Source organism: Carettochelys insculpta, chromosome 21 (assembly GCF_033958435.1).
Source record: "Carettochelys insculpta isolate YL-2023 chromosome 21, ASM3395843v1, whole genome shotgun sequence".
NCBI lineage: Eukaryota > Metazoa > Chordata > Testudines > Carettochelyidae > Carettochelys > Carettochelys insculpta.
The window spans coordinates 19,564,535-19,635,117 of NC_134157.1; the positions used below are offsets into that span (position 1 = coordinate 19,564,535).

General features: G+C 47.6%; 2 protein-coding genes across 4 annotated transcripts; both read left to right on the forward strand.

Moving 5' to 3' along the window:
• Nucleotides 1–3,322: 3,322 nt before the first annotated feature.
• On the forward strand, nt 3,323–38,191 carry QSOX2 (quiescin sulfhydryl oxidase 2). Of its 2 annotated transcripts, none has more exons than XM_075015331.1 (12): nt 3,323–3,615; nt 10,378–10,478; nt 12,790–12,838; nt 14,217–14,325; nt 14,463–14,553; nt 15,394–15,539; nt 16,832–16,975; nt 20,194–20,323; nt 23,412–23,534; nt 25,492–25,642; nt 30,546–30,734; nt 32,778–38,191. In XM_075015331.1, the coding sequence occupies exons 1-12, from the start codon at nt 3,345–3,347 to the stop codon at nt 33,329–33,331; spliced, it is 2,058 nt and encodes a 685-aa protein (XP_074871432.1). In that variant the 5' UTR covers nt 3,323–3,344; the 3' UTR covers nt 33,332–38,191. The 2 variants fall into 2 exon arrangements, with proteins under 2 accessions (XP_074871432.1, XP_074871433.1); XM_075015332.1 differs by having other exon boundaries at nt 14,220–14,325.
• An 11,146-nt stretch (nt 38,192–49,337) lies between these two features.
• On the forward strand, nt 49,338–66,828 carry LHX3 (LIM homeobox 3). 2 transcript variants are annotated; one of them, XM_075015392.1, is made up of 6 exons: nt 49,338–49,407; nt 58,187–58,358; nt 59,981–60,183; nt 62,173–62,324; nt 63,561–63,732; nt 66,410–66,828. In XM_075015392.1, exons 1-6 carry the CDS (start codon nt 49,338–49,340, stop codon nt 66,826–66,828), a joined length of 1,188 nt encoding a protein of 395 aa, XP_074871493.1. The 2 variants fall into 2 exon arrangements, with proteins under 2 accessions (XP_074871493.1, XP_074871494.1); XM_075015393.1 differs by lacking the exon at nt 49,338–49,407 and adding an exon at nt 52,729–52,865.
• Nucleotides 66,829–70,583: the final 3,755 nt, after the last annotated feature.

Consider the following 70,583-nt stretch of genomic DNA (forward strand, 5'->3'; position numbering starts at 1 on the left):
AAATTCACTCCTGTGCAGAGAGGCCAGCACAAAGTCTTTGCCCTCAAACGAGAATGCATAGCCCCTTGTCCTGTTCCTTTGTCAATTTCATCTACAGCCTTCAGATGTTTTATTCTTTGATTATACAAGGAAATTGACCAGAAGCACCCCAGAGATAAAATTATACAGGTTGAACCTCTCTAGTCCAGCACCCTCAGAACCTAACCGGTGCGAAATGAATTTTCTCGACCATGGGAGGTGAATATTTCTAGCAGCATTAACCAATACTTCCACTGCTTATTGGGCTCTTGTAAGGTATGTAGGAGTAAATTTTAGAGCTATATAGAACACTGAGAGCCAGGACCAGTGTCTATACGGCACTAGTGTCTGTCCCAATGTCTGTTATGGGACTACGGGAAACTTGGCCACACCCATGATCAGTGCTCATCTGGCTAACTAAAACCATGCCAGATTACAGATATTGCTGGACCAGAGAGTGCTGGTTCAACGTGTACCTGCAAAGCAATGCTGATATCTCCCCTACCTCCACGTGGACACTCTGGAGTAAATGTCACTTTATTCCACAATAGTGTGTCCACATGAGGAGTTACACCATTATAATTATTACAATTCTGCCAGTCAGTTTTCCTTGCAGACCAGCCCTCAGGCTTCTGTAGCAAGCTGATCTATCTGCGGAAAAGATCATTTTACTGCAGAGTCAGCGTTGTCCATCGTCTTCTGGCATTTACATGGCTTGCAGAGCCACACATTCTCAGCTATATTATTCCCTCTTCTTTGACCTGGTCCATTTTGCTTCACTTTTTTTACAGCAACAAAAATACATTCCCTGACCTAGTATCCAGCCAAAGGATATTGTATTTGGCTGAATGCTTTTTGTTTTGGTGCATGCAAACAGGCAACCCAATTGTACCAAATTTAGTCATGACTAGCACTTGTGTTAAGTCTACTCAGCATAAATAAAGGTGGCAGAACTTCATCGTCATTATTGTTTATGTTATATATTTGTAAGGCATTAATCATGACGCCATTTATATCAGTGTAAATACAGAGTAAAATATCATGGAAGTAGATGCCATTACCTGAGTTTACACCAGGCTGGCACAATTGACATAAGCATCTGGCCCATTATATTTACTGTTTTACCCTGAAGTGTTGAGAGGTGAGTCTGTTTGTATCTGGAAAGGGAAAGTAAGAATTATTGGGTTTGGGGCAACTTTATTCTTTATTTGAGTCTGAGAGAGTTCTTACAGTCCTTTGAATTCTTTCTCTGGGGAACACTATCTCTTTGGTAATGTAATGAAAATCCTTAATCCTCTATCTACAAATGAAAGGAGGCTTTGGCATGTTTGCTCCCACTACAGAAGGTGTTAAAAATGCATTACTAGCTCACATCTAGTGGGAATTAAAAAGGACAGTGTTTCAAAAATCCTCTTTAGAACTTGGGGAGTTCTGTTCTGCCTTTTTATCATGTTGCCCAAAGAACTTTAAGGTACTATAGCTCCATTAGTTTCTCTCTCCTGCCGAGTTCTACAATTTAAAATATGGTTCTTAGCAGGATTGATCCCATTTCCTAAACAGCCACAATTTTAAACTGTTCTTTTCCATGAGACAGGAAGAAACTGGTTAAAAATTAAAGTTAAAATTATTTTCATAATAAATGCATAATTTTAAAAATAAACAATATACATATTTCTGATTCACCTGCACTTCCACTACAGCATTTCTTGTTAGTTAATTGCATAATCAATCATATCTTTCGAAAAACAAGATCAAACTTTAAAATGTGCAAAAATATTCTTAACCATTATTACCAATAGACACACTAATCCAGTCTCTGGGGGATTCCATTTACACTCCTCTGTGTGGAGTGGTTCAAGATGGCAGAGCATGTCCTGAAAATTCTGTCTGTACTGGGGTGTACTGGTGTAGGCAGCCCAAAAATTCCCCCACACAAAGTCCCCAGGACAGAGACTGGGCTCAAGGAGTGACTGAATATAAATGGAAGAATATCAGGAGTAAAAGAGGAAGTGTCTGAAATGCTGATTGGCCAAGCTTTTCTGGGCCACTGAGTAGCCAAGTAGCAACTGTGGGTAGCCATTATAAATTAGTGCAGATCCTAACTGGGGAGCAGGGAATTCTGCCCCATTTTAAAGTGTATGTATGGGGGAATTTTTTCAGTTGCAGAAGTACAAGAGGCTTGATTTTGAACTACTTCTAAAAGAGCACCTCGTTTATGAAGCAAGTTTTGGATGTGTTTCCATGCAATATTTTACAGTGCTTCTGAGTCTCACCAGTGTATGGAGAAACTAGCTTCTTTTGGGATAGTATACTCTACTTCATTTATACGGAACCTTCCCTTATCTAATCCCAGAGAGAAAGCCGTGCTAGTCTATATACTAGCAAAACAAAAAAAGCAGTAAAGTAGCACTTTAAAGACTAACAAAATAATTTATTAGGTGAGCTTTCGTGGGACAGACCCACTTCATTAGATGGCATAAGATACAATTCTAGTGGGAGACCATTTGCAGGGCAGGGATGGTCTCCTCTCATTTGATTGTTTGGGGGTTGACTCCTTCCTTGGAGTGAGCTTCTCTGGAGGACCCTCCTCCTTAGAGGCACTTGTGCCCCAGTTCTCATAATCTTCTCTGGAATCTCGTGGGGTTGGGCATTTTTCTTCAAGTCTCAGGGCCTGGAGTCCTGCCATGAGATGCGACTCTTGGCCCTCAAGTAACCGACAGAGCGAGTATCAGGGAGGTGGGCGTGCTGGTCTGCGCCTTCGAAACCAACAAGGAGCCCCGGGGCACCTTACGGACCAGCACACGCTGACGGAGCGGGTCTCCGCCCCCGCAAGCTTATGCTCCAAACTATCCGTCAGTCTGAAAAGAGCGGGAAACTTTGGGCTGGCGCGGAAGGACGCCGGGAAGGCTGGAAGCCAGCGGGCAAATGAAGAGAAACCCCCCAGTGAGTTTCGTCAGCGGCTGGGAGCTGGTAAGGCTGATGGGGGGGGGGGCGAATTGGGGGATACGCCTTCGGGCCGACCCCCGCCCTCGCTCCCGCCGCTCCGTGGGCAGCGGGGAGGTCTGACTCGGCGGAGGGCCGGTTTGCAGCGACTCCCCTTTATCTGGTGCGCGCCTGGGCGGACGCCCCGCCCCTGTGGCGGCGTTGGGGGGGGGGGGTGTAATTCGGAGTGAGCTTTTCCGTCTGCGGGGGGTGTGCCGCCCTAGCCCCGCCCCCTTGCGCCCATCCCCCGCCGGGGGGCGGGTTGCTGACCGAGGCCCGTCGCTAGGGCCGGCCTGTTGCTAGGGGGAACGACGGCCCCGCTCCCCCGCCCCTTGGCTCCCAACATGGCGGCGGGCGGTGCAGGCGGCGGTCCCCCGGCCCTGCCGCCGCCGCTTCTGTTGCTGCTGGCGCTGGTGGCGGCGGCCGGGCTGGGCGGGGAGGCGGCGCGGCTGTACCGGGCCGGGGAGGACCCGCTGACGGTGCTGGAGGCGGGCACCGTGCGCCGGGCGCTGCTCAACTCCTCGGCCGCCTGGGTGCTGCAGTTCTACAGCTCGTCCTGCGGCCACTGTATCGGCTTCGCCCCGACCTGGCGGGCCCTGGCCGGGGACGTGAAAGGTGAGTCCGGGGAGCCCCGCAGCGCCTGGGCGAAAGGCGGGTGGGCCCCACCGCTTCCAAGCCGGACCCTCTGCGCTCCCTCCCGCCGGGCTTTGCCCTGGACGGGCCCTGCCTGGGGATGTGCCTCTAGCTTGGCCCCTCGTGTTCACCCCCGCGCTGCATCAGCTTCCCCGGGCAGCACAGGGGAGAGAATTCCCTGTCTCCTCTTCCCCCTGGACCTGCTGAGTCCTTCCCGCGTCCCCGCCCTTCGGCTCGGTGGTTTGGGACCTGTAAGTAACGGGCGCCCCCGGCCTAACGTCCCTGATCCTACCACGACCAGCCCCCTTCGGGGAGCTCGCCGTGATGAGCAACTGTCACGTGACATGACTGCACGGAGAGGGCTGGTTGGGGATGGCAGATTATAAAGCAGTTTGCAGCACTGCATAACTAACCTTCTGCCCGCCTGTCACTCCCCATAGCCGCTATACTGGCACAGCCAAGCCCTCTAATCTGTCCAACTTCCGGCTACCTCACTTAGGCAGTGTTTACACTGTGTCCTTACTCTGAAATAAGAGATGCATTTTGTGATATGCAAATTGCATACCAGAGGGGTAGCCCAGTTAGTGTCTCTCTTCAAAAGCAACAAAATCTGTAGCACCTTACAGACTAGCAGATATTTTCGAGCATCAGCTTTTGTCGGCAAAGACCTGCTTCGTCAACTGCGTCTGACGAGGCAGGTCTTGGCCCATGAAAGCTGATGCTCCAAAATATTTGTTAGTCTATAAGGTGCCACAGATCTTCTTGTTGTAAATTGCATATTTTATTTCAAGTTAACTTCGAAACAAAATATTTTGAGTTGACAGTGCCAAATTTCAAAATACTGGGCGATTTTGAGGCATCCCTTACTCGTCCCACAGTGAGAGATAGAGGGATGCTGAAATAGTGCACCTGGTATTTCAAAAATATTTCAAAACACAAGACACATTTCCTTGATATGGAGTTACCATTTTGGGATACTTCTGAATCCCGGAATAGCTCCACAATGTAAACATAGCCTTAGATGGGTTGTACCTCCACCAGCAGAACCATGGACCAGGAGATCAGTACCTGCCTCAGCATTATATCCCAAATTCCAGTTTGCCTCCACTTTATATTATTCCCTTATTGATTTGCAAACCGCTTGCTGCTTTATCAGAGTGCTGCCCAGAAAGAGCAGTATGTGATAAATAGCAACAACACTGGAAATAGTGAAAAACATTTTCATATTACATTTGGAGAAAAAAGGAAGAAAAATAAAAGGAATTGTTGCTCCCTCTGTCATGAAAAAGAGGAGTCTGTCCGTGGGGTGTAAGATATATATGCAAACATCCAGTATCCTGGTGCTTCACAGGGTACAAATGGAAGCTCTTAACAACATATGCAGAATCTTTAGACTGTAAATGCTTGCAGGCAGTGCATCTGCTGTATGCTTTGTAAAATGCCTAGCCTATTTTAAGAGCAAAATGTATAATGAAATAATAGCATTCACTTAACGTAAGCTTCGTCAATATAAAAAAGACAGAACACTTGCGTAGAACTTTATAGAGAATTCAGGCAGAAAAGAATGAATTACTGTAAAAATCCAAACATCTGTAAGCCAAATTATCACAGGTATGTAGATTTATTATTTAGATACATTGATGACAGGTACCATCTAAGATCCTGAATAGAAGAGAACTTTTGTCAAGTGAAACATCAACTATACTACATTCCTGTGAACAATCTCAGCACGTATGCCTTGATAAGTAACCTTTATTTCCTTACCATTATGAAAGTCTCTCTATATTTACTATAGGATTTTCACTCAAGCAGTGCCTCCATCACCCCCTGAATGAATTTTGTGATCCTATTAATGAATGTGTGATATTTGATTGATTAATAAAAAGTGCCTGTCTTTCTTTTGGGTGCTGTGTAAAAATAAGAAAGGGAGATTTACATATTAACATGGCACCTTATTAATTTTATGTACAGATAGTTTTCTTTACTTTATAGTTGAAATGAATATTTTTGAATAACTCTTTGGGTAAGATTTTAATATCAGTCTAGAACATGGTATTTATTCAACAGCAGTGTGACTTACTGGATCACCAACCATAAGATTTATATCATCCTTGACATAAGTTTCACTTTCCCTTCACTTTAATTGAAATACATGTTTGAGAACTGACTGATTTCTGGTGAAATGGGTGATGCCTAGCTCCCAGTTTGAGGCAGCACCAGTGGCTATTCTGCAGCGTGGGCCAATATGCAGCAAAATCAGGGTGATTCTTACATGATGCTCAAGAGGATAATGAATATTTTACTTGTGGAACACTGACTCTTACATTGTATGAGTGCTTATAGTGCTGTCTCTTCTGTTTGATCTTAATACATACACTTGGGTGTCAGGACAAAGCAAAAATAAATTATTTATTCCAGGTGGAAGTGTTGGATAATAACAGGAAAATAAGCAGATACTCTTTGTGTGGTGTGAGACTGCACAATGAGTCAGCAGTCATGTGGTAGTCATGACAGAATCATTTGATAATAAGCATTTGAGTTGTTTGCCAAAAAAGCATTGGTAGCCATGTTCATAGCTGTGATGTGTATTTTGTCACTTAAGATAATATTTTACTATTTTTACTTGTTGACCAAGCACTGATGGTATTCTGAGCCATGTGAAATATAAAGAGGAACAGCCTCTGCCAGTGTTCCCTCTACTGCAGGAGTGTGCAAAGTGGAGGGTGGGCCCCCTGGGGTTTGGGGCGTGAAAATTTGTAAGGGAGGGTGCAGCACAATCATCTGCTGAGTCTCAGGCTCATCCATCTCATTAAAAATGTTGAAATATGTTACTGTTCTTATGTGTGTGTTCACATTTATATACCAGTTAATAAAATTTTTTACCTTTTCCATACTTATTTTGTTACACATGCTGAAAGGGTTTTTTTCATATGAACAAAACCAAAATTTGTCAGTTTGGATTACGTTAGACAGGTTGGATGGGTCCCTGCTAATTGCAGGGATGAAAAGGGGGGCCTAACGTAAAAAGTTTGCTCTCCCCTCATCTACTCTTTTCCATCCACGTGTGGATTTTTCCTTTGCATGTGCAGAATAATTTTTATGTGCAAATGTGCACCTCCAGGATAAACAAAAAACAGCTGTGGGTGCTCTGCTAATCAGCTGGGCAGCATTTGAATCTTTCCTGAGTGGCCACACAAGCACAGGTTACAGGGAACGCTGGTCACTGCCAAAAGTTGCTTTCAATCCAATATAACATTACTGATGACCACTCTAATGCAATTAGTTTTATGTATGTATGTATGTATGTATTTTAAAAAGGTTTTTGGGTGGTATATTAAGCTTGGTGAACTGAATGGTAGAAATGTGTTTTGAATAGGAATTCAAACGAGAGATGGTGGAATAGAGAGGGTTTTCTGACTCTTAATAACAAAATTGGGCACTTTTTGTAAGGTCTCAAATTCTGCAGTAACAATTTCAAAAACTAAAAGTAGGAACCATGGCTGTTTTGCATAATGCCATGTACGTTGATGAAATATCAAAACTCACATTTTCATGTAGTTATCTGCTCTTTCATCAAAATAGACATTAAAATTAATTTTTGACTAGCTCCTGGTGGGTGTGTCCAGTTGCTAAAATACTCAGTATTAAAAGTTTCCATAGGACTGCTGCTCTAAGTTAATGCTATTTTTAAAGGCAATTAAAACTTCTCTTTAAAAGTTGCCGTTCCATAGCAATTTTATACAATGTTTCTCTTTGAAAAGATAACTGGAAATCATGTAACATGCCTTTCCAAAGCTGGCCATTACATCTTTCTTTTTGTTTCTTAAATGGACACCTTTAAGGAGAAGCTACAGAAGTCTTGTCATGGTCCAGGAAGAGACTATCATGTTAGTTATACGTAGGGGCTGCATCTATACTAGAAAGTTCTTTTGAAAGAATAGGTCCCTTTGGAAAGATCCTATGGGCTACATCTACACAAGCATTCCTCTTTCAAAAGAGGCATGCAAATGAGGGAAATTGCAAATGCAAATGAGGTGTAGATGTACATATCTGGTACCTCATTTGCATATTCTTCTTTCTAAAGAAGAAAAGCAGTGTAGACGTGGCTCTTTCGAAAGTAACCCCCATCTGTGAAAGAAAAAATTAGGTGTAAGAGACTGCCGACAAAGGGATGGGGTTCGCCTGCAAAGCCACGTTTACACGGCTTTTTTTGTGCCACCAGCAGTATCATCTGCCAGTGAGCAGATATGCAAATGAGCATCTATTTGCATTTGAGACTGTCCATTTGCATACTGCTGCCAGTGGTTCAGATCAGCATAACCGTAGCCATAAAGGCAAGTCTCTCCAAAAAATCTGTTTCCAAAAAATCAAGATGGAGAATGCTACAATGTCTGTAGTACATAACAGAAAAGGATGAAAAGGTTTTCCCTTGTTTAGTGTTGGGTTGGATATTTTAGAATGTACAGTATTGATAGCTTTGTCTAAGTGGAGTCCATATGACGAGGCTTTGAATTTTTTATAGTTTTTACTTGCATTTATCTGCAAGGGAGAAAATCAGCTTGCAGTAAGAGTCTTTGTCTAAATAATTTTACTAGATTTCCTTTTTCACACATTTTGGGATGCACCTGAAGTACTTAGACATCCTTAGTACATATAGTCCATATCAGGAAGTGTTTTCCATTGGTGTCCCTGACTTTCATTTTTGGAACTATTTTCTGTTTGCTAAATATTTAAATAAAGTATTGGTGTTACTTTGGAAGCTCTGAACTAAATTTAGCATGTGAAATGTGGCAAGTTAAACATTTAACCCTTTTAATACATTGCCGGAAAAATCTTGATACTATTTTTCATTCTGCATTCTCTGAAATCTATTTAGGCCTTCCCAGTAATACTAAAGTGATAGTAGTATCTAATATGCAATAGTGCTGTAGGCTCCCATGCCACTGTAAATGAAATAAATGTGTACAATCTAGGCAGTGTGTTACAGAGGCGAACAGAAGCACATGGTTTTCACTGTGTGCTTCCCAGCTGGTGCTCTTTAATCCAAGTATTTAGCAAGTGATGAGCTTGCATTGTTGTAAAGTAGGCTGTTTGCATTAGGTTTATCGTGCTTCTGTTCATTATGTGTTGGGTGATCAAGACAAGTGGAAAAGGGAGGAGGAGTGGTAAAGTTGAATGGGACAGACACCATGAAGCCAAAATTTTTTTTAAATTTTGCATTTTAGTTTTAAAAACAGACTGTTGTATCTTTTGTGTTCCTGTGAATACATGTCCATCTGCTCTAGGATGCTTATAGTTACTGCTGACGCCTCTTCAGCTGTCAGCATGTGCACTACAACTGAAATTTTCAATCGGCCGCCCTGTCTTTCCTTATCAAAATGCAAGAGTTCTTTCAAAGAAAAAACAAAGGTCAAGCTAAATTCCAAAAGCAGCCTGACATAGAGCTGTTGATCAAGTTTTGAATATAGTGAAATTTTCATGTGCTTTGACTCAGACGTGTTTAACTTTAGTATGTTTTTAAATTAAAGGACTCGGTAGATTCACAGGAATTCATAAAAGAAAAAAACTACTAAAGACATTGGCATTAACCAAGACAGATGTTTATATCTTCACCTCCTGCCAAAGCTTTCTGGATTCTCCTTTCAAAGTAACAGAGGATTTTTGAAGCTCCCGCCTTGAGGATGTCCAGAGTTGTCATGGCTTTTTTCCAAACTTCTCTGGGTTACTTATGGACATTAAATGTTCCATTTTTTTTCCTCTTTATACAAATAGGGGAGAAAGGCTGTAGGGGAGTGGGAGTTGCAACAGAATTTTATTTTTAAAAGGGTGAATATTTCTTTGTACAGTACACAGGTGTCTCTTAGCAACATAGCTTAATATATTTTAATATTTACTGGTAGCATGTATGTAGCCATATTATTTTAAACAACGTAAAAGGGAAAAGAATCCAAACTATTAAGGTCTCCAAGGATTCTCTTATGAAAATGGTTTGTGTAAGAATGTTTCAAGCAGTTTATCATTCTAAATATTTATGGTGATTCTCAATAAAACACCTTACAAAAACTTGAAACTGCACCCCAATTAATCCTCAGGGAACTGAATTTGCTCATATATATCCCCAACATGCTCTTGGGCAGCACTTAAACCTAAGAGCACCTTCAGAAGTCAGAATGTGAGCTTTATGGTTTAATTAGGCATTGCATCATTTTATAAGCTTTGTAATAAGTTGCGATTCAGCAAAAAGCTGGTCTGTGTTACTATCACCCCTGATAGAAGATGCATTGTCTATGTAACAGAGTAACTGAAAGTGTTGCAGATGGGTAAATATTCAGTTCATCTTGTAAAACTGACAAGGAATAAAATTAATTGAATGATGAGTTTAGCTGACAGGATAAACCAAAAATTACAGTACTAGTTACTTGTGTTGGATTGAGCCCTGTTTCATCCATTTGAACTGAGCAAATGCCAACAGCCTTTGAGAGAAGTCAAATTGTTTGCTTTGGGTTTCTTTTTCTTTTGATTTGTTGAAAATAGTTCCCTCCCTTGTACCAGATGCCATTTTTAGTCTTTAAAACTAGTCAGTTAAATGATTGTTGAAGTTGTAAATGTAAGACAGATGGGGGCAGGCCTATGAAGCCAGTGAAAGTTTTACCATTGACTTCCTTGGAAGCTGGAACATGACCTACGATAGGATGCCTGGTGGTCAGTGCTGCATCAAAAGTTAAAATATTTATTTATTTTCAGACTGGGACTCTGCCATCAGGATTGGTGTGCTGGATTGTGGGGAGGAAGAGAACTATGAGACTTGTAAAGACTATGGTATTCTCTACTATCCAACTTTCAGGGTAAGTGGCACGATCTGCATCAGACATGGCTTTATTCCATTTTGTGTACATTTAAAAAAAACTCAAATTTGCTTTAAATCTTAAAATAGTTTCTATTCTGTGTTCCAAACTACAGCTGTTGAACTTCCTACCTCTAGTTAAAAACAGAACAAACTTACTTAACCAAAATGTTGAGTTATTGTTCTCAGATCTGGATGTTCTCCCCTCCATCCCTCCCCCAAGGAAGCTTGTGATTATAATAAAAGATGCTTTAGAGCTCTGTTAGTCAATAGTATGGAATAGATGATGCAGCCATCTGAATCAGTTGGGCTTGTGATCGTTCTAAACTCTGAAATACAATTTTGCAACTGTAAGAGAGACGGCACAGGAAGCAGTATATTAAAAGTATTTTTGTGTCTCCCATCACCAAGGTATTTGGATGCAATGTATTTATTAGCTGGCAAACATGTAAAGATCCATAGTATAGCAAACATTAATAGCTACAAATTTTGTCTCACTTTTTGACGTGAGGGGAAATCCAGTAGTACAAAACTGATAAAAGTTGAAACTCTGTAATCTGGCAGCCTCAGGGCCTGACGCCAGACAAGAGAATTTGTCTAGCAGCATTACCAACACCTTCACTGCTTACTGGCCTCTTAGAAGACATTTTGGGGTAAATTTCAGCTAAATAAGAGCACAGAACACCGAGAGGCAGAACTGGTGACCAGAAACAATCTTTTATAGGACCATAGGAAACTTGGACATCTAACTAACTAAAATCCTGCTGGATTGCAGATGCTGCTGGACAAGAGAGGTTCAACCTGTCCATCAGAGACAAAGATGAAATCAAATGGTTGATTTCGTAAGAGACTACGTGTAGAGCTCTGCACAGATACAAAATTTGTATCCACGTCTAACAAAAGTGAGCTGTGGATATCTGCGTCCAGATGCAGATAACCATGGATCGTGGAAATAAAGCAGATACCCATGGATTTGCAGGATTCTAACTGTGTTATAGTGTTTTAACTTTTGGATCCATCCTTCACTAGCCTTATATCTTTCTTAACTTTTTACTTCACATTTCACTTAAATAGAATTTAAAAATACTTTCTAGTGGTTGTCAGGAGAATCAGGAATTGTTTAACTCAGAATTTTGCTTCCCAGGATGAAAATGAACTGTTTTTTATCATGCTATTGATCTTCCACCCAGTGTGTAGTCATCATCGTTACTATTATTTATTTCAATAAAATGTGGGGCAAGGGAAATCTTGATAAAAAGTTTTTAATGTGAGAAGTGAAGTATCATAAGATAAAAACTGTTATTCTTCTGGTGAGGGAAAGATTATGGCTTTTTATTTTTTTCTTCTGTCACGTTCTGAGGCCAAAAACCTGACTGATTTCTTTCTATAGTACTGTATGTTTTAACGCTTTTTTAAATAGGTAAAAGGTGTGTGTGTGTGTGTGTTGTTTGGCGCGGCGGGGGGTTGTTAACCACCAGAGGGAGTTAAGAACTTTTAGGGTGTAAGCAGTCACTAGTTCAATTATAGAAATATTTGACTTACAAGAAATTGATCATTTAAGGATCCATGGGCAAGATTAACAGCCAGCGTTCCCTCTGTTTTATATCTGTGAGCAGAATGAATTTTGTTTTCTGCACCGATATGGAGATGTGTGTTGGGGTGGGGCTGAGTTGTTTGGGGTAGGCATGTGAGGATTTAGGACTAGGGCAAAGGGTCAGGGTGTGTGCTCTGTGGTATGCCCAGGATTGAGAAGTTTGGGGTGCAGGTTGCCCCAGGGTTGGGGCAGGGAGAGAAGATGCCACCCCCACACCCAGCCCTCTCTTCCCACAGCAGCACCTGGGCTATGAGAGAGCATCTCTCCCTGCCTCTCTCTAGCTACAGCTGCCCTGGGGCTGGGGCCTTGGGTGAGGCATCTTTCCCTGGCCACAGCCCTTCACACCTCAACTTGCTTTCCACCGCAGCCCCGTTCCCTCTATCTGTTCTCAAGGCCTTTGGGCTACATGGCCCTTGATAACTTGTCATGTGGGCATGTGGGTTAGGGTGAACTTAGTCCTTAGCTAGTATAAATCAAAAGCCATTATATCCACACCAGCTGAGGCTCAAGCCCTTGACATTTACAAGGGAAGAGTACAATTTCTGTAGCATATTCTACTTATCTGTAAGCTACGTAATAATGTATGATGAATTAAAACCATAAAAAGCAGGAACTTACGAAAATTGTGTTCTGCCTCTGGACTGAGCTTTCCTGAAATATTTTTTCCCCTTGAGCCGTGAATGTTGTCTTCAAAGGGATTTTTTTTTCCATCCCACAGTACTTCAAAGCATTTACAAAGCAGTTCACAACTGGAGAAAATTACAAAGGTAAGAAAACCCTACTAACCAATCTGAAAAGCATTTATCCTTCTCTCCCAGAGTACACTGTATAACAAACAATATTTCTTTACTCATCAAAATTCAAACCTCCATAGTTGGAATGCACAGGCTGTTTAGTAGCATAGTAAGCAACTCTTTAGAATAGAAGGTTAAAATGTCTGTTAAAAATGAAATTGTATGGGAAATTTGAGGTGGCAGAATGTAATTGCTTGAGTTTGCCTTTGTGCCCAGCTGTAGTGCTGACACCCCTGTGCATTTTCTATCCTTCAATTGCTGCTAGTGGGCTGATCCTTCATTTGAAATCTCATTAAAAACCACACACCTGTCAGCAGCATCTTGTCCCTGTTGAAGCACTTGTTTGGTCTGGCTTTAAATAGAAGACTGCCACCTTCTGATTTACCAATGCTACTTTCTGCAGCTCCTGAATGTATTAGGCTTTTCTTATTTAAATGTTCATCAAGGCTGGACTTGGTCCTCTATGGCTCTGGCATGGTCATACCTTATACCTAATCTCATAGAGCTGGCAGGGACTTTTAGAGGTCATAGAGTCTAGTCTTCTGCACTCACAACAGGACCTATCACCATCCCTAACAGATTTTTTTTTAAATCTATTTGTCCCAGACCCCTAAATGGCTCCTTCAAGGATTGAACTCACAACTCTGGGTTTACAAGGCCAGTGCTCTAACAACTGAGCTATCCCTCCCACAGTTACAGCTTAAAATAATATCTTTTAATTGGAGTAACATATAAAAGGCCAGAAGTCAGACAATAGAGTGCCCTCCTGCTAGAATATTATTGTGATTGTACCTGGTATTTTTAGGGTTTGAGAGGGGGTTGCCTCCAGTGGCAAAAAAAGTGTGAGGAATCTGTCTTTAGACTTAAACCTTCTCCCCTCCTCTAATTTCAAACCTCTGGTTAAACTCTTATTTCCCATTATGGTTGGTTGTTACTTTATTTGGGCTTTTAAGAGCGTTACACTACTGGCTCAAATCTTCAGTGCTTTCTGTAGCTAGCATACAAACAAAAAGCATTTATATGGTATGGAACATGTCCATAGCTTGAACTCCTGCCATTATAACTATTCTTTTATGTGTGAATGTAGACCTGGATCAAGGAAGATGAAACTGACAAAAGTCAGGTCAGCTGCTTTGAGTTAGAAAGGGCTTTGTATTTTTAAGCTCCTAGGGAAGACAACTACAAAGTCTCAAAATTTAATCTCACAAATAAAAGTACTTCTGCCCACTCCCAAAACAACTACTGTCACCTAGATATTTAACTAAAAAAACCCACCCTTTAAGTCTGAGACAGCCTCAATTTAGTGACACTTTTCTGTCTGCTGAATAATTCTTCATCTGTCTCTTTTTAGCAGGGTCAGATCGAGAGCTCCTGACAGTTCGTCAGATGATGATTGATTTTCTGCAGAACCATACCCAAGAGTCTAGACCACCAGCTTGCCCTCCTTTGGATCCCATTCAGTAAGACTCTTGTTTGAAATAACAGAATATATTGTACATGTGATATGTTACTTAAATAAAAGGTCATGGCTGTTTCTCAGTGTAAAGGATTTTTTTTTTGTTCTTTGTGTGCTAAATAGCATTTCTTTTCTTAAAAGGTCCAGTGAGATTGCTTCTCTTTTTGACAAAAATAGTCATCATTATACCGCTATCGTGGTTGAAAGCAGTAATTCCTATGTTGGGCGAGAGGTAATGTATGATTTGTGAATTAAATCCATTATTAAATCATTAATAATAGAATTGAGTTTGTATTTTATTCAGTCAGAGCAAGTATTCATGTTGCTAAGGCTATGTCTAGATTGCAGGCTTCTGTCGGGAGCCCAAAGGTCTCCCAACAGAAGTCTGCCACTCCAGGATCCCTCTGCTGACATCCTGGTCATCCTTGTTCCATGAGGAAGAGGAATGTGTTCGTAGAGGAGGTTTTCCTCATATTTGGCCTTCCACATGTGGGAAGAGCACAGAGAAGGTGAGAATGGAAAATGAGAGCAGGTGAATAAGCAAAACAAGATTGTGGAGGACCTTGTAGATGAGAACGAAGTGTTTGGTCAGAGTAACAGATTTGAGGAGGACTGCCATTGGAGTGGCACAGAGGAAGATGACTGTAGTAATGGGACCTTGAGCGACTGAAATAGAGAGAGAGTTGTCAACCAAATGTTCATCAGAATCTTGACTGGTCCTGCGTGTTTGTAGGCATAATTTTGGCAGTTAATGTTCAAGTGGTGTAGATGTGCAAGTCTGTTTGTGTCCACAGATCATAAACTTCAATATCTAAATGAAATCTAATCTGTGGAGGTTTGAATGGGCTCAGGAAAAGTCGTACATCTCAAGACAAGAGAAAATAGGAGTGACATTTGTGTTCAACAGACGTTGTTAGTGTCCACAGAAAACTAATACACATATGTTGTGAATAGAAAGGTGTTTCTATTGACAGCTTAGTTTACTTAAAAGTATGTGCATTCCCTGTAATAGACTTGTTCTTTTTTCCAAAAATCCTGCATGTAACTTGTATGCTGTCTTCTTATTGCCCAGGTGATCTTAGACTTGATGCAATATGAAAACATTATGGTAAAGAGAGTGCTGAATTCTGATAAGGCTTTATTAGAGAAACTTGGTATTGCCTCAATTCCTTCATGTTATCTGATCTATCCAAATGGGTCCCATGGATTAATTAACATGTAAGTACTGTATATCTGTAAGGGATACATGCAGTACTCTGAGGGGTTCAGTTGAGCTTCAAAAGGGTTACCTTAGTTTCCTTGCTTAGTAGTTAATGTATTTGATAACCAGCTTTCATTTGTTACTTAAGTAAAGATAATGTATCCCAATATGTGATCTGTGCATTTTACTGAAAGTTAATGTTCGAACTCTTCATACTTTACAGATTGACTATCTCAGACATTGTTCAGACAGCTATTCTATTGCATATGAAATAGAACCTATTCATATTTCATCATTTATACTTCTTATGCAGCTGACTTTTTGTATGTGTTCACAGTACATTGAAATGGACTAGGGAAACATAAAATAGATTCCTCACTCACCTGGGGGAAAAAACAAAATGCGAAAGTGATGAATTATAACTTCACTGCATTGGTGAGTTTAGACTGGCCACATGCTTGCTCGTAAAATAAGCACCAAAGAGGAAAGTTTGGTACGTGAAATAGAATTTCCAGTGTCAGTGCAAAGCATTGAGAGAATTTAAGCTGTCCAGCAGTAGCTGACGACATGCTGATAATCTAGTGATGTTGATAAATAAAATATTGAGATTTGGAGAAGAGACTGTTTTAGTGGTCTCTCCCACTGCTACCAGTCAATATCACTGACTCATTTCTGTGATGTCTTTGAGGAGTATATGTATGGTTTGGGGCTAATCTGAAATAGATATATAGATTAGGATTTATGGGACTTGGTACTTAGGGCTGGTCTACAATAAAGTCAATCATAGATATGCAGTTCCAGCTACGGCAGTAGCATAGCTGGAGTTAGTGTATTTATGATTTGACTTTGGCCGTCTTCACTGAGGAAGGGACAAACTCTCTCGTCAACCTCCTGTACTCCTTGTGTGAATGAGGAGTACCAGGGTTCATGCTCACCCCCTGATAGTTCAATTTCTCAGATTAGGTGAGCAAAATTGAACCTCAGAAGATTGACCCAGTCCCAGCTAGAGTAGATGTACCCTCAAACAATCTGTTGAATTCAGTGGAAGTTTTGCTGTATAAGGTATACACATATGGCCTGAAGTCTTTATAAAAATGGGATGTTGGTCTTAGTTTGAATGGTATTGTAAGCCACCAGTCCTAATTGTTTTTTCTGCTAGTTCTAAAGTTTGCATCAAACATGCAGCTTTTACCAAACTTGTAAAACAAAGGCAAACCAAATCTTTTATTTCATAGATGCATTAAACTGTTCCTGTCAATCATTTAGCTTGAGTTGATTTTTAATTTTTATATCGTTCTTTCTTACGCAGTTTGAAGCCTCTTCGGTCATTCTTTTCTTCCTATTTAAAGTCACTGCCTGGTGTGAGGAGAAAGCTTGTTTCACAACTTCCACTGCCAAAAAGGCAAAATAAAGAAGAAAGCACAGGAATCAAGGCATGGAAGGAATTTGATAAGTAAGTGATGTTTTTAAGCTTCAGTTTATTGGTTGGTAGTTAAAATCTATGGTTATTATTACCAAATGGGAAGTTACAAAATAATTTATTTTAACAGCTTGCTGTAGCTGAAAGCTTTATTTGATTCCATAACTACTGAAGGGATACACCCAGAATCGTCACTGAATCACCACATGGTGACCTGCTGAGCAAACTAAAGGGATTTTGTGTGAATATCAAAGGAATCCTGGCACTGAAATGTCTTGCAGATCACATTGTAGAGCACTGCTTTCATTTGTTTCTTCAGCATTATCCTTTTTGCAATATACTAGAATAAAATTGGTAAATTAATTTGGCCCTTGCAGCAAAGAGGTAAAAATTGTATTTAGTGCATGTGTCTTCCTTGCAACAATGACTCGTATTTGTAAAGCTTTTAAATGAGATGCAAGCAATATTTTCAATATGCATTTGGTGCAAAATGCATTTCTATGTAAGGAAGTACTATTAATGACTAGTTTTATTTTAAACACACACCTTCCTTTAAAAATCCATGGCTGAGTTCTGCTCCCATTGGTGTCAGCATGAGCAGGATTGAGTATGAAACCAGTATCTGAAATGCGAGTTTAATTTTTATTGTAAAACTTTTATTTTTATCTGGAATATTGATTTTTATGAAGTAAAGTCAGTACTGAAATAAGTTTTTTGGCCAATGTGCAGGAAACAATAAACCAATATTTGTTTGTATAATGACGAATCAGGACACCACTAAAAAGTGTTTCAGTAAATGCATGTGCATTAGAAAGCCCTAAAGTCACTAGAAAAGATGTTTATCGGACCAAATCCACTTAGGTTTATGTTCACCCTTTGACTGTTGGAGAGAAGGATACAAGAGCTTTGCAGTGAGATAATCCTTCAGCATCTTTAGCTGGAAAAGAAGTAGGACTGAGTGCTTCCATTTTGTACTTAGTTTCCTTTTTTTTTTTTTTTGTTTTTGTTTTGTGGTAACTGTAGAGAGTCAGTCTTGTGTTTGTTAACAGATGGCTGTTCTTTTCTTTTAATAGTTCATAATGAATATTGTGTTTTGGTAACTGATTTTTTTGCAGCTAAAGAAGATGAATGATTCCATCAATCTTGGTACTTCTGCAATGTGGTTTTTTTCGTTTGTTTGTTTGTTTTTTAAAAAAGATCCCTATATAAATATCTCCCAGTTAGATTGTTTGGTGCCTGATGATTTAATTCTGACAACTAACATTTAGGATGTCAGCAGACCTAGTAGTAAATAATTTAACTGTTAGTAAATGAATACATTGTTTCCTAGAGAGAGAACATATTGTTCAGAATGCAGCTGTCACATTTCTGAGATAGCTGTATCTCTAAACCTTCCTGGTCTCCATGAGGGGGATGCAACTCAGGCCTCGAGTTACCACCTTTCTTGGGGTGGGAGCCAACATTCCTCCCCTTCCAGACAATGGATTTAGGATAAAATTCCTTCTGCAATTCACTGTGATCACTTTAGCAGGTGAATCCTCTTTAGTCATTCTTTTCTTCCTATTTAAAGTCACTGCCTGGTGTGAAGAGAGACCGTGTTTCACAACTTTCACTACCAAAAAAGAAAAATAAGGAGGGAGCATGGCAATCAAAGCATGGAAGGAATTTGATAAATAAGTGAATTTAATAAGTAGTTCAGCACCCAACATCTTGTTCCCTTGCCCTCCTCCTTCCGCCCAAGGGCTGTGACAGGGTTAATCAGTGTCCAGCCAGCCTTCGTAAATCAAAGTATTTATTTGGAGCCAAAAACATTGTGGAGGAAAAGCCCCACATATCTTGGAAACAATAAACACCTTGTATGCTTGCCTCCCTCACCCATCTTCCACATGGAGAAGCTGGTAGATTGCAAACACTTTCTGCAAGATATGTCCTTGCTGTCACAGCCTTATATCAATTCTGGAGGCCAGGAAGGGAGACTGCCCTCTTGTAGCAGGCCTGGCACTTAATACAGTTCTTAGGGAATCTCTCTCAACCAGTTCAAAGCAGGATAGCCCATTTTTCTCATGTGTGGTGCCTTTCCAGACTCATTTACCTGCCATGGGATCTATGTTACTTCTTCACCAGTAGTTTTAGTTCCTAATAATTCATTCATGCTTAGGTAACTTTCACTCAGTCACTCCCTTGTCTCCAAAAAATAAATTAAACTCTACACATGTGGCAGAACAATCTAAGGGTGAACAGTTGCACACTTTTTTCATAAAAAATAAATCCAAAGTTTCCCAGTTTTCCTCCGCAGGTTTTGAGGTGTATTATAATTATGCAGCCATTGTTGTCCGAATAAGGTGGTTTTCTGATTGATGGGTGCTCTTAAATTTTATTGTTTGATCATGTGGGTCATATAACATAAGGGTCCTCAGGAATTTTGACACATCAGGCTGTCAGGTCTGTATCCTGTTGTACTGTGTTACTGTATGTCCTAGTAACTATGGCTTATAATCAGCACTCTAGGATACAAACTCTAAATTGTTCATTTAGTTCAATTGTTTGCCTAGTGGTAGGGTAAATACAGAAATGTTTTCCATGATAGCTGCTGCTCTCAGGAAAGGAAGTGTAGCTGTCGCATTCACCTCTGATGTGTCTGACTGTCACAAGACCTTCTTTAATTTACTGACTGTTAAATATACTGTGGTGCACAAGGTCCTGCTTAGTGGGTCTGCTGCATTTAGGGAGGATTTCTAAATTCTTTTTTTAATATGGGTATATTCTCATTTTTGTCATTCAGTCTCCTTGGCATTGTTCTTCATCAACAGTACTTCTGTTTAACAAAAGGCTTTTCCCTTCACAGCCTATTGTTCTCTGTGTATATTTAACAGTGTAGAGAAGTCACAAGATGCGACTCCAGCAGTTTGCTTGCTGGCAGAGGGTCAGGGTTATGATTTCTTTAGAGGGAGAAGTTGGGCAGAGAGGTAGATGGTTCTTACTCAAACATAAGAACTTTTTGTGCAATTGTGCTTCATTTGTCTGGTCTCTGAACTAGTGGCATAAAATTGCTGTTCTAAAATTACAGTCCAGTGGAAGGCATTAAACTTGACATTCACCTTAAGAGGCTCTGCAGTGTGTATTCCTGCATTTGGAATAAGGTACGAGGTTTAAATAGTGCTCACTATGGATCAGTTTTACCATAATGGCTGATGAGAAAATGACTGAAAGACAGCTGCCTCAATTTTTAACATTATATATGTGTGTTTTAGAACTAAGCTGTACATGGCTGACCTTGAATCAGGATTGCATTACCTGCTCAGGGTAGAGCTCGCCACTCACAAGATGCTTGAGGGAGCTGAGCTAAAGACCTTCAAGGATTTTGTTACAGTCATTGCCAAGGTATACACTTCTCATCTTTGATTACATTCACTTGACTCATACAAATATAATGTAAAATTTACTACTTGACAGAATACTTTGTGCATCTGAAAATGTCTTGCAGTGTGCTCTTAGAAATGTACATGTTTTGGTTTCTCCAGCGTCTAAGAGAAATTCTGTTTTAAGTTTCTATGGAGAACCTGAAGGATTAAAATGCACTTGGTTGAATTGCATGGCTCAGAATAAAATAAGAACTTTGATTATCCCAGGCTTGCAGGACAGACCTATGAAAATTGGCATGGTTGCGCAGATGTTTTTGGATAGGTAGTGATTGCAACTGAATGATTGTTCACTTACACACACAGACACACTCTCCCTGCCTCCCTCCACTTGGACTTTCTATGTAACCAGGTACAGTGTTCAGAAAAGTAGGCTGAATTGCTAATGAAATGGCTGACTTGAATCAAGATTTTTGAACACAGATGATGAAGCACCATATTTATAAGACTCTAAACAGTGTCACCTCATGAGTGCTGTGTGGATAAACCCTTTAATGTTTCAGGTGCTCATGTACTATGACAATGATGGGCGTTTATTTGGTGTCTTGTTTTGGACTTTTTTGTCCTAAAATGTAAACATTTTTAAAATGAGTCTGACATGAAGAAAATGTGGCTTGGAAAATTTCTAATATATTTCTAATATATTAATCTTTTTAAAAGCAATCTCCAGTTAAACATGAGCTGCAGTATTCCTCTGTATTTTATTACCAAGTAATTAATGGATTGCATTTGTTTCTAAACAAAGCACACCAGTGGCTGTTCAGAGGAAGAAATCAGGGTTATATAATATTTCCAAGTATCTGGCATTATGTGAAAATCAGTCTGACAGGTTCTTACCCCCTGTGACAGACAGAGGTCAGAAATCTCTAGCTGGCCTCATTTCCTTTAAGAAAGTGTAGTGCTAATCTGTCCATCATATTATCCCTGAAACAGTCTCTGCTCTTCCTGATGGATCCTGGCCAGCTGATGTAATTTATTTTCCTGGCTATTAGTGAGTAAAAGAGGAATGCTCTTGTCTCTAGTCCAGTTCTTGCAAGGGCAGCAGAGGGGTTTCTAATTGTGTATTTTTTTAACATTAAAAAAAAAATTCTCCTCTGGCATCTCATGTTTTATTCACAATTCTGACTTCTTTCGTTTATGGTTCTTTGCAGCATAAGGACTTCAGAAACATACTGCACCAATGCCATAGTTTAGTTTAAATGAAATTCATTTGAGTTTTTGTTTTTTTAAGAATTTCTTTTTAAACTAAATGTGTGATCAATTCATAAAAACATCTGTGTGAACTTAGGCTTCAGGAATTTGTGCGCTAGCCTCATTTCTGAAGAACATTTATAGTGCTGCTAAATTGCTAAGGTCTGTGCTCCCATCTCTTGCTCAGGGATTTTCATATCGTAGGATTAGTTTCTTGGCTATTAGTGTAACTTGTAGCAGCCCTTTCTTTTGAATTCTCCGTAAGACTGATACCTGTCTCAGGTCCCCTATTATGTGTGCTACTAAAATGGTGTTCACATGTCATATGCTTCTTTGTTCCCCTGACATTTTCCCTGGTCAGCATTACTTTTGGGGAGTGTTATAACTAAATGTATTCCTATATCTATCATGTACATTATTTCATTTGTGTACAGTTCACTCATTATATTACAGTAGTTTTACAGGTACCCCAAATCAAGACTTAGGCTAGGTGCTATGCAGTGAGACAGCAATGAAGACAGTTACTGCTTTAGAGTTTTTCATTAAACCAATTAAGAGAGCTCTGAGCTGAGGGATGAGCCAGAAGAAGAGAGCACATGCTGAACCATGAATCAAGTAGATAGAAGGAGCCAGTTGTTTGCCAGAACTTATCTTATAAACAATTGAACATTTACTGCAGAATGAACTTGCATTTCTGTAGCATCTCTTATCCTAATATTCTCTGTGTATCTGATAAAGCAGACATAGGGACAACTTCCTCTAGTGTTGAAATGCTGCTGTCTTTGGAAATGATTAACGTAGAGCATTTCTGCTTCCTGTCCTGAGCTGTGGTATGACTCCCATATGCACGTGAAACTCTGAGGAATGTAAATATGCAAAGTGTGTGTACTCAAATTCTATCTGACCTGGACCAGTTGGACTGGGACCTGTATTCCTCTGAAATAATACTGAAAAACGCTGTGGTTTCCATGACTGCAAACAACTCTTTTTATAACTCAGCAAAGACAGCACGTGGTAGAGTTTGTCTTGTTTTCCATCTGTGTCACTGACAGGAAATTTGTATCCCAAGTGTGGTGTCTCTTTACTTGCAGTTGAGGTCCTTGATGCTATAAGGCATATAATCAGAACAGTTTGCAAGTTTATGCATCATTATCCAGACCTGTTTTTTTTTTTTTTAAGTTCAGCTCCTAAGAGAGAGAAATGAAAAGCTTTTGAAAATTAAACCTCCCCAAACAGTAATAACATAAAAGTGGACTTTACAAATTACTCTATATTTCTAATTTTAGAAATGACATTCAATTTCAGACAAAGGAATGTCAGATTGAATCAAATGCCTGGTGGGAAATCACAGTGGAATGGCTAGGTTTTGTTGGAAGCATTGTGACACACTTCCATCTGAGTTAGTATCGAACCAATACTCTGGCATTAGTACAGTATTATTAATTTGTATCGTGCTGACATTATTCAGAACAGGTGTGAAATAAAGGCCATGAACAGTCCTGTGGACATGCCTGCCAGAATGCCATCTCAAGGTATAATCTGTCACGCGAAATTCTCTCTGCAGTTTGAATAGAGTTTTCTTCATGTTCAGTCTTAAACTGCCGTGTTATGTTTCTGTGTGCTGTAAAATACCAGCTGCATTTCAGTGGTGAGCAAAGTTATGTGTAGAGATGTTAAATTAATGCAAAGTGGTTATTTACTGAAAAATATAACAAGCAATTCCAATTGTACGTAACAAAAAAATCTAGTATGTTAAGTTTTAATTAAAACTTTTAAGAAGTAAGAATGTTTTAAAATACTACTTAGTCTCACTGTGATGAGTGCTTTAAATTTTTTGGATACTTTCTTATTTCTATCAGTTATTTCCTGGTCGTCAGCCAGTGGTGAAGTTGTTAGAGACCTTACAAGAGTGGCTGGTGAGCCTTCCATTAGACAAAATCCCTTATGATGCTATTCTAGATCTGGTCAACAACAAAATGCGGGTAAGCTGTTACTAGTGTCCAGCGTAAAATACAGCATTAGTAAAGGATAAGGGTCTCTATAAATCCAAGACACACTTACTGATGTCTCTTGGGCATAATGGAGTTCTAAGAAGGTTAAAATGGAAATAAAGTGAATTAATTAACCTACCCCCCAAAATCCTTATGAAGGAACTTTAAATGTGAGAAATGACATACAGTGCAGCATAACACAGCTCTGTGTGTGAAGGTGCAGTCACTGAGATTACAGATTTTTCCTTTGCCACAGTCAGATAATTTGGTATCTGAAAATGCTTGCTCAGTATCCAAAACAAAGACAAGTGCAAATATGCTCTCAGCATCACCTCTCTGGCAGAGAAGGGCTGGATGAGACCATTCAGCCTCAGATCAATTCTACACGTTTATTGTACGTTGAGACACACCTCCCTCATTACTGCCTTCTCCTCTAGTGAATGGGATTTTCAGGACTTTGAATTGGACCACTTATTGCCAGTACTGTGATTGTCCGGAGGGCCAAAGTTCAAAAGCTGGCAAAGTTAGCCATTGTGATTTTTATGTTAGCCCTGCAGACTTTTCAGAATCTTAATAATATCCTGACCAAGAACTGGCCCATCAGTCGGGCAGGTAGTAATTCTGCTTTCTATTTGGTAATTCAAAACACTGCCACAAGACCATAGAGAGGTTAATATGGCTTTTCCCACACAGGGTCAAGTCTTTTCTGAATGTTGGAAACACATACAAGAATTTCTAAGCCTCTAGCATTTTATAAAGAGTCTTACAGTTACAAAGTCTAATATTTTCCGTCGCACTAATTTATAGCATTTAACAAAAAGCAGCACCCTGTCCACTAATATGTATTATATATATCGTGTCCTATTTTCATGCATACAAAAAAAGGTACTGAATAAAAATACATTTGATTTCCTAGACCATGAAACAAACCCTAAGTTCCATTAAATGTGAATTTGACAGACTCAACTTCAGGCACTTTCACATATGGATCATCTGTATGTTAAATTAGGCTCTGCTGTCACTAACAGTAATGTTAACTGATGAATTTGGGGTCTGATCATAGATTGTGCTGAGTGTCTTTGGAGCACTGAGTACCTTCAGTTCCTTTTTATTTCAGTGGGAATTGAGATAATCATCATCGTCCTGCAGGTTTGGGCCATTCTGAGCTGAACTGAGTTCTTTCTGCCTGCCTACCTACAAAACCTATTAACACTATGTCAGTATAGACAGTGGTGTGCACAGTACAGGCACTGCATGTAGAGCTACACATACAGTGAAAGGCAGGCTATGTCTGCACTTGGGACTGCAGTGGGTAACTACACTTGGCTGTGGAAGACTCCTGCATGGGGAGTTTATGAGGAAAGGGTTTGGCTGCCGGTAGCAGCCAAAGCCTTTTCTTGCTCCCTCCCTCTTGCCGGAGCCTTGCACTGTGGTGGGGAAATGGTCCAGCAGCAGGAAACTGCCCTATAAAAATAGCAGCATTGGCATGGCTTGGGAATGGAGAGAGCTGTGTAAGTCATGTAACAGGGATTTAGGTGATTCCGCTCAGCTAGGCTGTGTCATCACCAACACTGCTGTTTTTACCAGCCAACTGATCAGGCGGTATCTGTACTCCACACGCCCCTGTAAGCATAGATGTACTTCTCTTTAACGTGAAATTAATACTCTGCTAAAAGAATGTCCAAACATCAACCTGTAGTATCAGCATTGTATCTATTTGGCTATATGCGCTTGCTTGTCTTAGGTCTTTTTCTGCTAGTCACATATACGTAAAGGTCTGTTTGCTTTAACAGACTTATTGAAATTACCATGTAAACACAACTAAAAGAGGTGCCCAAATACCAAGCTTGTGTATTCAGGAGCAGTTAACAAACATGATAAGTTCAGTAGGGAAGTGTCATTTTCAAGTCATGTGGTCCCACATTTTAAAGAATATTTTTCTTTTCAGATTTCTGGCATATTTCTCACTAACCACATTCAGTGGGTTAGCTGTCAGGGAAGCCGACCAGAGTTGAGAGGTTATACATGCTCCCTCTGGAAGCTCTTCCACACCTTAACTGTTCAAGCTGCAGCTCGACCAAAAGCCTTAATCAACACAGGTAAGCAGTAATTATACTGTAGAACTAAAGTGGGGGAGATCATGCTGTGGAAATCTTGCTTTTCATAAATTAGCATGGCAAATACAGGATTTGGGATCCCTGCTCAGAGATCACACACACAGGCTTTAATAAAAGATGCACTCCAGTTCCATGGGGGACATTGACATTCAAGGCTCAGTTTTTCAGTTCTGGACCAGTAGGGGTCAGGGCAGGTCTGTTTTGCTGCAGCCCTTGTTGATTAGATAAGGGACATGGCCTTGAAGATGGGAATGTCTTTGAAACACTGAATTTTGTTTCTTCTAATAGAGTGGTATGGGAATAGGCTAATCTCTTTGATAGGGATAAATCATATCTTATTTTTTATCTGTGAAGTAGTAGTGCAGCTAAACTAGTTATAAAGCAAAATAATTGATCATTAACCAATTAATGTAATTTTATGTATATGAAATCTTAGGACTGAATAATTATTTCAATTGCATTTTCATGTTGTAGGTGCACCATGAAAGTTTGTGTCCATGAGTGATATTTCTATTTTAATAACAGACACACCATATCAATATTTATCTTTTACAACCACAGGGGTATGCAAATTTAGTGTCGATTCATATTTAAGAAGCTTGCATAGACAGTTAGATGAATGGTTTTTTTCATCATGGTTGCAAGACTGAATTATTGATGCTAAAATTAAATTTTCTTTATCATTTTGTATCTGACAGGACAGAACTTTTTTAGTCTTGCTCTGTTGTATTTTTTTAAAATATTTGTGCAGATTATAATGTCAAAGCAATATAATGGAAGAGTTCTGGAAATATTATAGCAAATGGAATACCTCTCAAATAATTTCTTCTGGAGTAGGGCAAGAATAGTCTGACATTGGAAACTATCTGATTACTATTAAAAATTGAGGAAATTTGTTCCCCTTAATTATGGGCCAGAATGTTCTGCATGTGAAGAGTTCACTTTAGTTTCCATCAGTCAGGAAGGGACTACAGTATTTAGTGATCCAAGAATATGGAGATTAGTACATTTTGGTAATACCTGTTTGAGAGAGACTTTGTTTTACAAAGTGGATAGCTAGTCTAGGCTGAGCCAGGATATAGGAAGCCTGTATAGAGTAACCCTGTGTCCAGATTGGTGGATTGGAGTCACAACAACAATTTTCAGGCAAGAAATGCCCTTGAAAAATAGAAATTCAGGAACAGTGTCACCACATGGGAACATCTGAAACTCGATTAATTTTTTCTAGTTGCCATTTGTAACAAGCTAGTTAAAAATTGCTGTGTAGTCAAATTCAAATTATAAGTCTAAATGCTTGTGCATCATTATTTGCAGACATGATTAAGGTTGTTTAATTGGCTGAACTTGACTCTGTCAATGAATTGTGTAGTTCAATATCTAACTGGCAGTTTTTGCACATTTATGATTGTGGGATGACAGGTTGAATCCCTTTTAGCAGTTAATGCTAACAGTGCATAGTGAAGACAACACCCTATAGACAGACACTTGATGGCACTGCACTGAGAGCTGGTATAAGTTGTACCTCCCAGTGCTGTTCATTCACTCATTCGGCTTGCCACAAAAATGCTGCAATTTAGCAGTATGTTTTTTTTTAAAATTGTTCTCCATAATTTAGCCACATTACATTTCTGCCTTCTTTGAAAAAAACCATGTGATTTGGGAACAATGAAAGATAATTTTAAGTATACTCTAGAACCTGAAAAAAAAAATCTCTCTAGTACACTTAACTATCTATTTAAGTCAGAGCAGATATTTGATGATCACTTCTTGTGGTGAAAGAATTGGGTCAGTCTGAGACTGTCGGATTATGTCTTGGGAGGTTTTCCTCTCCTTATTGCTTGTTTAAATCCCATCTACTAAAAAGCATGATGTACCCCCCTAATCCTTCCCACCACAGGTAGTGTTTTATGATTCTTGTCCACTTTAAAGATTAGGGTTACCCTGAATTGAAGTAGTTTTGAGAGGAAAGAGAAAAGAAGGATTACACGATGATATGTGGCAGATGTTAATAGAAGATCCATCTCTGGGCTGATAAAAGAAAGACAGACAAAATGAGCCTTTTTGTGTTCAGGTTTTTTCTTTTTCTTTTTTTTTTTCTTTTTCAAAAGCAACAGTATGTTCTTGGTAGTTCCAGTTACTTGTAAAGTCTGAGTGCTAAGGTAAACTTGCTCTAGTTTTCTTAATATATTCTAACCTTCAGTGTGTGTGTGTGTGTGTGTGTGTGTGTGTGTGTGTTTGCATGTGTGTATGTAAAATTTGCAGATGTTATTAAAATGTTGAGCTGTGTGGACTGATTTTGCAACAGCATCTGTGTAAGTGAAACTAGTGGAATCTTAGACTTAAAATAATTTCAAGAACTTGATTGTGCAAATCCTTAATTATAGGAGCTGTCCTGTTGAGATGATGTACATTATGTGAGTAAAAGGCAAAAGGTTTCTACAATCTGAAGAGAAACCAGAGTAGGGTTTGTAGGAGGAGGTCCTTTATTTGTTTTATTGATAATGTCCAAAGTTTTCCAAGAATCTGTAAATCCATAAAATCTAAAGAAACCCTCATTTGATTGACATTGTGGCACTAAAGATTCAATGCATGTAGAATTAAGAGTTAATGCATATGGTTACATCTGCATGTGATTCTCTGCTGCTAGGTAAAGTAGTTGAGTTTGCCAAAAACCTGAAGAATGATGCAAACTGGGGGAAAAAATAGTTTTTAAACTAGTTGTTGCATGGCAATAGTTTTGTTTTGCCTGTAGTTCTGTTGGCTAGCTAAAATTATTTTTCAGCAGTTCTTTTAATACTCGCATTTAATCTGCTCTAATCTCAGTTGGGGTTTTTTATTTATACAAGTCTGTTCAATCACAGATATTGGATGTCTGAGTAGAGATTGTTCCCAGTTTATTACTTCTCTTTGGTTTTAAATAATTTTTTTTTATGTTTTGAGCTTTTGTGTTTGCAGAGTAATGCTTCTGTTTTGTTGTTTAAATGTGTTTTATGAACAAACACTTATGTATATGTTTCCTGAGTAAACAGTTAATATTTTGAATAGCTTATGCTAAAAGTTTTTCCAGTGAACAGTGCCATAGATGCATTACAGAACTGGTTTGAAATTAAAGCACTTCAATATACTCGTATTTAACAATGTAAACGTACATTTTTGTATATGCCATTCAAAAGGTGTATTCAATTAAAAACTGTAATCAATTCTGTAGGACCTGACTGTGTCTCATTTCACTGTAGATTGTTTAATTTTTGTTCAGCTACAGTAGTTGCTAATTTAGTTATTCAATCCAGGATGCCACATCATGAAATGTACTATATATGACAGTGGTTTTTACTTTCAAATAGTTACAATTCATAGTATATTAGTAAATAGACTACAGTATATTTTACAAGAGAAAACGAGTACTAGTCAGACATCTCTAATACTCTATGATTAAATCTTTGAGAAGTACAATAATATTACTCTGCTGAGTAGGGGACCAGGACGTGAATAACGGCTGCTTGCAAAAGTAAACATGGTGTGCAATTGTAATGCACGATAAAGCTCTTTGTTTGCAGAGTTTTTAAGCACTGTTTTTCTGTGCTACCTAATAATGCACTCCTCTATCTTCCTCATGAGGGAATAAACACTCTGAACAAATCATCATGGCTTTACCAAGAAATCATTTTTAAAAAAATCTTATTTTATCAGTTTTTCATAAGCAGTGTCACTGTATTAAACATGCATAGATGTATGTAAGTATGTACGCCTTTGTGTTTATATAACTGGTGTGAATGGGACATATGTATTCCTCAACTTAAGGAGAATATCAATGAAAGGTGAGAAACCAGTCGGATCTTTTAAAAACATCTTTACCTGTTAGAGAGGTTTTGCTGCTTTTTTAAATTATTATTATTATTATTTGAGGTCACCATTGTAGTATCTGAGCTCATATTTAGTACTGAATTACCTTTGGTGTGTTCCTGCAGCCTTTGATAGAGGAATATATCTATTTTTGTGGAAATCACTCGCTGCTACATAAAGAAACTACAGTTGTCTTCACATGTTTTAACAGTACCAAATCTTACTCTGTACCTTGAGCTTCTGCAGAAAGCATCTGTGTTAAATATCCTTTAAAGCAGAAGATGGGTGATCAAAGCTAATCAGTGTTGATACTGTACGTCTGAGGTCAGCAACCCTGACACACATGCAAAGAGTGGTGTATGCAAGCTGCTTTTCAGCCAGGAACTTGCTCAAAGCCATGCCACCTGTGGATTAACAAAATAACAGCTAAGGCTTCCAACCACCACCTAAATGGCAAAGTTCTGCATTTTCATTTATTTATTAATGCAGCTGTTATAAGCAGGACTATTAGTGACTTTAAAAAGTGTCATTGGCACTTGGCCCATATATGGTGGTCAAAAGGTACTCTTACACATCTGGCACTCTGCCGCTTAAAGGTTGCTGACCCCTGCTATACATAATGTTCTCTGTTCTGCTCTCAGTGCACTTGTGTACAGTAAAATATGAATGTATAACACCTTGTCTGTTTGTTTACAGTAAGGTTTCCATTTGTATAAATAGCAATTTTTCTTAGGCAGTAGAACTGTTTGTGTAAATCTGTTCACTGTCCACCTCAGTTGTGATTCATTGAGGTGCAGTTGCTGTGTGAGCTCATTTGTGCAATGGATATCCACATAAGGGAACATTTGTAAAATAAAACCAACATTCTAAATGTAAACGCTAGCATCGATGGCTGGCACCAACAGGCTGCAATATTTCTTTCTCCTTTTGGTGTCATTCATTTTTATTTTGGTTTGCTGTGTTTCTTGCTTGTGTAGGTACAAAAATGTTGGATGTTGTCTTTGTTCAGTAGCTGCTAACAAGGATCCATTGCTCTATCCAGGTTTTGAGGATAATCCCCAAGTGGTCCTGCAGATCATGCGAAGGTATATACAGCAGTTTTTTGCATGCAAGGCTTGCGCTCAGCATTTTGAAGAGATGGCTAAAGAATCCATGGATTCTGTGAAAACCCTGGACGAGGCTGTTCTCTGGCTATGGGGGAAGCACAATATAGTGAATGACAGGCTTGCAGGTATGGGAATGACATAGGAATGCATATCAAAGCTTGCTTTGGTCTGGTGGCTCTGATGATAGTGCTGTTACACAATATAATTTCAAGAAATAGTGGTAATTCTGTGAGCGCTCAAAAGTTATTTGAACTGATACAGGGTACATTTCCTATTCCAACAGACAACTTCTGAGTGAGTAAAGCTTCCGCCTAGGGCACAGCACTTTTCAGGTCACAGTGGTACAGGGTACAGTTGTGTGTGTAAAGGAGGCTACATTTTTCTCAAGAGCATCAGTTTTTCTGGAGTCCCACATGCTGTGTGATGAGATGATTCTTCCTGAGTGCAATCAAAGCCTGTCTAAAACTGAGCAATGCAGCTCAACTACTAATCTGTGAGTGAGAAGAACCGCATTTCTTTCCAGGATGTTTTAAATCACAATTAAAACCTGTTTTTATTTTGTTCTAGCTGGACTACCAAAATCACTAGAGAAATGTCATTTAGAAGATCATAAATTAACAGGATTCTGTTGCTCTGTGTAGAATGGCTTAAATTATTTATAAATCAATAAGTGAATAAACTAAAATTATTCTTCAGACAAGGTTGGTTTCCCTGTAGAGCTTATACAGAGCTTTTATAACAATTGGACTAAAACACCACCAAACTATTAAGTTGTATTTAATCCATTGTGTTGTACAGGTGCACTAAAGAAAATTGGTTTCTTTTTTCACTTAATACCTGTCTGCTGTTATGAATTAGTGTATATATAACATTACTTATGATTCAAATGTGCAACACGTTTGTTTGCAGGGTAAGCTGCATTCCCAAGATACGTGGAAGTTTTAAATAGTGTTTCAGATCTAAACATTGTTCTTGTGCCTCCTAGTAGGAGAAGCACTCAACATATTAGATAACATTTCCTTGTAATGTACCTTACAGTGTATGAGAGGGCAAAGAGAAAGTTTGGTGTGTTTTTGTTCACTCTCAGTATTTTCCCCTTGGAGATTTCACAAAGATGCTGGTTTGAATGAACAATTGTTGCACCAAAGTCTCTTCTAGTAAAATTTTTGGGTGTGTGTTACAGTGATTAATAATGCAACATTATGTGTGCTAGATTTGTTAAAACCTGGTTTCTCTTTGGACTGGTTTAGGATTGGCAGTTAAAAGGAACTTTACCATGGGTAGGACTCTCCTTAAAAGCTGCTTACTAAATTTTGCAAATAGTTGTTGTGTATTAGCATAGTTCTGTGAAATTTTTGAACAATGAATGTATTAATCAAAACAACATATGCTTACATAGACACTGTAGCCAAGTTAGTTTTTCAGCCAGAAAAGGATTTTTATTTTAAAGTTCCTCAATTGGAGTTTAATGAGTTTATTCTGCATTGTCCAATTCCAACCCTAGCTGTGGAGGACAGCTGCTGCTATGAGAAATTGAAACCCTCAGATTGAATCCAATCCAAGGGAAACACTTTTATACACTTAAAAGTTAACTAGCAAATATTTTAAATAATGTATATTATAATGGTGTTTAAAGTACTCAACATGGTTTGCTATAGTAGTAAAACACACTTCGGAAATAAGCAGGCTAAGTATGGAATTGTTGACAGTTTCTGTAGAAACTTGTAAATATATTTACAAGGCTTTGCATGGCCGTGAACCATCCTGCGAAAAGCTAGACGTCAGGATTACACAGTACTGTGCACAAAAGAGCAGTTCATTTTGAGCCATAACATAAATTAACTCCTGGAAATGCATTTTAATGGCGTGATTGTTATCATGGATAAAAATATAGCATTTGTGGACTACTCTCTGTTGCAGACCGTCATAATTTAATGTTTGTGTCTTTAGTAACTCACTACATGAAAATTAATATTTCAGTATTTATTCTTAAACATGTTAGATTAGTGTAAACATGTTGACTGGGGCTTTTCAAGTGTAGCCTTGGTTATTTCCCTAGACTAATCTTATGACTATAATTAAATGGAAAAGTCTCCTCAGTTTCAGGTGAGCTGATGGACGGGTTACATTTTTTTGTCCATTTCTGTTTTCTCTTTTTTCTTTCTTAGGTGACCCAAGCGAAGATCCAAAATTTCCTAAAGTGCAGTGGCCAACTCCAGATCTCTGCCCTGAGTGCCATGATGAAGTTAAAGGTTTGCACAGCTGGAATGAGGTCCAGGTGCTACAGTTCCTGAAGCACCACTATAACAACGAAAATATTTTATATAAATATACTGAAGGCCAGGTTAATGCTAATGAAATAGAAGTTGGGGATGTGATAGAGAGAAAAGACAAAAATTTGCCCAAGAAACTAAGTGGCAGCAAAGAAGACAAAATCCTGGATCAACAAAATATGTTGGATTCAAAATCTAAGGTCTTTGATAAATTAATAGCAAATAACAGACCCATCAAAGATAGAGGTAAAAATACAGTTGAAAATACAGTTATCCATAAAGAGACCAAGCAGTCGGTGACTTTCTTAGGGATTGGATTTTCTAACATAGATATGAGTCTGTGTGTTGTACTTTATGTAGCATCGTCCTTGTTTTTAATGATGATGTACTTTTTTTTCCGAATAAGATCCAAACGGTGGAAAGTGAGGTATTACCGCCCAGCTGTGTAAAATGTATCTGAGATGACATTTTCATTGTAAATGGCTGATCAGTACCAGATTCAGTTTCAATATTTATGATCAGGGATTTTATATACACTACTGTTTCAAAAGCCCTCCTCCCCCACACTCAGCTTATTTCACCGGTGTTCTAGCTTCATGCGGTAGAACTTCCTCTGGAAATCCCAATATTTGTCTAGTACCAAGGGCCATGGTATTTACTAAAGGGAAAGAGAGAACTTTTCCATTTAAGATCTCATTACTTATTGTTTGCATCCCTTAATGGCCTCAAAACGTGAAGAATTGCACTATGTAATTAGTTACTCCGAGTCTTGAAAGAAACTGAATACTATTGTGTGTATTCTGAGACAGCCTTTTAATTTTCTCCTGAGTTGACTAAATAACCTACCTGTCCACCTGCTGCTCATTGTCTGAGATCTTGTTGCCTTTGGAGAAGCAAGAATTTTGATTTTTTTTTTTTCAGAGAAAGAAAAATTGTATTTTAAATAAATAAATTTGACAAACGTATGATTGTTTGGGGGGAAAAAAATCCCAATGAATATTTTACTTCATTCTCTTTCTATGGTTGGAAGCTACATGTGTCCAAACACAGCTCTTCCCTTACCCAGTGTTCCAGGCAAGAGCATGTGCACTTCCAGGAGGCTCAGTGATTCAGGGTATTCTGAATATTAAACAATTGTGATTTCATGTATGGCTGTGTCAATTCAAAAGTAACTCTGTTGACTTCAGTGGCATTACACCATTCCAAGGGAATGCAGAACAGGGCCCATTCTTTTTGCCTGGCCCCCAGTCTGTGTTTAAGTGGAGCATTAAATGACCCATCTTTATTTTCTAATTGAAGTAAGGATATAAATAAGGAATAGTTAAGGGAAATAGTGTTGTTGAATTAATCTATGGAAGTCAGCTTTGAAGAACTCCAGGCAGGGAGTTTCACTTTGCTAGTTGAATAGACAGAGTCCTGAGTGATTTTTGGTTTACCAATACACATTGCAGTTCTGATTACAGTGAGCTGCTTACAATGGTGTGACTCACACACAAAAGCTTGAGCATAATGGGATTTCACAAAGTATTTAATTTAGAAATCACTCATTTGGAGCCTCTGAGGTGGTGAGGGATCGTTGCTTCCAATTGTAATGATGTCTTGTGCTGAAAAACCATGAGCGGTTAAGGACATTTTGCCTTCTGCCAGTGCATTCCATTCTGGATTTTTAAAAAGCAACAGAAATGGCCACACAGGATGAGTTCAGCGGTTCCTCTACTCCAGTATCCTGCCTTCTGACAGGGGCGGTATCAGATGGTTCAGAATGAATGAACAGCACAGGTCAGTTATTGAGAGATCATCATCCCCTGTCATCCAACCCCAGCTTCTGGCAGTTGAAGGGGTGGGGATACACAGAACACCTGATTGTGTCCCTACCTATATTGGCTGATAACCATTGGTGGACCTGTCCTCCAGGAACTTCTCTACATTTTTTTAACCCAGCTATACTTTTGACTTCATACTGTCCCCTGGCAATGAGGTGCTCACTTTGGCTGTGCATTGTGTGAAATGGAAGGAAGTATTTCTTGGTTTTTATACCTGCTCCCTGCTAATTTCATAGGTGTGACCCCAGGTTCTAAAGGGGCATCAAGCTGCTCCTCACTTCTACACCAGTATGGATTGTGGCTACTTTTTGGAACATGCAAATTGTCGTTCCAGATCAGACTCCTGGTCCATTTGTCTAGTACCCTGTGAGAAAACACTTGCTTATGGTGGCTTGTGCCAGATGCTTAAAAGGAAGGCATAAGAATTCAGGAATGAACAATTACAAAATTACTAGCCCAGATAGAACTTTCCTGAGTCTGTCAATGGATGGTTTATGGCGTGGAACTCGAGGTTTACAATCCTGCCTGGTGTTACTGGTGCTCTTCTTTGGGGGGAGGGATAGCTCAGTGGTTTGAGCATTGACCTGCTAAAACCTGGGTTTTGAGTTCAATCCTTGAGAGGGCCATGTAGGGATCTGGGACAAATAAGTTTTAAACAAATAAAATCTGTCAGGGATGGTGCTTCATCCTGCTGTGAGGGCAGGGGACTGATCCCTTCCAGTTCTATGACATAGGTATATCTCCATATAAATGTTTCTTTTTAACCCACCAATCTCTAGCCTTGATGTTTTGGCTCAGTGTTCTGCAGATGTTTTTATACAACATAATTGATATTTCCTTATATCAGTGTTAACTTAAACTGTTGATTTCACTAAATGGTCTGTTTGTTTGTTTCTGGGAGTGGGGTGTAAACAGTCCCAGGCTAATTCCTTCATGTTAGTAATTACTCTGTGTACTTCTGTAATGACCCCTCCCCCTGGTCCTTGTTTCCATTGCAAGTCCTGTTATGAAGTTCAAACTCTGCACTAAAAATGAGCTAAAACTTAGCACATACATCTCAGCAAGGACATGCTATTTTTTGTTAATTAAATATAGGTAACACGTGGAACTTATATGCCAAACTGCAGCGTCCTGTAATATAAAAGAGTAGCCAAATGATTGTTCAGAGAGAACCAGTGTAAGGGGACTAGAAGTAACTCTTGCATATTTATAATAAGCACTTCAAGAAATTTACAGTGCATGCATCGATAGGTGTCTAACAATGCCTAGATCTGCATTCACATGATAAGAGCAGAGAAGAAATCATTAACTCATGTTTTGCTCAAGCTCCCATGGGGCAATTATTTTTTTATGTGCAAAGTCTTTACAGGCTTTGCACGATGCCCACCTCTGCACCTGGAGCTAGAAGGGGAGCTCCCCTGCTGGTATTTTGCATTCTGTTCCATATTTTATCCACTTGGCAGTGTGTTGGGATAGCAGTTTGCCATAGGGTGATGGGTTTTATGTTTGGGGCATGTGTGAAGCTGTAAGAATTTCTCCAGCAGTGGATGTGAGGAGGCAGCCATGGTGGTGATGCATCTGTCTGCATGTTTCCAAGGAGATGGATGTTTTTAAAAGGTGTAACATGGTGGACCAAAATGGCTTCCTACCCCTTTTGTTGGATTGTTAAGAATCTTTACAAGTCCTCCTGGGGCTCCTTGTTCAATACTGAGACACAATGAAACAAGTGGAAGGTTATCAGATTGAGAACCATGGCTGCTCAATGACATTGAGCTTTGTTATTTTAGGGTTTCAAATTGTGAGGCCCCAAAAAGGAGAAGGCAAATATTTGGAACTTGGATGCCTTAAGTGAGGCATCTAACCCGGTGGCCTCCATTTGGGGGGTGGACTTAACATTGACAAAGTATAGGGAGCACAGCATCTGTAAAAACTGGATGCCTGATTTGAAAAATGTTGGTCAGTCTCCATGGCATCTTTGGGCTTCCTTGCTGCTGTGAGCATCACACATTTCAATATTAAGTAACACTGGCTGCTTTTTAGCAATGCTGAATGTTTAGAAATGGTTTTGTTTTGTGTCTCATTTTATTTTCTTGCGTTTATTAATTGAAATGTTGACCCACTGGAGGATCAGGGGAATGATTTGGCTCTTCGGACAGCTGGTGGTTGAGGAATTAAAAAACAATGTTCTTTGTTCATTGCATAAATAATGTAAGCTGTGACTCTGCCTTTATGCTATTTGCAGTGTTGGAAATGGAACAGCTACCCATCCTCCCATGGTGGCTTTTTCCCAAAGACCATAGATAAATGCCAACAGAATTTTGGTTATCCCGTCTTCATGTTATGACTAACGTCACGTGTAATGGCTACACAGCTTTCATTTTCATAGGTAGCTGTGCCCGCTTCACTTGAAACAGCTACTCTGAATTTTGTCAAAACAAAAAAGCAGTCCAGTAGCACTTTACAGACTAACAAAATAATTTAGTAGGTGGTGAGCTTTCGTGGGACAGACCCAATTCTTCAGACCCACTTCTTTTGTTCTGAAGAAGTGGGTATGTCCTACAAAAGCTCACCACCTAATAAATTATTTTGTTAGTCTGTAAAGTGCTACTGGACTGCTTTTTTGTTTTGATAGAATATAGACTAACATGGCTATCTCTCTGTTACTGCTCTGAATTTTGGGTTCAGTAATGTAATTGCTGTTCCAGTGTACGTTTAAACTGACACGTGTTACTTTTTATGCATGATGACTGCATGGATGGATTTCCACCTTCAGTGCAATTTTGCGATTTGTCTTCATGATTGACTGTATCTCCAGAAAGTGTTAAGTGTCCAGCGTGAGATACACAGTGCTTTTTTGACATACTGTATTACACATACCCTGTCATGATCTGGTAATTTCCTCTTATTAAAATGCCTTTAAAAGCAACTATCTAATCCTGGAATTTTGATTTTATAACTTGCCAGGTAAGATGAATCAATAGTTATGGATTAAAGCAAGCTAACCATTTTCAGGAAGGAATTCTGTCCATCATAACACATTGAAAGGGTTCTGTGCTTTTCAGGTGTTCTTTCAATTTGAAAATATTAAACAGCAGAAAAAGTGAAACTGATATAGGACCTCCTAGGTCTGAGGGGGTAAAGAAGAATGCCAGAATGGATCTGTTCCCTTGAGTTCTAATTTTAACTGCAAATTGTGTGCACTTCTTGTGATTTCTGTTTAGAACTGGATGTTCATACCATTTTTACAAAAGGTTCAGATGTATTTTCCATGTATGATGATGTTGTCCACAAGCTGTTTGGGGCTGAATATACTTGTTCTGTAATTTAAATGTTTTATTTATTTTTAATTGAATGACTTGAATAATAAGAGAAACTAGAGGATACAAAAATGGCAGTGTGATACCTCTCTCTAACAGGGAAAGTGACCATTTTGTACTAAACTGTAAATGAATGTGCTCATGTAAATAAATAAATTGCAAACATTTAGGAAAATACTTTCTTATTCTTTTTGTGGTCAAATCCTTTTTGTTCTGGACTTTAAGTAGAAACTGAGGAACATTTCAAGAATAACTTGGTTAAAGTCCATTTAACCCAGCAGGGGGTGTCATGTGGTGTTACACTTTCAGAAATATTTAGCTTGAATTCAACACTTTTCAGTTTAACACTGAATTTCCAAACTCGCTTCCCCTCAGCCCCTCTCCTTTCAGAAAGCTTTAATGTAAAAGGAACATTGATGAAGCTGTATCTACTGGGGATGAGAACCTACTTTCTTTATTTCACTTTGTTTCACTGTTCTCTTTGGCTGTGGTCACACAGCCAAGTTATTTCAAAATAACTTTGCTGTTGTCTACATTATGCATGTGCTATTTCGAAATAGCAGATCATTATTTCAAAATCTGTAAATCTTGCTGCAGGTGGAATAGCGCCTATTTCAAAATAACTTTCAAAATAGGGGCTAAGGAACAGCGCTTATTGAAATAACTGTCAAAATAGCACTTATTTCTTACAGCTTTTTTTGAAAGACAGCACGCATAGGTGCTAAGTGCCACTTCAAAATACATTTTTGTGTGTAGCTGCAAATTTTGGAATAACTGATTCTGGAATAGCTTATTTTGAGCTCTCTCTCAAAGGCTATGTCTACACAGCAGCCCTAAGACAAAGGAATGAATCTAATAGCCAAAGTATTTGCTTCTGCACAGTTGCCAATCTTTTGGGCTGTGGTTACATTAGGCATCTTCTGATTTCTCACCAATGCATGTCCTCTGTTGGCCAGGCTGCTACCAGGTTTAACCCTGCTTGGCTCAATTCTGGGCAGCGCTGTTGAATGTGCTAACAGGAAGACTTTTACACAAGGAAAAAATGCTGTTGGCAAGCGTTTGAATGTTCTACGCTTCCTTGCAGAAAATTGTGTTCCCCCTTTGGAGCATGTGACCCTGGGTAAATTGCATAGGGGTTGCTCCCTAGCTGTTTGGATCTCGCTGGGAAACCTGATGTATGGTTTTGTTAGCTGGAGCTGGAGATCCTTTCCTGGTTGATGAAATATAATTCCTTTATGCCCCACCCAGCTCACAGAGCACCAAATAGTGTCTTTGCCCCCTCTGCACCTGTGGAAGTTTTATTTCAGTACCAGCTCAAGTGATTAAATTCCATAGTTTCAGTGTTAAATATTTGTTGCCCTCGGGACAAACCAGCTGACTTGTAGAGGAAAATTCTCCCTCTCATATTAAAGTTCTTCAAGCGAATATGTTGGCATTTATTTGGCCTTACAGACTTTGTCAAAGGTTTTATAAGAGAATTAGAGAAACTTAGAACACTCCGGGTTTAGAAAACGGGAATGGATGGTCAATTTTCATTAGGGGAGGAAAGGAACAGTGGGTTTTCCCACGGATCTGAACTAGGGTTTGTATTTTATACACCTGAGTGGCCTCCAGTAAGGGGGGGCTGGAATGGTGGCTGAAATTGCAAATACGATGTAGGTTAATTAAAACCAGAGATTACCCTGGGGCTGTTCCAAACATACTGAGGGCAGGGGGTGGTTTGAGAACAAGCTCCCACCACCTTTTGAATGCCTGTAAAAGGCAGTGGGTGAAGAGATCTGTTTTATTTGCCCAGCTTCTGTTGGTGTGAGCTGGGTGGGGCCAGAAATTCTATTGGTTTCTCTCTTAACATCTGTGCCAGGCCTGGTTACAGCAACATAGCAAATAAAAGGGGGTGTTTGCGAAAGCCCCTGACAGCCAAATATCCCCACAGGAAAGGGAGTTTCTGGCACATTTAAAATAACCAGTGAGTTCAGAAAAGCTGGGGCCCATTTGCTCAGAGAATTGCCTAAGTGGGAGGAGGAAAGGTCTCATCTCAGACCTCAACCCTGGATTAAAGGAAGGCTGGTGATGGGCAGCATGACACCAGGATCACCTGTTGGTAGACCACCAGGACTACAGCCACCAGGTGTGAAGGAAGTGGGTGCACGTATCATCCAACTGGGGAAAGACCCTTTTGTTGCAGTGTGCGGCTGGGATGCCAACAAATAAATGAGTTCTTAGCCTACTGTGACCACTGGAGCAAAGATTTTCCTTTTTTTTGTAGCAGATTACCAAAGGAGAGTAGTAAATAGGGGTTACAAGGAGGGGCAGGGCTGCACTGTACACTTCCGCAGCAGTGAAGTCCAGAGCTTCACCTGCTTCAAGCTGGGCAGCCCTGCACCAATAAGATTTCTGGCAGCCAGCGTCTGAACTGTCCTCTAGAGCCGGGGTGAGCAAAAGTTTTATTTTGGGCCCCACTTTTTGTCCCTGCCATTAGCAGGGCCCCCCCAACCTGCCTACAGTTATCCAACCTGGTGGAAATATTGGTTATATTGATATGAAAACGAGTGTAGAATGTAAAAACTTTGTTAATGTGAATACACAGACATAAAAACTAAAATATTTTGGCATTTATAATGAGGTGGATGAGTATGAGACCCAACAGTCAATTGTGCTGTACCTCTGTACCCTCCTGCTCCCTTAGGAAATTTCATGCCTCACTGAGGGGGTCCACTACCCCCACCACCACACCTTTGCACACCCCTGCTCTACAGCAGTGGTTCTTAACCAGGGGTATTTGTACTGTGAAGCAGGCAGAGATCTTCCAAGGGGTACATCAACTCACTGGCTGGCTGCTTTCTCACAGGGTCTGAAATTTGTTTGTACTACTGCTTCTAGTGGCCTGTTGTGAAACTAGGCAAATATGAAGCAGCAAAATGAGCTGCCAAGCAGGTGGTGAAGAAGGCTGCAGAGACCCCCTATATGCCCAGCTTGTACATGACTCACAGCTGTCTGGCCAAAAGATTGATAACAGTTCAAAAATGAGATGCACTGGCCATGAAGAAGGAATTGTAACTGTGTTTGTAAGTGATGATTAGGGACAGTGTTCCCTCTAAGCTGAGCACTTGGGTGGCCATGCAGCAGAGATTCAGGTGTTGCCCATGTGATTAGAAGAGCACCCACAGCTGTCCACAGCTGGCAATAAAAAATTACAGGCAACACTGATGAGGGAGACCTTGAGTAACCCTTGAACAAGTGAAAGAGGTTGAACCAATACTTTAGAGTCTCGTAAACACCTAGAATTGCCAGCATGTGATGGTACTGCAATGCTCAGCCCAGCACATAATGGAGTTGGTGGAAAACGCTGGCCAGGCGAGGAAGAACAGTAAGGCAGCAGGACCTAATGAAGTGACAATGGGGTTGTTGGAAGGCTTGGGTGAGAGAATAGAAAAGTGGAAGAGCAGCGTGGCTAGGCATGTCACGAAACGAGAGACTTCCCAGACACTGGTGCAAATCTTGCCTTTTCCGCACATATGAAGAGAAGTCTCCATGACTGCAGAGCTGTTGAGAGAGGATGCTATTGGTCGATGGGGTAACGATATTGGAACGTAGCCAAGGACTACGAAATTAGGCCAGGACGTATTAGGAGCGTGGTGGAGCCCTCCTTGAATGAGATCACGTTGGCTTTAGGCAAAAAATGAGGAACTACTGGTGCGCTGCAGAAGCAGCCCAGAGTACCAACATGGTAGCATCTGGGCTTTGAAAAACTTAACAGAGACGAGAGGTTGCTTGTCAGTGCAAAGGAAATATGGAGCACCTGAGTGCTGCAGAGGTACTGTGAATATCTTAGCCTAGGAGTCCCCAACCTTTTCACTTGTGCAGACCCCCTAATCACTCTCCTCAAACCGGTTGTGGGCCCCTCATCAAATCCAAGTCCAGCCACTATGTACACTTCATTAAATGAAATAGGAAATCACAGCATAGATTTTCAGACAGCCATTACTAACATGGTTGGAAGGCATTTAATTTAATAAAAATTGATGTTAACTTTGATTATGGAAAACATTTCCATGGACTCCCCCCCGCCACCCACCCGTCATACCCTCGTGGACTCCAGGTTGGGGAACCACTGTCCTATCTATCCATATCATTCCAAAATGTGCTTAGAGCACTGTTTTAAGTAGTCCTTATGAAGTGAAAGTTACTCTCTCAGTATGCTCAAGAGCAGAGGACTGAGGATTGACCCTAATGCAATGTATTTCAGCAAGATTATCTCAGCAAGTTGGGAAGCTGCTCTCCACAAACCAAGCAATGAGAGCACTCTCAGAAGAAGACACAGAGGAGACAATAAACCTGGCATGACCAGCTAAACCAGGCCAGAATGAAAATGAGCCTGGTGGAGAAAGGGGCCTTGCAGGTCAGCAGAGATGCCACTGGGAGAGTGGACAGATGTTAAAAAGTGGAACTAAACCAGACTGACTAGTTCAAGGGTCATGGAATATGGCAGGCTGGTGGGTGAGCTACTCTCTAGACTGGGGAGACCTGGAAAGGTAGAATAACATCTCGTTGCACATGAGAAGCAAATGCCTTTTGCCAGCCCCACGGCATAGAACAAAGCCCCCCCCCCGGTGTAGTATGTTGATCAGTGTGGACACTATCCTGTAGGTTCAATGCCTAGAGCTGTTTGTGTAAGTTTTCCGATGATGTGAACTGTCCATCCCTAGATAGGTTGGACTGGAAGTCAAAAGCCAGGATGTGACTGACTAAAGCCGGGAACTGCTACATCCACCAGGGGAAGGATGGAAGGGGACCAGGGGCAGCGGGGAGAGTAGGAAAAAGAGCCTGATGGACAAAGGAGGGTTGGGTAAACACAGGTGAGGCACCTTGCCTAGCCTCAACGGCAGAGATGGGAAAAGAACTTATCCTAAACCACTGAGTGGGGACCTGCAAAAGTGTCTTTGCTACCTGGAAGATCAACCTGGTCAGGATCTTTTGGGGTTCAGTTTGGTGCACCTAGTGGGGATATGTGAAAGTGAATGATCAGGGCTTGACTGTTGACCCCTGTAGGCCTTGAGGAGTAAGGGAGGATGATGGGAGAGTTTCTCCCGTCAACCTCCTTCAGTGAAGACAGCCAGATAAGTTGATTGTAGATAAGTCAATTCCAGCTGCCCAATTGCCACAGCTGGAATTGTGTATCTGCAATCAACTTTAAGGTCTAGTGTAGACCTGGCCTCGGGTGCCAGCCTATGGTGAAAAAAAACCTAGAACTCTATGTCGTGTGTAGTGACAATCAAAGCAAGTATTGTTTAGGGTATAGGAAACCTCGTCCACCCCCCACACCTGGCCTCAGGACAGATATCAGGCAGGCTGAAGGGAGTAGAGGAGGATGGCCAATATTCCAGTGCACATAAGCCCAGAGAGAAATTAAAGTAACCTCTGCCTCCGAGGGAAAATTTTGTGTGTGTGTGGTTCACCAGCTGCACCTGTAGCCCAGGGGTTTTCAACTAGTGTGCCATGCCATGGGGACCTGACGACCCCGCACCAGCTGGGGCACAAACAGCAAGGCTGCCTGAGTTCCAGCTGGCACAGGGTTAGTCAGTTCCTCCCCCCTGGCATCCCCTGCAGTGGCTCAGGAAATGCCTACCCCACAAGACCCCATTCACACTGTGAGGCAGAACAAAAAAGCTGAGGAGGAGCCCCCCCACCACCCACTTCACTATGGCAAGGGGAAAGAAGGGATGGAGGGTGGGAGCCTGTTGAAGCTGGAATGCAGTTTAAATGCCACGGCCTGGCTCCCATGGGCTGGCAGGGAAGGGAGCTGCTTTCAGTGGTTACTTGTTTACTCAACATCTCCCGCATGGAGATGAGTAGATTTTGAAAATGTATCTGTTCTTGCTGTCGAAGACAGTGTATTCTATGGTGGATTTAATGCGTTTGATTCTTGGTGTATGAGCTACTACATCCCAACCCTCTCTCATAATACTAACCATAGTGTGTGTCTACATATATGCATACACACACTTATCTCATAGAGCTGGAAGGGCCCTTCAGAGGGCCTCAAGTCCAGTCACTCACACTCACAGCAGGACTGATCACCATCCCTCACAGCTAAGAGCCCTGGGTGGGCGCGGGGTAGGTAGAACTCCAGTTGTACCTGAGACTGTAAGCATCCTCCTTTCATAAGCACCCAAGGCCCTGAGCCCTGAAGGGCTAATTGCACAAAGGTCAAGGGTCGAGGTCTTAGCACCCAAATCATGTCCATGGCCCTGCTTGGAGCCCACTGCTTCCTACTCTGGGCCCAGGAACAGCACAGACCACTCGCCTTTCACTCTTGTGCGGCTATTTCCCTGCTCTTGGACCTAGGCAGTAATTTAATCAGCAAACAGTTCCATCCGCAAGAGTGACAGCTGGACTGAAAGCAGCATCTGTCCTGCTCAGCTCCTCACCTGCCTGATTACTAACCATTAATGTACTTACGAGGCTACCCGCTTACTAAACAGCTAATCTACTGGACCTGTCCAGGTTGTGTTCCTTAAATGGTGATCTGCTGCACCACCCTGGAGGATTGGATTCCTTCCACCTGATAGCAGCAGGTGGTTACCCACTTGGCTCAAATCTGCTGGCCAGGCTGAAATGCAAAGCGCCTGTTCTGGAATGACTGACAGCCCATGTTGGGAAGCCATAATAAACATTGAAGACTGTGTCAGTGGAGAAGACAGCTGGAGTCAAAGTCAGTGCAACTCTGACTTACTTTTGCAATGGGGTGGGGGAGTTGGGAGGGAAGGAAAATAAATCTGGGGGACACCCAGGGAGAGTTGAGATTTAGCCAGGGTGCTGCCGGGCACAGGAGCGATTTCTTTCATTTTTAACAAGAATCCGACGTTTTAAGGAGGGATGTTGGGAAAACCCAGCTACAAAGGACTACACTGGACATGTCCAACATGCGGCCATCCGTCATGGTTCCTGACCTCAAGGCAAACATGCAAGTCAAGTCGCTTTGTGCTGCTGTCAGCTGCGATTTACTCATGAGTTGTTACACTCCGATTGCCACAGCATAGGTTTGGGAGCCAGGGGATTGTGGCTGCACCTCCCAGCTTGAAGTGGTTTGAATCATGGAATCCTAGGGCTGGCAGAGACCTCAGCAGGTCATTGAGTCCAGCCCCCCGCCGCCCCCCCCGGCCTGCCCATAGTAGGATCAACCCCAACTAAATCATCCAGGCCAGGATTTTGTCAAGCCTGGTTCAACGCCTCTCAGCCCCTGACAAAATGTCTGCCACTCTCCCCCTTGTCGGAAAAAACACCTTCTCATTGCCAGCCCTAGGTGGCACTGGCTGTAGGCTGGTCTGCCTCCTACCCCTCTCCTCAGCATCCCTCCTCTGCCAGGGTTCACGACTCATTCGGTGTAAAGAGCACCACTTCAGCAGAGCTGGTCGCTGGTGAATATTAACGCTGTGGCTGCTCGAAAACAGTTCTGCGGGTGGTTGTCCTGCCTTATTAACCTCCCCTCACTGTAATCTCAACCGACCCACCTACTCTATATGATTTCGGTGGGAATTATATTAACTATTTATTAATTTATATCACCGGCTGGGGGGAAAAATAATTGCAGAAACTTGAGCCCTGTTCACAGGCAGGCTGAGCAACATGGAAAGTTGCCTGCAGAAAAGCAGGTGGCGAACAAAGCACGTGTCTGGTTTCCTAATGCATAATGAATGATCGAGGCCAGGGCTGCGGGAAACAGACAGAGCGGAGGAGCCGGACTCTAGTCAGTTGCAGCCGAAACAGAAGCGTCTCCTCGCAAAACGAGCCCCCGAGGGCTGTGACCGACTGGCCCAACGAAGCCAGCGAAACCGCTGTGCCGGGGGGTGGGGGCGGGGGAGCCGTTGCTGAGGGGAGAAAACCCCCGCACTCGGCGGCTAGGGTCACACTGGGGAGTTTTGCTGACAAAACCCGGGTGTTGTCAACAAAACGCCCACCCACAGAAGGCCTCCAGCCGCCCCCACCCACAGCCAGCCGCCCCCCTCCTCCCCACCATCACCGACCCATCGACTGTCACCGCTTTGCGCCCCCGGACGCCGCGGGGTGCGACTGCCAGCCCAGCTGGGACTAGCTTGGCCGCCGTGGCTACCGAGCCCCGGACACCCCAGGCGGGTTTGACCTCTCCCTGTACCCCGTCTCCCTCCACGCTGAAACCTTTGGAGTGGGCCCCCCCTGCCCCATCGGTGCCTGCAACTGACCGGGCTGGCACCTCCCCTTTAATCTCCCCTCCCCTTTCGCCACCTGAAAGGCCCCCCCTCCTGACACCCCCTTTGTCCACGCTTCCACTCCCCCTTCGCCCCCTCCCACTCCCATCCCTTCTTCTGGTGAATGTCCTGCCCTGGAGCCTGCACCCCTCCCCCTCCCGACCTTCTTTCCCCCGCCTCACGGTCCCCTCCAAAAACAAAACACAAAAACAAAGCGCATTTTGTCCAGGGTTTATTGACCTGACTCAGCGCTTTCCCCGCCCTGTCTCAGCCGTGAGGCGTAAGACCGACGCTGTAGACAGAACCGTGTGGACGCTTGGGGGCGGGGGAGGCTCCTTTCGGCAGAAGGGGCATCGGGAACAACGGGCGGGCCTGTCTGCTGCGCTGTTTTGTGCACGGAGTGGCGGGACAGTCCGGCTGCTCCCAGGACAGAACTGCGCGCTCCCCATCGGCTTTCGAGCGCGGCCGCCCTCACTCGACAGAGGTTTCCCGGGGGAGGCGGCTGCAGCGGAGCCCGCGGTCGGAGCGCTGCGGTGGCCCCGCTGTTCAGGGCTGTTTCCCAGCGGCCTGGACACGCTCCCCCCGCAAAGCCTCTGGCCCGGGCTGGGTTTTACCCTAACCGACCCCGAGATCGCAGCACAAACCAAACCGAAGCCCGCCCCGAGCCTCCCGCGGCCCCGGATCAGCGGGCTCGGCCCCGCTCCGCTCCGCCGTGGGGAGAAGCGGGTCTGCCCGAGGGGATTGCAGCCCGGAGCTCTGCCGGCCGCGTCCGGAGGGTGCCACGGCACGGCCTGGCTGCTGCGGTTCGCCAGCCCAACCCGGCGGCCCCTCTGCGGTCACACAGGCCCGGGCCGGGGCCCCGCAGGGTTTGCGGCACCGGCGCTGCCTCCTTTCGCTCCGGTCCGGTCGCATTTCCCCAGCTGCTCTCCCTCCGACCGCGCAGGACACACCGAAAGCGGCCTTGCGCTGTCCAGGGTCCTGATTTTCCGCACCGTCCCTACGGACCCGACCCGGCCCGGCCCGGCGACTGGGGCACCGGGAAAAGTTCAGAGCCGCGCGGCCCGGCCGAGTCCGCAGCATAAACTCGCTCCACTTTGGGGCTGGCCCTGGGGGAGGTCGGGCAGCCCAGCAGATGTCCCCCCAGCTCATGGCCCGGCCCGGCCCGGCGGTGAATGTTAACTAGGGCCGCGTCTACACAAGCAACTGAATTCGGAGTCACGCGCTAGTGTAGACAGAACCTCGGGACGACCCAGTGGCACCAAACCTGGGCAGGGCCGAGGATGGGCCACACGGACACGGACGCGGAGCTGCGTCCCCTCCCCGGACGTTTGATCCCCGAGGCCCACTTAATCCCCCGTACTCGGAGGGGCCGTTTCCGGGCCGGGACATCGGGGCAGCCCGGAGGAGCCGCTCCCGAAGAGGAGGCGAATTCTCTCGCACCCCACGCCGCTGTCGGCTGCACTGCGGGGCTGTTTCGAAATAGGGCTGCGGCTGGAGCGCTCCCCGCAGCCCGCCCGGGGGACTTGGGCGCAGGGTGAGGCGCTGTGGCTGGCGGGGCGAAGGGGTTTAGGCACAGGGGGAAAGTGGCCAGGAGGTTCCCGCGGGGCTTTCTGTTGGGGGAGGGAGGCTACAGCTGGTTGGGCGGCGGCTGAGCAGCCCGGGCCATACAGCGCTAGAGTGACCGGCTCCTCCGCCCGCCGAGCCTGGACCCAGCGCTGGTTTCTCCTGGCTGCGGCGGGCGGGGGATAGTACAACGTTTGTCCTCCGCCCCCTCGGCCGGGGCCGGGACACGCGGGGGAAAGGCGATTCCTCGCCCACGGCCACCGCCTCGCTCCCCATCCCGGCCCCTCGGGCTGCTGCGGACCAGCCCGGCCAACATGTGCGCCCGGCCCGCCTGCCCTAAGCCGCGGTAATTAATTCGTAATCCCCTCCGCGCGGGAGGTAAAGGGATTCGCTCGGTTTAACCGGCTCACGGTAACAACCACAATTACCGGCCCGGGGCGGGGCCCCCCTCGCCGGCGCTGCTCCTGCCGGGGTTAACCCGGGGCTGGGAGTCCCACGCCCCGGGGGATGCCCCGACCGGCCCTCCGCGGGGCAGGGGGATCGGGGCCGGGCAGAAGCGCCCAGCTGGAAGCCGCAGCGAAGAACGCGGTGTCCGGGGCCTTTCCGGAGCCCCCTCCCCTGCCCGGTCACCGCGGAGCTCGGCCGCTTTCTCTGCCGGCTCCCGCGGGCGCTGCGAATCTGCAGCTGCTCTGGGTCCCGCCGGTCTCCGCGGGAAAGGAAGCGAATGGACGGCCCGGGGGGTGGGGGGGCTCAGCGGGGCCAGGCCCGAAGCGTAGCCTGCAAAGCCCCCGGGGCCGAGCTGCGGGGGGCGCGGGGCACCCGGGAGGAGCAGCGCGGTGGGGCCCGACCCTCCCCCGCGGGGCCCAAGTTCCTCGCAGCTGGAGAGGCCCGGGGGCTGGGGGGGCGGGGCTGGTATTTCTGCCCCCCGGCCCCACAAGAGCGGCGCTTCGCCTCGGCCCGGCCCGGCCCGGCCCGGCCCGGCCCCCCCGCCGCTGCCCCCCGCGTTCCCGGTCACGGGAAATATCCGCCTTGAAGCCGTTTCCTTCGGAAGCCGCCGCCGGGCCGGCTGGGGAGGCGCCCGCCCGACTGCGCCCGGGGGAGCTCAGCGGGGCGCGGCCCGGCCCGGCCTGGCTGGAGCTGCAACGTCCCCGCTGGGCGCAGCCCCCGGGGGCACAAGCCGCCCCCGCCGGGCCGAGGAAGGACCCGCTCCCGGCCTGGGGCCCCGCGGCGCGGCGCGGCGCGGGGGGGGGGGCGCCCAGCCCTGGAGCGCGGGGCACGTGTGTGGGTGGGGGGGGCCCACGCCAGGCCGGCGGCGCGTCTCTTGTCAGCACCAGGGACAGCTCCCGCCCCCTCCCGGCCTTTGTTATGCTAAAAGCGCCCAGGGCCGGGCAGGGGCGGCAGACGCCAGCCCCGCGCTCCGCCGGGCCCCTTCCCCGCGCAGCTCCAGCCCCGGGGCGCGTCCCGGCCCCCCGAGTGCCGCCCGCTTAGCCCGGCCCGCGCCTGCCCCCGCCGCCGCCCGCGGCCGAGATGCTGCTGGAGCGGGTCCGAGCCGGCTCCGAGAAGGCGGCGGAGCTGTGTCCCTACAGCCGGGCTCCAGGTAAGAGCCTCCGAGGTACCCCCTCGCCCGGCTGCTGCCCGGGCCTGTCCCAGTCCCGGGGGCCGCCCGCTCTGCAGGGAGAGGCCAGGGCCGGGCGGCGGGGCCCGGGGGAGGACGGGCTGAGCTGCCCGGTGCCGGTCCCGTCTCCGCCCAGGGCCTGCGGGAGCCAACGGGCGGGGGGTGGCGGCCGCGGGCGCCGGGAGCGGCTAACGAGCGGCTTGTCCGGGGGCACGGGGCCTCTGGGGAGCGCGTCTGGCCCGGGCTGGCCCAGCGCCTCCGCCCGTCCCTGCTGCCATCTGCCGCCGAGCCGCTCCCCGCCCAGCCCGTGGGGGGCTCGGTCCGGGCAGCCCTTCACCCCCACCTGCCGCCCGCGGGACTCCCCGGGAGCCGGATCGGGCCGCTGCCGCCCCAGCCCCAGCCCCAGCCCCAGCCCCAGCGCCGGCCGGAAAGAGCCGCGTGCGCTGCAGAGCTCCGGGCCGGGGCCTGTAGCCGCCGCCTTTGCCCCGCGGGGCCGTGCGGGGGCTCCAGTCACGGAGCGGGGAAATCCGACTGGGCTCGGGTTACATCGGCCAGCCGGGGCGGTTCTGGCCGGGGTGTTGCCGAAAGCGGACGGCCGTGTCCCCCGCCCTAGTGGAAGCAGCGTCCCGCGGCGGGGCGCAACTGGGGGTCCGGTCCGCCCGGGGCGCGTGATTCAGTGGAGGCTCGGCGGTGCAGCCCGCTCCTGCCCCGGCCCCGGCCCCCGCCGGAGCAAGCCGAACCCCGCCGGCTTCGGGAACCCACTGGCGTTTCCTCCGCTGCTCGCCGGGGCCGCTGTGACAAAGCCGGAGCGAGCCCCCGACGGCAGCCGTGCGCTCGCCTCCCTGCCGCCCACCCGCACCGGCCCGGCCCCGCTACCCGGCAGCCGCAGTGGGGTTCCCGGAGGCGGGGGAGTTAAATCCCCCGGCCCCGCTTCAAGCGGCTCCTTCCCGGGGGATCTGACACGCGGCTCAGCGCTCTGTCGGGCGGGTTCCGTGTCTGCCCCCGCCCCGGCTCCTTAGCGCGGAGAGAAAAGCACCTGCCACGGCCGTGCTACAAACGCCCCCGCGGGGCACGCGGCGGAACCGGGGGAGGTCACGGCGGCTGGGGGAGCCGGGAGCCGCCGCGGCGCGGTGCCCGTGGAGACACGAGCCAATTCGGTTTGCCCCGTCCCTGCCGTGGGAAGCAGCGCGGCGCCTCGCGCAGATCCCGCCGTCCCAGCGGGGAAAGCGGAGCCAAGCGGCCGGGCGAAGGTCACCGGAGCCCGGGCCCCGGCGGAGCGCAGCGGTTTGGGAAACGGGGCTTTGTTCCAGGGATCCCCGAGCTCTGCGGGGCCGAGGTGCGCTCCGTTCCCACCGGAGACTTCAGCCCGCGGCGCCCTTCGCCGGCCTGAGCCCCCGAACCCGGCCGAGCTCGACCCAGCGCCGCCCGCAGCCCGCCAGGTGCGGCCCTGCGGGGAGAGCGACCGCCCGGCGGAGGCCCGGAAAGCCGGGAATGCAGCGCCCGGCGCGTCTGCCCGCGGCCCCCGGCCCGGCTCGCTCCAGGCCGGGAGCGCACTGCTGGGAGTGGCGGAGAACTGTGCGCCCAGATGCCGAGCGCCCCTGTCTCCCGTCCCCGACCCCGGCCACTCCTCGGCCGCCGTGTTCCGCCCGCAGGGCCAGCAGCCTCCTGGCCCCAGCCGCCAGGGCGATCAATAGGGCGGCAAATTGTTATCAAGGCTCCCAAGTGGGGCCCGGTCAGTGCGGCGCGTTCCCCGCCCCGGGAGGGGCAGGCCGACGGGGCATTGCTTTTGAATTCATCTGCGGGAGCACTTGGTCTGATTTCCCCAGACACCGCGGGCCTCCAAAGAGCAGTGTCGATAAAAGCAGGGCCCTGCGGCGCCCAGTGGGTCACTGAGCTGCCGGAAGCGAAGGGTTGTCTTTGAAAGCACAGGAGGGGTGGATCGGACATTGTCCTGCTTCGAAAGGCCCCGTCTGCCCCCGTCTGCCCCCCCCCCCAGGGGGGTTCTGGGCTACAGGGGAGAAGGCAGGAGAGAAGAGAGCGGCTTTTTCTAGCGGCTCCCCAAATCCCAGGCAGGGCAGACGGCTCTGAAACCAGCGTGAAAGGAGCTAGTGCCGGCAGCTGGGCATGTCTATACTGCAGCCTTGTTCCGGAATAGCTCAGAGCAGCGTTTTATTTTTCCGAAATAAACCATTCTGGACCCACCGGTCCACTCTTTAGGGAAGCCCAGGAATAAGCTGCGATTGAAGCAACTGTGTCGAAATACGTGCTTACTCCTGGGACTACCTCGTCCCGCAACAAGGACTTTGTGCAGGGTTATATCGAAATAGCCCCTGGAGAAGAGCCTGGCTTGCTGCGGAAGCCAAGGGAGGGGAGTCTTCCCACAGGGCTTTGGAGCAGCGGCAGGCGGAGGGAAGGGGCTCGGGTGTAAGGGGGGGAACAGAAAGTTTTGGGGGTATAGAAATAACTACACCCACCACCTGCCTATCGACTCCGCCCCGCCCCCACTCTGCCCCGAGCGCAGCTGGGCCAAAGGCAGAGGCGGTGTAACCCCTCTCCGCGGCTCCCTCTCAAGTCAGGGTTTGGCCCATGGACTTTCCAACGGGCTTCGCCCGCTCTACCCCCGCTGCGCGGAACCCGCGTCCTCAACCAGCGCGGGGGGCCGGGCGGGGCTGCTCCCGGCTCAGAAACGCGCCCCGCGCTCTGCATCTTGGTCGGGCTCCACCTGGGAGCGGCGCCCGGCCGGGCCGGCTGCGGAACCTCTCCCCAGGGGAGGCGGGGACCCTGAGCCCGCAGCCTTTTCCGCTGGGGCCGCTGGAGCCAGGCCGGGCCGGGAGGCGCCCTCGGGGGGATCTGCCGAGGGGGGTTACCCAAAGGCGAGGCCTTTCCGGGGGGGGTCTGACTTGTCCCCTGCCGGATCCCAGGGGACCCCTCCCCAGAGGCGGTAACGTGGGCCCCGCGCTCGGCGGGCTGGAGAGCCCTGGGGCCTCGTGCCCGCCGGATCGACTCTCCCCGCCTTCTCCACCGGGCCGCGCTTCCCCCAGCTCGCAAGCCCCAGGGCCCCGCCGCCCCAGCCACCCCCGGCCGCCCAGCAATGCCAAAGGCTGGCTCCGGCCGCTGGCCCCCGCGGGGCTGATATTCCATCCGCCTGCTGGCGGGGTGAACTCCTCTGCCCGGCGAGCCCATCCCGCGGGGGCGGGAGGGTGGGTGGGCGCTGCGCGGCCCGGGGCTGGGCTGGGCCCGGCCGGGCCGCTCGCAGAGTGCAGGGCGCTCCGGAGCGGGCTGGCAGAGCCCCCGGCCTGGGCGGTGGCGCCCCACGCGTGCTGTGCGCGGCGGAGGGCGCTGCAAGATGGATGCGCGGCAGGAGCGGGGCGCCGGCAAGGACCCCTCCAGCGCCGAGCTGCTCTTCGCTCTGCTGGCCCGCAAGGAGGAGGTGCGCAGAGGTACGGGGCTCTCCCGGGGAGCGCGGGCCGGGCCGGGCCGGGCCGGGCACAGGGGCAGCTGGCGGGCCCAGGCTGGCGCGCAGGCGGGTCCTGGCGAGGCCCCCGGCCCCGGCTCGCTGCCAGGCGCTAGTGCCGCTTTTATCTGAAAATCCCGGCGCAAAGGAGCCGCCGGAGAAGCGCCCCCCGCGCAGCGGGTCCCCCCTACCCCAGCCACGTCCGCCGCCGCAAAGCCGGAGCCTGGTGCTGGGACCGGTCAAGGCTAACGCCGGGGGTGTCCTTGCTCCTGGCGCCGGGGACGTGTGGGCTGCCCGGGAGCAGCCCCGGCGCCCTGGCGGCTCTGGGTCCTGCCTCTCCCAAGCGCCGCGGGGCGCCTCTGCAGAGGGCAACGAAATCTCCCCGTCCCAGCGCGCCCCGGCGGCGGCCCGGCCCGCCCTGCTGCGCCCAGGCGCGGGGCTCGGGATCCCAGCGTCCCCCTCCAAGCGGGGAGCCCAGGAGCCCCGAAATGGTTTGAGGGTTTTCTCCGGGCGCCCCGGGTGAGAGCCCCGCGGCGGGGGAGCAGCGGGCGAGTCGGGAGAAGGGCCGCGGAGGCAGCCCCGGCCGCGGATCCTGGGGACACGCGGGGCCTTTTCCAGCGCCCAGGCACCGCTCCGGCCCCTGCCTGGCTCCCCAGAGCCCTTCTCCCAGGGCCCGGCGCGTCTCCTCCGGCCCCACGGGCCCGGCTTCCCGCCCGAGCCATTCCCGGGGAGCTGGCCGGGCCCGACCGCCGGATCGGGGCCGGGGTCCTGGGGCGCGAGGCCCCTAAATGCACTAATTAAAGGCGGGGGCGGGGGGTCCCCAGTCCGGCTCGCGGCTTTGCGGGCCTTTGCCGCCGGCGGGTGAGCGAGCGGTGCCCGAGGAGTCTGCCCGCTGCCGGGGGGACACAGATGACGCCCGGGCCCCGGGGAGCAGCCTGGGGGGCCGGGAGAGGGGAATGGGCTGTGCCCACCCTAAACCCCCAGCCGGCGGCGCCTGCCCGCACCCCGCCTTGTCCCTGCCGGGCCGGGACCAGCCCAGCTGCGGGGGACAGGCCCCTTCCGCGGGCAGCGGCTGCGGGCCGAGCGCGGGGCAGTCGGAGCCGCGGCTCCCCGGCGGGCTCCCTTCCCCGGGGCCTCGTGGCCAGCCTGGGCCTCCGCCCCTCGCCCCCAGCAACTTGGGCCCATCTCCCCTGGCTCGGGGGCGCCCCGGCGGCGTTGCCAAAGAATTAGGGCTTCTTGCGGAAGAGCGCAGTCAGCAAGGCCGGGAAGGGCGGTGCCAGCGGCGGGCCCGGGCTCGGGGGCGCACAGCTCCGCGTGCCCGTGTTTCTGGGTGGGGTGCGCCGGCGGCACCTCAACCCACCCAGCCGTTTGCTTCGCTCTGGACCGGCTGCAAAGCCCCGCGGGTGAGTTCGGTAGCGGCCGCCAGGGACCCGTCTCCGCCTCCTGGCATACAGGCACCAGGCTTCTGCCAGGGAGCTGGCGGAAGGGCAGCAAGAGTTCCGCGGCCAGCCTCGGGGCCAGCTGCCCGGGAGTCAGGCGGGTTTCAGCGAGCTGTCACTGGGTGGGTGCGCAAAACCAGCCCGACTCCTGCGAGCGCGGCAGTAATTGGCGAGGGGGCCCGGCCCGTGTGTCCAGACCTCGGAATCCCTTGGGACCAAACCAAGACAGCAGGCGAGGGGCGCTCTAAAGACTCACCAAATAATGTCTTAGGTGAGCTTCGGTGGGACAGACCCCCGGGGGCTGACCCCGACCCCGACCCCGACCCCGACCCCGACCCCGACCCCCGGGGGCTGCCCCACGGAGCTCACCTAAGACATTATTTGGTGAGTCTGAAGTGCCACTTGCCTGCTGCTTTGGTTTGCCGGTAAATAGACCAGCGCGGCTCCCTCTCTGGTCCTTTGGGACCGTGTTGCTCAACCTTAGCGGGTGCAGGGGAGAAGTCCGGGGACACATCGTTAAAGGGCCCTTCCTCCCCTAAGCGCCAGGCCAGCTGGGGGGTGAGCAGGGCGCCTCACCCCGTCTCTTCCGAGCGCTTTCGAGCGTGTCCACTTTGCTTCCGCGCCGGAGCCGGGCGCTCACACCAGCCCGGAATTTCCCTCCCCGCCCAGCCCTACCCCGTTCGCCGCCTAACCCCCCTCCTCACTCGGGGTTCAAGTCCCAATTGCTCCCTTCCAGGTCCCCTGCGCTTTGCTCGTCTCGTCCTTGTTCTAACCTGCAAGGGCCCCCCGCGCTGTGCTCAATTAAACCGGCCTCATTCCTCCCCTCAGCTGTCCGAGGAACAGGCAACACCCGCCTTACAAACCACACTGCGGGGGCTTCCATGGGCTCCCCGCTTGCTTGCTGATTGCCCGCGCTTCAGACCCGCGTACCAACAATAGAGCAGCGCAAACCTCTGCTCCAAGGGCCCCTGCTCAGGCTCCGTCGGCGGGGGCGTTCCTCCCTCCCCAGCCTGGGCCATTGTGCATCTCCCCGCCCTTGTGCAGAGCACCCCGAGGATTTCGAGCCTCGCCCGGGGGTGCCCATCCCCTTCCCACGGACGCGGCCCGCGCGTAACTTCGCGTTTGGCTCTTGCGGCTGGTTCCGTTTTGGGAAGGTTTAACCGGAGCCCCGCAGGGCGCTTTGTAGGAAAAGGGTTGGGAAATTGTGCCCTGCCGCCTGCGCGCCCGGGAGGTGCGGCTCTTCGGGGTGCCCCAGCGCGGGCGCGGGGGGTGAGTGGAGCCCTTCAGAGACGACGCATCTTCGTGCTCATCTCTACAGCGCCCCGTCTCTGCTGCTTTCGTTGGGGAGCGGACGAGCCCGGCCGCCTCTCGCTCCTGCGGGTGACTAACGGCGGAGCTCTGGGTGTTAACGGCGGCCGCTGCATGCGCCCAGGTCTGGGCAGAGCAGGGCTCGGGCTCGGGCTCGGGCTGGGCCCTGCCCCAGGGTAAAGGGGGGACTCGGGCAGCGCCTCTGCACGGCTGCAGCTCGCGCAGGCCTAACCCGGCGGATCCCCCTTTCGTCTCCCCGGCGCTGGGCGGAGGACAGGCGGCCAGGAAAGTTTCGGCCGGCGCTCGGGGTGCGAACGGCGCGGGGCGGCTGGCGGATAAACGCTGGAGCAGAGCGCAGTGCCCGGGCTGGCGCTGAGCAGCCCCGCTCCGGGGCCCCTCGCGGAGAAGGGGCGCGCAAAGCCTCTTCGCTTTCGCGGCCCTGGGCTCGCCCCTGGAGGCGTCTTGGCAGCGCCCGGCGGTGCAGAGACAGGCGGGCTCGGATCTAACGCAGCAGAGCCCGGGCAGACCCCGCCGCTGCCCCTGCCCCGGGAACCTCCCGCAGGACTTCGGGCAAACCGCCCTGAGCCGGCTCCGCGCCTCCCGTTCTCACCCCGGGCCTGCCCCGGCCGCTGCTGGGAGGAGGGGCCCGCGCGGGCCGGACGCTCTGCGGCCTGGCAGACATCGCTAGGGGCCAGCCCGGCCCCCAGCGCATTTCCGAGCCGGCCTGAGGCGCAGCGGCCTGGCCCTGCCGGGAGAGCTTCTTGCCGGCTGCGGGAAGCTTTCGCCCCCGGAGCTGGAAGGTTCCCAAGCAGCGGGGCCGCGCCGCCCGCGGGGGGATGTTTTTAAAACAGGGGGGGGGCGGTGCCACAGATCCGCCCCCCCGGTGAAGTCCGCAGGGCAGGAGCCGCGGGGCGGCCAGGAAACCTCCGGGTCTGGAGAGCAAAGAGCGCGCGGCACTTCGCCACCCGTGGGCTCGGCACGGGACATCTCCCCGCGCCTCTGCACCGGCCCCTGCGGCACCGCCCGCCTGCTGGCTGCACGCCGGCACCCCCGGCCGCCTCCGACAGCAGCACTAGCCCCTGCAGGCGGGCAGACCGGGTGGGTCCCTTCGGGTCTAACAGCCAAGGAGCTCCCGAGGCCGGGCGCAGGGCGATCCCCCCGTGGCCACGTACAAAGGCGGGAGGCGGGTGCTGGGTCGCTCCAGCGGGACCCAGGCGCAGGCAGGCCGGCTGCAGGTGTCAGATACAAGGGCCTCGCCCTGAGCGGGGGCCTTTGGCCGATGTACTTCAGACCACTTGACCAACCAAGGCTCAGGACGCTGCCCAGCTCCGGCTGCCCCAGGCCCCCCCCCCAGGGCTCCCCCCAGCCCGGTTATTCCTGAGAACTTCCGCCCGGGCCAGGCCGGGGAGTCCCCGGGCCCCAGCCATTTCCTGGGGCTGAAATGAGCCACCGGGCCCACGTGACCCCCCCCCCCCGCTCTTACAACTGACACCAGTGAGGGCAGCCGGGGGTGCGGGAACAGACGCCCGGCCGGGGGGCTCCAGGCGCGAGGCGGGGGAAGAGCCGGGCTGCGGGGGGCGGCGAGTGAGAGGCTGCGGCGATGGCAAACCCGGGCTCAGAGGCAGGTTAGATGGGGGGGTGCGAAGACCGAGACAAACCTTCAAACGGGGGAGCAGCTCCCGCCCGCAAACCAGCGGAGACGCGGCCCGGCCCGGCCCGGCGGGGAGCTAATTGCCCGCCGCGGGGAAGGGCGCAGCGGCCCCGAAGGAGGGCCCGGGGCGCGGCTTTGCAGCCGGCGGTCAGAGCCGGGGCGCGGGACGGTGGCGGGTGTTAACGTGTCCCGGGGGAATGGCGCGAGCGGGCCCGGGGCCGCGGGGCAGACGCAGGATCCCCACGGCCGCAGGAGAAAGCGGCGCTCGCAGGCGGGGGACCCTCCGGGGCCGGCCGCCCCTCCCCTTGGCACCGGCTGCTCCGGCCAGCCGCGAGCAGCTCCGCCCGGGAGGTCCCTCTCCTCCCGGCTCGTGCAAAACGCGCCCGCGACCGGGAGCCACCGAGGGGCGCCGGGGGCGGTTCGCGGCTGCAGAGCGCGGGTTAGGAGCGGGGCAGGACGCGGGACTCCTCCAGGGGAAGCGCGGCCGAGGTCTGCCGGGCAGCCCGAGCGCCTCCTCCCCCGGCAGCCGGGCCCCAGCCGGCCCCGCGGCTGCCCACGGGCGGGGCTTCGCCGAGACGCCTCTCTGGACCCGCAGAACCCGAGGGGGCCCGAGGTGCGCCGCGCTGGGACGGGGCCTCTCGGCCGGGGGCTGCGCGCAGCCGGGGGGGGCTCCCCGGGGCTGGGGCCCGGCGCCTCCAGCTCCTGGCTTCCCTGGGCGGCGGGAGGGGGCGGCTGTAGCCGCCGGGGGGGCGGCAGGGCTCTGGCTAGACCAGGCCTCGGGAGCCAGCTGGAGCTGAACCGATGGGCCGCAGTTCCAGCCAGGCGGGCCGAGCCAGGGAGGGATCGGGCCCCGCGAGGCGTCTCATGGGGAAGCCGAGCGGCCCGGTGATGGCTCTTGTCCCCCCGCAGAGATCCCCCTGTGCGCGGGCTGCAACCAGCACATCGTGGACAGGTTCATCCTGAAGGTGCTGGACCGCCACTGGCACAGCAAATGCCTGAAATGCAGCGACTGCCAGGCCCCGCTGGCCGAGAAGTGCTTCAGCCGCGGGGACAGCGTGTACTGCAAGGAGGACTTCTTCAAGTGAGTCCCGCCAGCCGGGCCGGGAGCCGGGGGCAGCCGCCGGCTGAGAACCGCCGCCAGGCCGGGCGGGCGATCGGCGGAGAGGGGCTGGGCTGGGGCTCTGCCCGGCTCCGATGCGAACAGGGCCCGGCCCGGGCTGCGCAGCGCGGTGCGAGGTTCTCCTGGGGGGCGAAAGAGCCATCTCCAATTCCGGGAGCCTCTCCCCGGGCCGCCCCTCCACCGTGCCACGCTGCCTCGGGCCCGGGATGGTGTCCAAAGACAAAGCTGGGGGCTCAGGCAGCCCCCCACGTCCCACGCGTGACACACCCCACGCTGCACGCCGGGCTCACGGGGGACGCGCTGACTCGCCGAACGGGCGTCTGAGGGCCCCCCCCCCGCAGAGGCTGATTTTAACGGGCAAAGGGGGAGGGGCCGCTCGGCGCCCCTGCGCCCCACGGGAGTTCAGAGGAGTTTGCTAAGGAGCAGGGAAGTCTGTTTGCAGCCGGACTCCCCTGCCCGGGCGTTGAGCCGGGCCCGGGCTCCGCACCGCTTCGGCCCCGAGGGGAGCTTTATTGGCCGCGCAGCGCAGGCAGCAGAAGCCGGGCGCTCGGGCTGGGGTCGCCGGCCGGGGCTGGGAACGTCCCGCCCCGCGGAGCTGCAGTCGGATTCCCAGAGGGCGGACGCGGCCTCGGGGGGCCGGGAGAAGATCTGTGAAATGGGCGCAGGCCCCGCAGAGCCAGAGGGCGGGCTCGGAACTGCCAGGCCTGGCGGATCGGGACCCACTGATGGGCAGCCGGGACCCCGGGCTTAACTCTGCCCGGAGAAGCGCCTGGCCCCCAGGGCTGCACCCCCAGCTGGGGTGCTGGTGGTTTCCTCCCATGGACGCTGGTGCACACCCCCGGTTCCTTCCTTGGCCCTGGGGGACGTGCTGCTTTGCACCCCGGGAAAGAAACCAATGCCCTGCGCCCCTAGTCTGCAGCATAACCCGACCCCTGCAAGCAGGGAGGGTGGTGGACCCTGGGCAGCAGCCTTGGGGTCTGGGCTCTCCCTAGCTAACCGCCCTGGGCGCCTGGGCCGCAGATGGGGGGAAGGTGTCTGGGGCCTTGAGCTAAAACTGGGGCATGTGTGTGGGGGAAACAGAGGTGCCAACACTCCTTCACACCCAGCAGGCCCAGGGCCAGCAGGTGGGAGTGGTGCCAGCTCCAGGGTGCTGGGGTCCCAGAGCTGCAGTGCTCAGTACCTGGGAAGAACCGGGCCCTTAGCTTTGCGACTGGCTGCTAGGAGTTCGGAAGGAAGCTCTGAAGCGAAGCCAAGAGCTGGCCAATGCCCCACAGCGTCCCTGCGGAGGGACCCACCCGGCCCAGTGCTGGGTAGCAGCAAGCCGGGGGCGGGGGGTGCTCAGACCCTTGTTCGACGAGTCAGGACATCCCCCTGGCGTGCAGCGTGGGGTGTGTCACCTGTGGGGAGCTGCTTGAGCCCACAGCTTTGTCTTGCTGAGCAGCCCTAGGGACAAACAGGATAGGATTTAAGCCAGACTCCCACCCCTGCAGCCCCGTCTTCCTGGGGCACAGAACCAGCCGCCGCTGGGGGGACACTCTGCGGCTCAGCCAGCAGTGATGCTCAGGTGTGTTGTGTTCCCGCAGGAGGTTTGGGACCAAGTGCGCAGCCTGTCAGCAGGGGATCCCCCCCACCCAGGTGGTGAGGCGGGCCCAGGACTTTGTCTACCACCTGCACTGCTTCTCGTGCATCGTGTGCAAGAGGCAGCTGGCCACGGGGGACGAGTTCTACCTCATGGAGGACAGCCGGCTGGTCTGTAAGGCGGACTACGAGACCGCCAAGCAGAGAGGTAACCGGGCAAGGCCGCCAGGGACTGTCCTACAGGCAAGGCCGGTGGGGAGAAGATGTGCTCCTGGCCACGCCCTGCCCAGGTCCTTCCCACATGTGCTGGGGTAGCCAGTCAGGCCAGTAGCAGAGGTGAGGGAAAGCCTGTGATCCAGTCCCCTTCAAACCACAGGCACCAGCAGAGCAGGGAGGCTCTGGCTGCTAGGAGAGAGTTAGTTTATTTTTCAGAATAGAAATGGGTGAGAGATCTAAGAACATAACCAGGCCAAAGGTCCATCTAGCCCAGCATCCTGTCTTCCAGCAGTGCCCAATGCCAGATACCCCAGAGGGAGTGAACCTCTCAAGTAATTCCTCCCCTGGCACCCATTGCCGGCTTCTGACAAACAGAGGCTAGGGGCACCCCCCCCTGCACAGCCCGGCTAGCAGCCATTGATGGACCTGTCTCCCATGAGTGTAAAAACTCTCTTCTAGCCTTGACCTCCACTACATCCTGTAGTGTCGGAGTTCCACAGGTTAACTGTGTGTTATGTGAAAAACATACTTCCCTTGTAACAGAGAGATAGCTGTGCTAGTCTATATACTATCAAAACAAAAAAAGCAGTCAAATAGCACTTAAGGACTAACAAAATTATTAGGTGATGAGGTTTCGTGGGACAGACCTGATCTGAAGAAGTGGGTCTGTTCCACAAAAGCTCATCACCTAATAAATTATTTTGTTAGTCTTTAAAGAGCTACTGTACTGCTTTTTTGTTTTGATACGCCCCTTGGTTTATTTAAACCTGCTGCCTGCAATATTAATTCCATTTGATGCCCCTAAGCTCTTGTGTAAATAAAGGCCAACAAATTAGATATCACTATTAATTACTTTCATCCATTTTCTACTTTACAGCAAGTAAAAAACCCTATTCTCCAATGCCCAGTACTGACATAACTTACCCGCCCCCCATTTCAGTGTGAGAAAAAGTCTGTATTCTTGTACTTGGGCTTTGGCCAGTTCTCAGGCAAAAGTTCTATTGCGTTTTGGGAGTTTTGCTTGAGTAAGCACAACCTGCTGTTGCTTTCACATCACCGCTTGTTTTGTCCCAGACTCCAGTAAGAACGGAGAAATGTTCTTCCTTCAGAGCTGGGAGTTTTCAGGGCTCTCAGCGCCAGGCACTAAAGCTGCATCTTGAGTCTGAAATTCACATTCTCTGTGACTGAACTGACCTTGTCAGCTCTGGCCCTCCTCTTGACTGGGACTCCCTCCTTTTCATGAGCCTATACATTTAGACCGTCCTCCGGAATCCCCACTCATGCATCTGATGAAGCAGGTCTTTGCCCACAAAAGCTTATGCTCCAAAATAGTTGTTAGTCTGTAAGGCGCCATAGGATGACTTCTTGTTTTTGAAATTCATAGTGAGCTCCAACATGTTCCACATCAGTGGCTCTTGAAAGTTGGGTGACTTCATGGGGCGATCAGGGAACAGGCCTGAAATCTTACAAATTTATCAATGTCCCAGATTTCCAATGGGAGAACAGAGCCAGATCACTAGTTTAAAGCTGACATCGTTGATTGTACGTGGACAGCTCTCTGCAGTGGGAAACATCTATCCATCCAGGCCTGCGTAGACCCAGAATTAACTCCCCTTTCTTCCAAGTTCATGCAGCCGCTTATAGAGGAGGCATCTTCATTTTTGAAAGAGATAGCACATGGTGTGGAATTTTCTGCACACCCCCACTCAGGTTTGAGGTGGCTCTTGGGGAGTTTCAGGCACAGTTAGCCCAAATGTCTGCTGATGACCCAGGGAAGCAGCCTGGCAGGTTTATGGGCAATGCAAAGCCATGGGCGGGGAGGGGGGAATCTCTCCCTGGGGAAGTGTAGCTGAGGCTACCAGCACACAACCCCCCAGCTCCAGATGCCACCCCCTCCCTGCCTGAGCCATTCTCCTGGCTCCTGGGCCCCCACAGGGGCTCTTCTGCTGGGGCCATCACCAATAGATCTGATGTCTTGCAGAGGCAGAATCCACGGCAAAAAGACCCCGCACCACCATCACCGCCAAGCAGCTGGAGACCCTGAAAAACGCCTACAACAATTCTCCCAAACCTGCCCGGCACGTGAGAGAGCAGCTGTCCTCCGAGACCGGGCTGGATATGCGAGTGGTGCAGGTGAGCTGGGGCTGGGGGGCATCCCACACAGGGTCTCCTGTCTAGGGAGCCCACTCCTTCCCAGGGATTCCTTTTATAGATGGGCACTGAAGCCCCAATCCATCTTGGCTGGGCAGATTGGACCAAGAAAACATTAATTCATCATCATCGTCATCCTAATGATACAGGTTGAACCTCTCCCATCCGGCACCCTGAGGACCTGATCGGTGCTGGACCACATGAGGTCAGCATTACCAACACGTCCTCTGCTTACTGGGCTCTTACAAGATGTTTGGGGGTAAATTACAACTAACAGCATAGAACACAGAGAGCCAGGACTGGTGGCTGGAAACAAATGTTATGGAACCACAGGAAACTTGGCCACACCCAAGATAAGTGGTCGTCTGGCTAACTAAATCATGCCAGACTACGGAGGCTGCTGGACAAGAGTGCCGGATTAGAGAGGTTCAGCCTGTAATGATAAGCATTTATCTTGCGTTGGCCCTTTCTGAACAGACCCAGAATAATGACCAGTCCTTGTATTTTCAGATGGGCACCACCATAGGTTTATTTGGCTTGAACTGGCCTGTCAAATGCGACACCCACAAACCCTTCAGAGCATATTTGCTACAGCTGGGGGAAATGCTCCAACCTTGCATGTGCATTTTGGCCAAACTGCCTAAAAACAATCCACTTGAGGGGTTAAAAATGCTTAATTTTGCAGATTCATCTCTCCTCCCATCTCCACTTGTTTCCTTGCAAAGACCAGTTCTCAGGCAGATGAAAATTATTCACACTTTGCAAAGTAAACAGAAACCCCCTCCATCATTCTGAATGCTGACAAAGAAAAACAAACCTTGACTGAAGAGTTCAGTGCAGGTTTCACAATATTCCCCCCGTCATTGGTGCCACCCTAAAAGCTGTGCCTGATCATTGTGCTTCTATCTAGTCAAAGGCTCTGGTGCTTCAACATACCCACAGGGCTCCCTCTGAGTTCAGTGGGACTCTGTGTGGGTGCAGTGGTACTACCATGAAGAACGAATAGCTTAAAGGGCTGGCTGAGGCTTCCCCACCTTCCCCACAAAGAGTCTCATCCAAGGACACAGACATTTAGTGGAAAACCAATTTTGATATGAAAAAATGTCACTTGATACAAATGTTAAAATTGGTGTCCAGCCCCCATCCCAAGATACTTTTCTCTCGAAGCCAAGAGACGTCTCAAGTTGCTCCTGTAACCTCCTTCGTTTCATTTGGCAGGTGTGGTTCCAGAACAGAAGGGCCAAGGAAAAAAGACTAAAGAAAGATGCTGGACGGCAGAGATGGGGCCAGTATTTTAGGAATATGAAAAGATCCCGGGGGAATTCAAAATCGGACAAGGACAGTATCCAGGAGGAAGGCCCAGATAGTGATGCTGAAGTCTCCTTCACAGGTAAGAGAAAGGAGGTGCATGTTCTAGGTGGTATTATTGCTGTACTGTGGAGCTCACAAGGGTGCAATGCAAGGCTTGAGCAAGACTTCCAGGTTCATAGGGCTCTTGCTAACTCTCTGGGCTGGGATCAATTTCATCCCAAGTGCACTTTTCACCCAGCCTTCTTGCAAGCAAAGCTCTTTGTTTTGCATCACAGGTTCGTTCATCTTGTTCACTAAACACCATTTGCTGGCTAAGCATTTTCTGCCATAAAATAGTCAACGGAAACAAATGCCCTGTACAGGAGAATTAAAGCAGGGACACAAACACACAAAAAGGCCTGGAGCACCCCAAGCGGGAGTCAGCATTCCGCGAAGTAACTTACTCCACCGTGACTGCAGTGAGGGAGTTAGAATTGCTCTGGCCAGGTGACATTTGAACTCAATTGCATTTGGGAAACTAAAGGGGAGAGGAGCTGTGTTTTTCACATGGTATCTGTGGTACCATGGCCAAAGCCATCAAAGGCAAACCACCAAGACTATCACTCTGCCTGTGTTTGGTCAAGTGACCTCTGACATCACAGGAGCACTTTTCTTGGAGGGACTTTATAAAGGACACAGATTTAGAAACTGAAAAGTCCAGAAGGATTGATCAGCATGTTTATAGAACTATCGATAGGAGAGACTCCCACCCGTCGACTTGTTCCCCATATTTTGGCAGTGTTTTATTTCAACAGGTTTTGGGAATGGTTGTCATTCCACTGACTAATTATGGGGGTATTTTTATTTCACCTTGTTTGGGGTTCTTGCTCTCATAGGATTTCAAGCTGCTTTGGAGGCGAAACGTCACTCTGTCAGGTGCTTTCCTCAGGCTCTGATTCAGCAAAGCACCTATGCACATGCTTGACTTTAAGCTAGTTCCCCTTGACTTCCAAAGTGTTATCCTGTTCAGTGCCTGTTCAGTACCATGGATACCTCTTCTTCCTGGCCTTAGCACAGCAGTCAACTGCTTCTTTCTGTGATCTAAGGAAGGGTGATCAAACTCTTTATAGCAGGCCTCCCTTTTCATCCCTGCAATTAGCAGCTCCTCCCACCTGTCTGGAAGCAAGTGGTGGTCTCCTGGAAGTGACACGTTGTGCCCCCTTAGAGACAGTGGCAGCAGAGACTGGAGGTGGTGGTGGTGTGGGGGAGGGAAGCAGCAGGAGTTGTGGGGAAGTAGCCAAGGCCCTGGGGAGGCTGGTGGTGAAGGCTGATTCCACTGCATCCCCTTATGAAATTTCACCCTTCCCCATTTTGCACACCCCCGATCCAACGCCTTCTGCCAATAAAAGGTACTTCTAGGGCCCCATTATCGTCGCATTCATGAACGTAACAATGTCATTTTGAGCCAAAAAAGTCAAGTTTTCATTCTGAAAATGTTACAGTGTGAGGTTTGGACATTTTCAAGCTGCTTTCTCCAAAATGAAAGAGATAGGGCTTAGTGAAAATATTCGCTTTTGTCAAAACAGCATTTTCCAATGGAATACTCTGTAGGTGAAGGATGGCATCTCAGCTTTCTAGAGAAATCCGTTCTAAATTTCAGTTTGCCTGTTGATTCCCTAATGAGGTCTTAGGTTTTCATGCCTGGACCCACATGACCTCACGTAGCAGCCTTGTTTGACATGAATATTCCATTACGTAGAAACTAAAAACATCAGAACACAAATACTGATGAGTTTAAAGATATCCACCAGATTGATACCCTTCCTAAATAAGAGAACCAGTCTCAGTTTTGTCCAGGGTCCAATAAAGCCTAGAATCATAGAACACTAGAACGGCAAGGGAGCTTGAAACGGCATCATGTCCAGTCCCCTGTCCTTGTGGCAGGACCAAGCACCATCTAGAGTCTCTTGACCATCTGTGATAGGTATCTACTAACCTGCTCTTAAATATCTCCAGTGGTGGAGATTTTACAACCTCTCTCGGCAATTTATTCCTGTGTTTAACCAGCCTGATAGTTAGGCAGTTTTTCCTAATGTCCATCCTAAACCTCCCTTGCTGCAGTTTAATTTCACAGTTTAAATGCAGATATAATTTTGCTGGTAACTAGAAAAATATTTTTTCATTTTCAAAAATGTTTTAAAAAGCTCCAGATATGCCCCATTAGCCTGTTTGATTACCCCAAAACTATTGCAATGTGCATTCCTTTTCCCAAGTAATGAACAGTTTTTCTTTAGGTCATTTGTATCCATCAATGAGTACCATGGTAGCTCCTGAAATGATAGTGAAAACAGAGATAAATATAACTAAAGAGGTCAGAATGATAATTAATAATAAAAGGAACACTGAACAATAAAACACAGAACAATAGAAAGAGACAGATCTCAAGAGTCTGCACTCCCTTGTCCCTTAAAAGATTTTTTAAAATAAGGTTCTCTTAGTATCTGCATTCTGTACATGTTTTTAATAGCCCAAGTGAATTAGACTCCTGCGATTGTGATAAAAAATCCTAATGCCTTGGGCTGAGCTCCAGCTCTAGATAGAAAACTGATGTAATAGGGAATTAAGAAGTGACAAGGTGAACAGAGCATGAAAGAGCTCTGCAAAATATGAAAGTATCCATCTATCTGCTTTATACTTCCACAGCATTTAAGGTTTCTGATTAGATTGTTTCTAATGATTTTGTCTTCCCAGTAAATAAGCCCCTGTTTCTCTTTCAGATGAGCCCTCTATGTCAGAGATGAGTCACTCCAATGGAATTTACAGTAACCTAAACGAATCTTCTCCTGCTTTGGGGAGACAAGCTGGGAGCAACGGGAGCTTCTCTTTGGAACACAGTGGCATTCCCTCTCAGGACCAGTACCACGACCTCAGATCCAACAGCCCCTATGGGATACCCCAGTCACCAGCTTCTCTGCAGGCATTGCCAGGCCACCAGCCTTTAATCTCCAGCTTGGTTTATCCAGACAATGGGTTGGGCATCATAGCCCAAGGTGGACAAGCTGTGCCCCAGCCCATGAGAGTCTTAGGTGGGAATGGACCCAGTTCTGATCTCTCCACGGGGAGCAGCGGAGGGTACCCAGACTTCCCTGCCAGCCCTGCCTCTTGGTTAGATGAAGTTGATCACGCCCAGTTTTGATACAGGACCCACCACAATGTGGGGGAAAAGACTTCAGGCTATGAAGTTTCATCTGTGGAGAATAAACTATGGGGCAAAAGTGACTTCTGAGAAAAAAGTCTCAGCTAGTTACATGGAGAAAGAAAAGCCAACATGGTCAAGAGGGAGGCCAGTCCTGGGTTAGCAGAAGACACTTAACGAAGGACTTATGTCAGAAGGACCGGTTTACAAAAAGTCCCAGCGGAACAGCTAATTGTGTCTTTACAGAATGGTACTGAACACCAAGATTTGTGCTTTACAAAGCTGATAGCACATCTTTTCTTCTGTTGTCAGCTCATTCTGCAAAGCAAGGACTTGCTTCATCACTTACGTCCCCCTCAAGCTTTTTTTTTTTTTTAAAAGAAAAAAAGATCTCATCCATTGTAAAGGAAGTGACAACGTCTATATTTCTACAGGAGAAATGTGAACAATGAATAATCTCTTCATAAATTTACGGTAGCAAACCATGTTCCTATTTCTCTCTTCTTCCAACAGGTTAAAAAAAAAAAAAAACTCCAACAACAGCGACATAGTAAGGACTGTCTTGTTTTATTTTTGAATTTATGTTAGCTTTTCTAAATTTAAATTGTCTTTAATATGCCAATCATAATTATATTTTCCTTTGTACTATGAGGACCACATATTAACTTTGCTTTTCACCTTTTTTAATTCATAGATTGCTACATTTATTCTTTCCACATAAATGTTAACTACGACTAGCTGTCTTTATTACCAAATAGCCACAGTTTTCTAACAGGATCAAGAAAGCTCTTGACCCAAGAATATTAGTCAGTCTGATGCTTTTCTTTAGTGATTCCTTTTTTGACAACTTTATTGCAAAGCTTTTCAAAGTTGCACCTAATGTCTTGTTGCCAAATACCATCTCCAACTTTTGTTAGGCTGTGTTTAGTTACAACAGTTCTTCCTACGTTGTTGGGAGGGAATCTTAATGAACATACGGTACACTCTTCCATATCTGGCAGCCCTGGGCTGGGAGGTTCAAATATTCTGGATAATAGAGGGGCATACCTAACAATGCATAACGCTAAAGAAAAGCTAAATAAGATATTAAGAAACAAACAAAAATGCGTGCAGGGTACTTTATTTACCAACAGTAGTATTGTGCTCTGTAAATTTATACTGTATTTGCAGTATTTATTTGCATTTACTTTCACTATACTGGGCTTATGGAAAATGTAACTAAAATTTACTTATGGTTAAATGCTGGTTATTTGAAAGATTCGGATGATAGAATGACAGATATTAAAGAGTTTACTGTATCTATGTTCACCACCACTCTCCATTCTATGCATTGGTGTGTTTCACTGCAGATATAGTGAAAGATGATTGTGAAGAAAGGCAAAACAATATGTATACTGTTACCTGTAAAATTTACTATTGAATTAATTGTAGATTGTGTATGTCCAATGTCTTATTTATAGTCTCGCTCTCATTCTCTCTCTGGTGATCAAATACTTTATGACTTCAAATAAATTTGTCAGCTACAGTTTAAATAAGTCTTTTGCTAAATTCATACAAAAAGCACCAGTCGGGGTAAATATCTTTAAAATGTATTTTTAAAAAGCCCCTGGAGACTCACGGCTCTGAATTCAACAAAGCACCTGAACACACACTTCAGGTTAAGGTCAAATATGCTTTGCTGAACTGAGGCTAAAGACGATGGTCTCTCTCTTTAGTAACCTTCGGGAGCTATAACCAATATTGTTTGCAGTATGATTACCTAGTCTCTGATGACCTGGAATTATTTCTCATGTGAGATGTGGGAAGAAATCCCCAGTCGTGCAGAAGGTTTGTGGTAGCACATTCTGCATCTTGAGGCTACAAAAATCCATAAATTAAGCAAGAAAGGCTACAGGAGGGAATGAACTAAAAATAAATAAATAAATAAATAAATAAACAAAAAGAGAGAAAGGGGAAATCAGCTTCCCCCAGAGCATAACTTTCAAGTGTAGCTGGTTAAAATGAAGCACCAAGAACCTTTTATTTAGGTTTCTCAGTAAGCTATAAGGCTCAAAGGGAAAGATTTTTTTTTTCAAAAGTGAAAATGAGACTTGTGCCCTATTCCCGCTAATATTTTGCATCTATGAGTGGAATAAGTTTTGTTACACGCACTGACACATGGGCAGATGTGCACCCCTAGTAGAAACACGTGCTGCCAGCTGTGGGTGCACTGCGAATCAGGTTTGCAGCTTTCCTGAGGGGCTACCCCAGTGCTCAGTTTATGGGGAATGCAGGACGTGTGTGCTCACCTCCCATTCAAACTCAGCGAACTGGGTGTCCAAATGGCCTATGAGCCGGTGACAACCTCCTCCCAAGTGTTCAGGCTAGAATACTTAAGTTAAGGCATCCACACCCATATGTAGGCAAGTGAGTGAGTGGCTGGTTGGAGCTGTTGCAGAGATGGAACTCACCACATGCTGGGTGCTCAGCTCTCTACAGATCAGACCCTGCATCCAGCAGAGCACCTGAACACATGCTTACCTTTGTGCTTCAGGTGACTCCTATTCAAGTCACAGACTTTTACATGCTTTTCTGACCAGGCTTGGGCAGCTGCCCCGGCGCTAAGGGCCCAGTCCTACCAAGATGTGCACACATGCCCAACTTCATCCCTGTGAAGGAATTGCACTGACTTCAGCATGTAAGTCACCAGAGGATCAGAGCCCATATGCTTCACTCTAGGTGACTGCCTTCGAGAAAACATCTAGGTCTTAATTTTTATTTGGGATCTGCTGTTTAAATGTACACAACACGTTCTCCTTCCTAGCAAAAGGATGAGTATTTTCTTCTGGGCTTACTGGCCTTTCAAGAGGGGCGACATTGTTAACTCATGAGTGGAGACAAAAGCATGAATGTTAAAACGGATCTGTTCAAAGCTATTTACTCCTGACCTAGCAGTAACTGGTTCTTTCACATGGGGGCTATTCAGAAAGCCGGCCATTTATCAATAGGCACTTGCAATACTTGGAACTCTGGCAAACGGCTTCTTTTGTGCTTGACACCTCGCACTGGACGTGGTGCTGCACACGGAGGTTGTTGCAGGACTGGGGCTTCTGGGAATAAAATTAAAGCCAGGAGGAGGAGAGCTGCATGTGTTTCTGAAGTCAGACAAGCGCATTGTTTCAGGAAACCTCTTCTCATAAAGTTTTTCAGTTAACCTTAGAGTAAATGCATCACCCCAGAGACTGGCAGTATTTTTTTTCAGTGGGGGAAAAACTTGTTATCTGATATTTTAAAAATAGCTCACAGTTGTGGCCTTATCCTGTGCTTCCAGCACAACCTGGAAGTTGCTGGGAATTCTCAGTGTGTAAAATGGCAGGAGTGGGTCCCTCCAGGGTTCCCTTTAAGCTGTGCATTTAGGCAGCCACCCAGGAGTGCTACAAATGCCACCCAGCTGATTAGCAAAGTGCTCACAGCTGGCAACATAAGTTTCTGTTAGTGGAGCACATCCATGCATGCCTCAGTGCACATAACATCTGTTCCACCACTGGATAACAAAACATAGAGAGAACGCTAGTCCCTGTCCACGGGCAGAATAAATTTTGTTATGTGCACCAAGGCATGTATGGATGTGCACCACCAATAGAAATACAGGCTGCTGGCTGTGGGCAGCTGTGCTGAACAGGTGGGTGGCCCCTGAGTCTCTCCTGGGTGGCTGCTGAGCGCTCAGCTTACAGGGAACTCTGGTCCCCACCTCTTTCTTCAAATGTGTTCCCCCC

Coding starts and splice junctions, on each gene's coding strand:
- QSOX2 (XM_075015331.1), top strand. CDS start 3,345: ATGGCGGCGGGCGGTGCAGGCGGCGGTCCCCCGGCCCTGCCGCCGCCG. Junction 3,616..10,377: donor CCTGGCCGGGGACGTGAAAG/GTGAGTCCGGGG, acceptor ATTTATTTTCAG/ACTGGGACTCTGCCATCAGG. Junction 10,479..12,789: donor TCTACTATCCAACTTTCAGG/GTAAGTGGCACG, acceptor TCCATCCCACAG/TACTTCAAAGCATTTACAAA.
- LHX3 (XM_075015393.1), top strand. CDS start 52,772: ATGGATGCGCGGCAGGAGCGGGGCGCCGGCAAGGACCCCTCCAGCGCC. Junction 60,184..62,172: donor CGAGACCGCCAAGCAGAGAG/GTAACCGGGCAA, acceptor GATGTCTTGCAG/AGGCAGAATCCACGGCAAAA. Junction 63,733..66,409: donor TGCTGAAGTCTCCTTCACAG/GTAAGAGAAAGG, acceptor TTTCTCTTTCAG/ATGAGCCCTCTATGTCAGAG.